The sequence below is a fragment of the Triticum aestivum genome, chromosome 7A (assembly GCF_018294505.1).
Source record: "Triticum aestivum cultivar Chinese Spring chromosome 7A, IWGSC CS RefSeq v2.1, whole genome shotgun sequence".
In the NCBI taxonomy this organism is placed as follows: Eukaryota; Viridiplantae; Streptophyta; class Magnoliopsida; order Poales; family Poaceae; genus Triticum; species Triticum aestivum.
Genome location: NC_057812.1, coordinates 744,173,637 through 744,245,099, shown reverse-complemented (window position 1 = coordinate 744,245,099; position 71,463 = coordinate 744,173,637). Strand labels below are relative to the sequence as shown.

The following is a 71,463-nucleotide window of genomic DNA, read 5'->3' as shown; positions in this document are numbered from 1 at the left end:
AATCAGAAATTAAATTCAGCTCAACACTTAATTATTTTTCAATGATATACATTATAACATATAACAAATAATTAAATAATATTGTTAAATATGCCAAATAAGGAATGAAAAAATATACTCCTTCTCATAAAGAATGTATCTTTAACACAATATTATATTAAATCTACTCCTTCTCATAAAGAATGTATATTTCAAGAGGAATGGGGCAATAGGAGAAACTAAAATTTGTGACTCGAAATAAAATTTTGACGTTTGTACACCCAAAATTGAAATGCTAACTCCACCACTAAAGTCAATGATTTTTAAGCTGCTTTTATGAGCGAAACTAGATGAATGAATTAATTAGATATTACATAAGTTGTGTTGTAGTGCATGACTGCAAGCCTAATGCAGACGTGCATGTAACTGTCATCGTAGAGAGCATCACCGAGGACCTCCGCTAAGAAGAACCTTACCTCGTGGTGTCCTGCTTCCAATCTGAAGTTGACGTGGAAACAGAGACGGACATCACCGGCGGCATGCACCCAGCTGCAGGAGAAGGCGTGGTTGTTCAATGGATCAAAATCCTTAAGAAAAACACTCTACGGACGGATTTGGACCTACATAGTTAAGATCTATATGCGACAAAAACTAGATAAGGACATGTGTGGACATATATGCACCCATTATTTATTTTCAAAAATGAGTATATAAGTATATCGTTAAACCATATGTTTAATTTAAAAAGTATTTTTTATATTTGTACATTGTTTATCTCTCACATATGGTTTATTAAATATTTTGTTAAATTTGTACACGGGCGCTCCAAAAACAAGTATATTATACTCTAGAATTTTTTTATAAATAATTTTTAATCATATAATAGAACAATTATTACAATATTTGTGAAACCATATGTTTTAGAGATATCTAACATACATATGTAAAAACTACATAAATTACACAAGTATAATTTTTTTTAAAAAAAAGTTAAAAAGCATAAATTAAGTTCGGCGCAAAACTTAAGTATTTTTCAATGATATACATTAAAATATATAACAAATAATTAAATAATATTGTCCACACATCGTGTGTAATTTATGTATTTTTATCGGATCCTGTTAACGCCCACACGTGTGGCATACTAGACATCCGCCCACACATCTTGTGTGGCGTGAGCAGGAGGCAGCCCACACGGGCTGTGTGTGACGAGCATTAGAATTGCCCATACGTGTGGGCGCAGCTATTTCGTGCTACACGCCCAACAAGTACTACTCATCTCCATCCCGCGCGTGTGGCAGGAAGCAAAAATGGCCACACGTCCTGACGCAGCTACGTTAGGTACCCGTGGGATGACGATTTAGTTGCCATCTGGGATGACAGATGTAGTTATCCGGAATGGCAAATATAGTTGTAAAAGCATGGAAACTCTATCTGTTTGGTTAACTATAGTTGTCATATCTAATTTATCGTAGTTGTCGCGTGTAATCAAATTATAGTTGTCGTGTGTGATTAACTACTTGCCACATATGGTTAAATAGTAGTTGTCATGTATGTTTACCTAGTTGCCACGTGTGGTCCAACCATAGTCGCCATGTATGGTTAATCACAGTTGCCATGTGTGTTTATCTGGTTACCACGTACGCGCAACTGCAGTTGCTGTCTAGCAATGAATCATAGTTGTCATGTGTGTTTACCTAGTTGCCATGTAGGCGCAACTGCAGTTGCCGTCTAGCAACGAATCATAGTTGTCATGTGTGTTTACCTAGTTGTCATGTACACGTAACTGCAGTTGCCATCTAAACAACGTACGAGTGTCGTGTGAGCGAAAAGCAGTTCGCCCACACGCGCGTGGACTAGGTGATGGTTGTGTGGACAGAAACTAGTTCACCCACACAGCACAGCTGGCAAACCGCATGCTGCGGGACGTGTGGGCGAAGTCTCCAACACCCACACACCAGCTCCGTCCTACGTGGCACGCAAATTCTGCCTCGATGTGTCAAGATTCGTGCAAACTTGACTGGACGGTGATCCACGCATGTGGGCGAGTTGCAAAACTGCCACACGTGTGAACGTTATCATTTAGGTTTTTTCCTGGCTCTTTAGATCGGTTTTTCTGTTGTTGAATTGTTTATATTGCTTATTACATGTGTCACGTGGTGCCTTTTGGATCAGTTACCATTAGGAGTGGGGAAGGGTACTAGCTGCGGCTGAATTCCCGCATGCATACATGAGACCAGTACGGTTCACGCTCTACGCATTTGTCTAGAGATAATCATCCGTTGCATGTCTTTTATCTGCTTTCCAAGGTGTCGTGTACCGGTGCTCACCTTTTATAGAAAACTGAGCGCAGGATATATGGATCTATCCAGCACTCAACGTGTACATGGCTGTGTTTATCAACTAGATGTTTGGCCATATCTCAACCTTGCATGCATCTCCTCGTGCCCAGGCCGTTTTTAAATTATTTTATGCTAGTTGAATGCCAATGCATTGTCAAGAAACAACGAAAAAAATATAGCGAAACTTATCAAACAATTGTTGTAATGTAAAACGTGTGTCAAAGATGACGACATGAACTTCGGGGTCTATAAAACTTTATTGCAGCCAGTGGATCTGAAAGGAAGTTCATACACACATATTTGGGGGTGACTGATTATCACGCTAGCAAGTTTTATATGTTCAATGCCAGTGAGGTTGCCGCCATGGTTTTGAATTTAATTTCGCATAAACAAGCCTCCTTATATTTGTGCCTAATTTGACCATCCGTTTTACCATGAAAATATGATATGTGTCACATCAGTATTGTCTAACTTGAATTTTCCATTCTCAGGAAATGATAATTTCTTTGTGGTTGGTACAATTGTTTTCAATTTTGCTAAAGCACATCTAGATGTGCTCTAAGTATTGCACATCTAAGTCCCGTATCATTGATTTTACATAAAGATTCATGCAAACATTTTCCTTTGTCTTTTTTATTTTCCTTCCTAATTTGATCGAGTCACTTAGATGTGTTTCATCTTTAAGCTGGAAACACGTGACCACCTACTTTCGCATCTCTAAACCTGAAATTGTACATAACATTTACAACATGCAACCAATGGAGTGACCACCAAAGGAACTTATAAACTCGTTTTACTTAATCCTATATAACTAAGAGATTTATCCCCACTATTTAAATTATCTTAACATGCAGCCTGTCCACATCATCACATATGCCACCTCATCAATTATTATATTTTTGGCCTATGTTTTCCTTTCCACTAAGATAGTCGTTTTGTTGCCAAGCATAATAGTCGAACGATAGCATGCCCTTCCTCGTCCGAAATCGGTTCCACTTCGACCTTCTAAAATATACGATGGACTAGCCCAGCGAGCACTTCAGTGAGGTCCTCGATAGAGATCAAGTGGGTGGTTGGTCGGTTAAAAAATCGACCTATTGCTGCTTCTGATCCTTGTGTGACACAAAGCCCTAGAGAATCAACTCTCAGCGAGAATCCACAGTGTACTCCAGATTGTTGAATCTGGCGATCCGTCCTAGAGCAAAGTTCTTGATCTAGCTATGGTGGCCAACTGAGTTGATAGCGAAGGTGCCGGTGCCGAAGATGAACATCTGATTTGGCCAAAGATCGCACTGTATTCTGCCGGAGATCCCATCAGACCGCGGTGTTCAACTCTCGGGAACGATTGTCGCGCATGCCTCAATAGGGTGCCTCAAAGAGGTGATAAGGTCGGAGGGGAAACAAGGAGGCGAGTTTACCTAGGTTCGGGCCCTCTAGGTGGAGGTAAACCCCTACTCACTGGTTGTGATAGGGTTGTGCAAAGTACAAGTATAGAACCAGGGGATTGTAGATAATCTATCGACTAGCCCGGCCCCGGGCTTATATAACATACTTGAGGCCCTAGAGTTACACAACCTAATCGGCTCCGTCGGTAGAGGAGGATAGTCCTCCACGGCCCCGTCTTCCTTGACTTTGACGACAAGGCTTTCGGAGTCTTCTCATCGAACCCCATGGCCGCCGATAAGGTGCGGGATGGAACCGACCTAGGGATCCTTTGGCCAGCCTACCAAGCTGGCAACCGCCATGGTGAGGCACCGTTGGGCTATCAAGTAACATGAATGTGACACCTTTTTGCCTTCATTTAGCTCAACTCAGTCTTTCTGGCATTCTTCACCGGACGAATCTCCACCCATGCTGCATTTTCCCTCAGTGGATGTGGTAATGATGGAACTGTGGACACGTGTATAATTTTCCTCGGTGGTTCTTCAACACTTTCTTTTGGTACTTGCAAGAGATTGATCTAAGTTTTAATAATATGTAAAACAATATCATAATCGAGATGCTTCTTCTTCTTCTCATGTGTTGCATTGCAATTCTTGTGGTACATGAGGTCATGACATGTTATTGGTCCCGGACTGATGCGGGCGATTAAGTAGAGGGGAGAGGAAGGCCAAGGAGGCCGCAACGGTGGTTAACACATAACAGTACAATTTTCGTTGCGGTGTTTGTTATTAGTGACGACTGATGAAGTATATCTTGATATTATTCCTACTTATTTTCTTAGAAATGCCCATAACCATTTCCTAAAATCAAAACCCATTCAACCTCCTGCAATCCTTGATGCAAAACAATACTATATATACATGTTGTCACTATTTATATACTATATTAGTAACTAGGCGTGCATACATAATGGATACCAACACAACTAGTAAATAAAACATATAAAGCACTAATTGCAACAGCATCCTACATCTCTTATTGTGTTGTGTCTGGTTAATGCGTTTAGTGAAAAAAAAAGGTCTGGTTCATCCATTGCCTTCCCTGGTTGCCATAAAAAAACACGCATAAAAAAACATTGCCATCCTCCAGGTGCTTCACGGCTTCTAGACATGCATAGCAATGCTGAGTGTCAACACGAATCTCCATGCCACGATAGGGACCACAAATGTCCTTGCCCCTAACCCCACCTACATATAAATTGACATGAATTACTAGCAAAATAATGAAGAGGATATGCATGAACCCGGGTTCGCGTAGAACTAACCAACTCCATTTTGCCCTTCCAAAGAAACTATGGAGGTGGGTATACACGTATCGCTGCGGCGCTCGTAATATACCTCCGCGAACACTAACACTAGTAGAAAACGGGCCTATTATCCCGGTTCGTAAGGGCCTTTTGTCCCGGTTCCTGAACCGGGACTAAAGGGTCGTTCCTAATGCCCTGACCCTTTAGTCCCGGTTCAAACCAGAACCAGGACAGATGGGCCTCCACGTGGTGAGCCCAGGCAGGAGGGCCTTTGGTCGCGGTTGGTGGCACTAACCGGGATCAATAGACCTTCACGCGTCAGCATTTCTGTGGCTGGGGTTTTTGTTTTTTTTTAAAGGAGGAGGGTTGGGGGTTTGGGGGGGTTAATTTAGGTATTTCATATATTTTGTTAGATAGCTAATTAATAGAGAGAAGTGTCCTCTCTTATGTCCGTGCTTGGTCGACGCTACGTACTATACATACGTATAGAGAGGACTAGACACGCTAGCCCTAGCTAGTAAGCAAACGAAGGAAACAGAAGATCGTCATGAACATATATGCATACAGAGAGAAGTGATATCGACCACCTCTCCTTCTCCGAGAGATTGGTTGAACAACAAGTTCTCGTATATCTATCCGACACTACCGGCTACATATATACAATAATTATCTCTTACAAATATAATCTCCTAAATTACGGACGCATGGTCCACATAGTATTCTCCGTCTTCAACGATCACGTGGTCAAGAAAAAATGCCGCCCATTCCTCTTGAATTGCTCGCATGCGATCTGGTGCAAGGAGTTCATTCCGCATCCGAAACATCTAATTTGAAGAAGGGGTCAATACATATATATATATAAATGAATGAAACTCAACACAAATGATGGTAATAAAATAAAATTGTGAATATTGTTATTTACGCACTTCATATTGTTCGTCAGAGTACCCGCCCCGCTCACAGGTCGTGTGGCGGATGGACTCGCAGACGTAATATCCACAGAAATCATTCCCTTGTTCCTGCCACAACCACTTTACAAGAAATATAGGTCAATCAAACTGATAAGTAAGAATGCCAAATGGTATTGATGAAACTAGCGCTTGAATCACTAGGAGATGCGCGGAACATGCTACTATAGTACTTACTTTCGGGTGTCTAAATTGCAGCTCCTTCAGCAGTCCGGGAGCTTTTCTGGTGAATTTTCTCCAAACCCTGCCGGACAAAGAAAACAATTACTTGATACCAGGAAATGAACAAAGTTGCTGATATGGTGCATAATGATCGATTTAACTTACTTCTTGAGGATTTCAGTCATGTCCGCATACTCCTGGGGATCTTTTCGTTTAGAGTGCAAGACAGTTACTACTCCCTGCTCAAGCCTAATCTTTAGGAGAATATAGTGGTACATGCGCACGCATGCATAACTCATCAATTACATTAATATAACCTGGACTAATATATAAGGGAAACCGAATATGCACAAGACAGTAACACTCACTTGAAGTTGTAAGGAAATAGTATTGTATCTTTGTTTTCATTTATTTTGAATGATCATAGCAAGTTGGCCTCGGTATCTGCGGCACGATGTTCAACCTCAGTTGCATCTATGAGATATGTGTTAACGAACCCAATATCACCGATTTGTCTTTTCTTCAATTCGGCGATCTTCGGTGGTGTCGGTGATGAGATTGGCGCGGGTGATCGACGGTGGTGAAGACGGGGGTGGGGCGTGACGGACCGCTAAATCTATACAAATCTCGAGGAAAATGGAGTTTTGAGGTCGAGCTTCGAGAGGAGAAAGCTTAACTAGTGTGGCTCGGACATTTCATCGAACACCTCATGTGCATAGGAGGTGAGTTAGAGCACCACAAAGCCCTTCTCTCGCTGGCCAGAGAAAAACAGAGCACTGGAGTGCTCTGCTCGCGGGCGAAGGTATATATAAGCACCTTATTGGTCCCGGTTGGTGGCCTGAACCGGGACCCAGGCCACCAACCGGGACCAATGATGGTGGGCCAGGAGCCAGGCCCATTGGTCCCGGTTCGTCCCACCAACCGGGACCAAAAGGTCCAGACGAACCGGGACCAATGACCCACGTGACCCGGCCGGCCCCCTGGCCTCACGAACCGGGTCCAATGCCCCCATTGGTCCCGGTTCTAGACTGAACCGGGACTAATGGGCTGACCCGGCCTGGACCTTTGCCCCCTTTTCTACTAGTGTAACTCCTCCTTTGAATTCTCCAAGCTGCTTTTGGCGGTGAAGTTTACATGACCATAGAAGCCCCTCGCATCCATGATCGCGGTGCTAGTGTATATGGCTCTGACGAGCTCATACTTGACCGATTAGCATATATATGTTGAGGCAAAAAGGAGGACGAAGTTAACTGGGAAAATTGCGTGTACATACATACATACAAAGAAGAAGGGAGGGTAATTAAATGTTTTTGGGGTACAAATGGTATGTACTACCTGCAGGTTCTGGTCTTGGCTGTTGTAGTGGTCGAGCGCGGCGGTTATGTACTCGTTGGTCTGGCGCGGTCATCGTCCTCGTACATGGCATCAAAGGCCGAGAAGTCGCTAGCGATATTGTAAGTGGGAACATTATTGGGATTTCTAGCCCAATAATCGTGGTGGTCTTTGCCAGCGGCCATGCTCCCATACCTTATAGGTGGGTTAATTTATGAATGACTGTAATCGATGGAAAAGCTAGCTAGTGAGAGTGCGTAGGAGGAGGAGGCAAAGCCTAAGGAACTTACTCGATCTGGGTAGCATTCGTACGAAGGCGAGGTAGGAAGACGAGGACCCTCCTCCTGGGGTTCTGGAGGAGGAGGGATCCTCTGGCGGCAGCCATGGATGTCGATCTGATAATCTGCTATGTACAGTAGATCACAACAAAGGGGTCTAATCTACTTATCTACTCAGGTCAGGTGTGTTCTCCGGGAGCGTATATAGATTAGAGAGACGGCCAGATCGAATCGAGATCAGTTCAGTAGTATCCGACTCGGACTCGCGCCAATGAACCGAACAAACTAATCCTCGCCAGCACCCACGGCTGGTGCACTTTCGAGCGTAGTAATTAAAGAGTTGCGGCCTGTCGAGCGGACGATCATCGCACTCCAATGCGGCACAATGGCCGAAGTTAGTTTCTCAGGACAATCTATGTATCCACACATGTATCTGAGTTTCCTATCAATACAATTCTAGCATGGATAATAAACGATTATCATGAACAAGAAAATACAATAATAACTAATTTATTATTGCTTCTAGGGCATATTTGCAACAGGATGTTCCTCCCCTCACGCATCGGTGCAACCTTATAATTCTTTCCATGTATTGGATACTATGAGTAATATTTAGTTGGGCATTCTACCGTCCGATTGTTAAAAATAACTAGCTAACAACTCCCTCTGTTCCATAATATAAGAGCGTTTTTTATCCTAGTGTAGTGTCAAAAAAGACTCTTATATTATGGGATGGAGGGAGTAGCTACTAGCATGTTGATGATTCATGAGTACTACTCTACAATAAATTAATTATATACCTTGGAAGCCACGTTGGTGCTGGTGACGCTGCGGGTGGTGGTGGACGGGTTGGATGTCAGCTGCTTGCTACTCTCGAGCCTACTCATGCATGATCCGGTTGGTCTTCTCCCCCCCTAGGCGCCCGACCCTTGTAGAAGACGAGTGTCTTCTTCATGCCGATGACTATGAGCGGTGGGTGGAATATCTCCTTGTCCTTCCCGGTGGCCTTCCAACAGCCGCCATCCGTCGCCCGGTTTGTTCGTATCTCGGTGGGTTACTTGCGATCCTTTCGGGAGTAAAAGTACCACTCCTTCTCCCCCATCTCCGCCTTCTCCGGTAGCTCCCATGGCTCATACTTGTTGAGGTTCACATCCTCAATCGCCGCAGTGACGAAGATGATCTTGCACCTTGGAGACCACATAGAATTTGATGATCTCCTCTTCCGTCTGGTGGAACCTAAACCCCGGTGGTAGCACCAACTGTTGGTCCTGAACTTGCAGGTGGTCTTCCATGATAGTGACTTTCTGTGCAATGGATTCTGGGATGATGGAAATATTGGACGCAACCATAAAGATGTATATAACTATGGAAGGAATTTAACGAGCTAGGGATATCCATGGAGGCACTTAAATAGGAGTAAATGCGTGTAGTGGTAGCTTGGTAGGCCCTTGCAAGAGAAGCCTCAACATTTCCAGACCTTTGTTTATTTTTGTATCTAGTGGCACCGGCTGGATAGATAGATATCTTCCCCATCTTTACAACCGTGTGTTGTTTGTCGTGTTGGAGGAGCCACACACTTCTGGTGACAAATAGCAAGGTTTCTCGAACCTATCCAAGCCATGACATGCCAGATTGCATACGTGGTATTCGTTCTACCCCTACTCGTGCCATATGCATGCTTCTCTTGTTGCTCTTTGCCTTTGTGATGGAACATTTGTCGCACTTGTTGGTTGCACATATATAGCATTGCCCATAGTTTTCTGTGATGTTTAATATAGATATATCTACCTGTAATTACTGTATAGCCCCTACCACAGTTTTACACAAAAGCTATGTGCGTTGTGGAAGTCTCTGGCCACTAGATTGACTGGTACACCCAACCACAGTGTGCTCAATTGCTAATCCGCCATGCCGTGGTGCCTATGGGTGTCAGCCACAACTAGGGTCACATAGCTCCTGCAGGCGCGCGGCCATGACCGATATCTATCTTCAGCTGCCTAAAACCATGGCCTTTTGGATCAACTACCACTAGGAGAGGGGAAGGGCACTAGTAGCGGCTGAATTCGCGCATGCATATGCAGGACCGATACGGTTCACGCTTTACATGCATGCACACACATACATGCATTGTATGTATATACATACTCACATCACTGGCATTTGTCTAGAGATAATCATCCGTTGCATGTCTTTTATATGCTTTCCTAAGCGTCGTGTACTGGTGCACACTGAAATGCGTCCCATGCATCACAGCTTGCTCGCCTTTTAGTAAATATATGGTTAAATTTGCACATGGGTGCTCCAGAAACAAGTATATCTCAAGCAGACCCTCACATATGATTAAATTGGTACCCTAGAATTTTCTACAGACATATGCCTAATCATAATATGACCACTTTAAAATATTTCGGAACCCATATGTTTTAGAGATAACTAACATAAATATGTATAAACTACATAATTTACACAAGTATCAAAAATAAAAATAAATTGCAAAGTACAAATTGAACTTAGCGCAACACATAACTATTTTTTAAGAATACACATAACAAATATATAATAAATAAATAATACAACTAATATTTAACTTTGTTTTGTTGTTAAGTATGCCAAATAAATAATGAAAAATTATACTCGTTAACACTGTAGTATAGTAAGTATAAAATTTCAGTATAAAATAGGTGTGTTTCTTTCGAGCAAATTGCTTGCCTGATTTGCTTTTGTAAATGACAAATTATGATCTTGTTTTCATGTATTTGATTTTTCCACATGTGGAAACCACAAATGTTCGGTGTTTCTTATTATCTTAAAAAAATGTATGCTTATAAATTGGATAATATTAATAATACCTCTACATATGTTGAGGTAATGTGGACCACTCTTGGAGGTTATTTATATTAGTCAAAATTGCAGCAATTGTATCAAAACAGGAGAGGTCTATAAGTATGATCCAAAACTTCCAATTGGAAATGAGAAGAAAACTAATAACACATGCAATAACCGCAATATCATTGCCCCTTCAGAATGGGCCATTTTTATATTGTCAAGAATCGCATGGCCTTACCCATGGTGAACGTGTGGCTTCCTTAAAGTCGATGTTATCTCAAATAAAGAAGCTATATGCATTCACAATTAAGTAATTGAGGTAATTTTTTAAACTCTGACTATCATTTAAATCTTTCATCACCTAGAGTCATGCTTCCCTATATTGTAATATTACCATTCTATTGAAATTTTTTGTTAACATTACTGTAGTAAAAATCAGAAGTGTTAAAAGTCATAGATATGAGTTATGAGATAAGCATGCTGCAATAACCAATAATTGGTTGTTTCTGTTTGTTTGTACCGAATGATTAATGCTCTTATGGATACATAATTTTAGTCCTTGAGCATAACAATTCTGGAGCCACTCATCAAATGTAATTTCAACTCCGAGGTAGTTGTTTATTGTTGGTATTTGCTCTGTATTTTTTATCACCCTGAATTTCTGAACTGCATGCAGGAGCTGACTTGGAATATGAACTTAATACCAAGGAAATTATTGGGCATCTTTTTATGTTTTGCAGAGGTGCCCTCTGTGGGCCGTGTATGACTTTTGTCAGCTAAAAGGTAAATAACTATTGTATATTTTCATGGCACACCTAGTGTGTGAAAAGTCGGAAATGACTAGTTTACGATGCTCAAAATTGATAAATTAGAAGTATATTGTCTGTTCTGCTCTTTATGTTTTATCCATATAACATTGTATCGTTCCACCTTAGTCACCACCTATCCTTTTTTCTGATTAATGTAAGTGTCTGGCCTAATCAACATCAATTCTGTTTGAAATTTCAAAGTTTTCTTTTAACTGAGTAAATGTTGCTATTCAACACATAAAATAGCACTGAATAGAAGCGCAATGCTGGAAAAAGGTAACTTTTGTTTGTGCTCATGAATGTGTGATTTAATTTTGTTTCAGGTTCCAGGGTTGCTGAAGAGTTGGGACACATTGGACAATGCAAAATAAACTTTGTTGTGTGAAATACATCAGCTTAAGGTTTCATTTGTTGTAGCTAATCTCTAATATTCAACAAACATGGCATAGGAATTCATTAATCCTCATCAGTGCGTGCGGTTTAATTTTTTTCGGGTCCTCATTAGTGGGTTGCTGAAGATCAGAGGCTTTGGACAAGTTGTCGTAATATTGAGACCATACCATTTACACTGCGGATAAAAACTTTAGTTGTCGTTCTATTTTTTTTGGATACTACTGCGTAGGCTTCAAAGGAGCAAAACATTTCATTGGTCTTCAGTAAGGAGCAGTCAAAGTGTTACCTCCAGTGCCTATGAGTTCGTTCTTATTTGTGTGTCGCTTGCATTTTCTACCAGTATAGTTTTGGTACTTTCGAGTTGTATCCGTCCTTTGCTCCAAGATAGAACTTGGCTATTTCTGTCAAGACTAATCCCAATGGATGCTCCAGTACTGACCAATGAACAACTTGGCCATTCAAATGTTGAACTTATCCGGTACTTCTGGTTTGATGATGGATAGATCGATCTGGCTCACTGGCATACATAATAAATAATAAATAGAAAATTGATGATAGATTGGTTCCAATACTGGTTGTGATGGGCTGGGATGGACTAGGCAACCTCGGCCACCTGATCAATGGTCTAAAACAAAAATTCCATGCAGCTATTCGTCTAGGATAAAGCACCTGCTTTTGTAAAGGACCCCATGTTGCAAAATATTAGGGTTGCAACGGACTGAGCAAGACGGTCGTTACGGATATCAATGACGGCACTATGGGAGTTATAGAACCAATTGTTAAGGAGAATAGGTGGTTTGGCCAAGGTTTCAGACTTGTAGCTTTATTTTTGAAGGCTGCCTTTCAAATATGGAGGCACATAGGTTAGCTACGCATGCTTTACACTTAGACGAGGGATGCCATGTGTGGCTTCTTCACCCTCATGACTCTTCTGTTATCCTGTAATCCGTTTGACCAATCAATGAAATAATAAAGCATGCTCCACTCAAAATGAAAATAAAAAAAATATTCGTCTGGGCGGATCATATTCGAAAAACGCTTACTATCAACCGGCGGATTGCAGCGGCCGCATCCGCCACCTTCCCTGGATGACACGCGTCAAGTGAGGGCCTACATACCATCCTTCATGCAACGGGGGCTATGTTTCTGAAACATATGTAGTGTTGCAATGGTCTACGATGAGTTTATGTTTTACAACAAAACGCATGAAAATTTTCTGCAACATGACCTCGGTTGAATTCTTTTTTTACAACAAAACCTCAAACCTCAGTTGCATTTTTTTTCAACAAAACAATTGTTGCAAAAAAAAGTGCAAGAAGAGTTGTGTTGCAGAAATTATTCTGCAACAAGACCTGTGTTGCAGACATAAATCTGCAACAAGACCCGTGTTACAATGGTGGAGGCGTGCTCGGTCGATTGATGTGGCAGATTAGACGGCTCGCAGCCCCATTCTATTCCCATCATAGGTAGGGGAAATAGCGACCAATCGCATACCCCTTGTTTGATCTTCTGTATAGTCCGCCTCATTCGGGTTTTTTCTCTACCGGTTCTGAGAAGGATCTAGAACTTTCCCTATACTGGATATTTTTGTTTTTCCTTTGTTTATAGAGGATTTTTCTTTTATCGTTTTTATTTTTCTTATATGTTTCTTTGTCATTTTCTGTTTTTCCTTTCCTTTTCCCTTTTCCTTTTATTTTATTTATTTTCTCCAATTCGCAAAAAACAATTTATTTTTTTAAAAACTATGAACAATTTTAAAATTTACGAACTTTTATAAAAATCACGAACAATTGTAAATTCATGGCCATTTTTTTGGAACTCATACACAATTGTTTTAAAATTCATGAACAATTGTTTAGAAATTCGTGAACCTTTTTAAAATTTTGAACCATTTTGAAATTAATCAACATTTTTCGAACTCACAAACTATTCCTAAACTTCATGACCAATTATTAAATTCATTCATGAGCTTATTTTAAAATCATATATATTTTAAATTAAATTCCTACATATTTTCAGAATTTTGAAAACCGTGAACATTTATTTAACTGTTAAAACTATTTGAAAATCATGAATTTTTTGCAGCTCATAAACATTTTTTTCAATCCACAAACATTGTTTTAAATCATAAATATTTATTTAATTTGCCATCATTTTCCAAATTCGTGAGCATTATTTCCAAATTCAGAAACATTTTTTAAAATTATGAACATTTTTTGAATTTGTAAACATTTTTCAAATTTGAGAATTGTTTTTAAACTGACGAACATTTTTTGAAACTGAGAGCATTTTACAAATTCTTGAAGATGTTTGCTGGGTCATGGGCAACTTTTGTTTTTTTTAGAAACAGGTCATGGCCAACTTGATCAAGATCCAATGATGGCCTGATGCCATGATGGTTAATGGGCCATTCGCCAGACTGATGCCATGATGGGGTGTCAGAAACATTATCCAATAAACTAATTGCCTGTATTTAAAAATAATAATTGAGTTACTCCCTCCGTTTCATATTAATTGTCGCTGAATTGGATATATCTCGAGTGTTCATTGCACATTAAAAATATGTTCATGTAGTAACATAAATGTTGGCTCGACTTTTAGAAATGCTTATACCATACAAAAAATGTATGTGACATTTAAAAATTATTCACAATGTTCAGAACAATGTTAGTGCCATTATTGAAAAAATTTACACAATGTAAACAAATGTTTGTGTAATATGTTTCTTGAAAATTGTTCGTACCATTCAAAAAAATCTAGATTGCTTTTTTTTAAATGTTCATGCTTTTCAAAGTTATGTTTGTGACATTTAAAAAATGTTTATACAGTATAAGAAAATATTTGCATAGTTTATAAAAATTATCATTAAAAAATGTTTCAAAGTGTATTTGGAAAATGTTTTACACGTATTTGAAGAAATGCTCACAAACATGTATTTGGAAAATGTTTTACACGTATTTGAAGAAATGCTCGCAAACATGTATTTGGAAAAATGTCAAACGCTGTATTTACAAATGTTAAATGTGTATAGTTTTTTTTAGATTTATACGAAAACTTACATAGTGTATGAAAAAAGTAGACATCAGAGCATGTATTTAGAAGAAAGCAAATGTAACCATGTCTTTTACACATGTTAGATGTGTATAAAAATTGTTCCCGTTTCATATGAAAAGTATACAATATGTACACAGAAATGTAGACATGTGTTCAAAAAAGAGAGAAAAACAACGAACCCAACAAACCCCAGTGAAAATCAAAGAAAGAAATAAAGAGAACCAGTGAGAAAAAAAAAGAAAAACCAAAGAAAATAGGAGAAAACAGAAGAAACTCACTTCAAAAAGTGAAAAAAATAGGTCCTACTACGGTATTGTGCTGGCCCAGTAGCTGCGAGTCGAAAGTAAGCCTCGCAGTAAGTGATACCTAGCTCTAGCGCCGGTCCTCCTTTTTTATCATTTTCCCTAATCGGTCACTCCATCATAACTTACTTTCCCGTGACTCAAATAGTAGTTGTTGCACCATCCACACACACACACACAAAAAAAAAAAAGAAGAACAATAAAGCCTAGAGGTTCATCAACCCATGCATGCACGCTGGATCCCCACGAGGAAAGAATGGAAACTTTTTACGCATCTACTTGCAGAAAACCGTCCTTCCTTTTTCCGTCTCTGTTCGCGCTAAGAGGATTTTGTTTCCCAATGTGTGTTTCTTGTTTCCATCTTTGCAAAAGCCAATATATTTTTATGTGTCGCTTCGGATCCGGCGTGAGCATTTGGTTCCGTGTTCACCCCTTCCATGTGCCTCACGGTCTGCCCTTGTTGATGTCCGCTTTTTACACCGTTTTTCTTGGTCACTCTAACTCATGACAAAGATCCTCCCTCATAATAAAACTTACTTTAGATAGTTTTATATTGTTGTTTATTAGTATGAGGGAGGATCGTACACAATTTTATCTTCTTGTTTATCGTACTCTATTACTACTAATTAAACAGTGCAGTGTAGTCTGTGTGTGCGGTTTACTTTGTTTTTTGTTATTATTACGCGCGCACCGCACGCTATCTTCTTGTTTATCGGTTGATGAATTATCTTTATATACTCCCTCCGTTCCTAAATATAAGTCTTTTTAGAGATTTCTTTTTTTTTTTTAGTAAAATGAGTGAACCTACCCTCTAAACTATGTCTATATACATCCGTATGTAGTCCATAGTGAAATCTCTAGAAAGACTTATATTTAGGAACAGAAGGAGTAATTTGTAATGTGGGATAAGGTACTCTACTAATTAATTAGTGTAGTTTGGTGTGTGTGTGGGGCAGTTTGAGGAGGGCAGGGTAGCGTGCGCGCGTAACAAAAGAAAAGAAAAGAAAAGAAAGAAAGAAAGAAAGTAAAAATAAAAGTCAACACTTTTGTCCGGAGTACTACTCGGTCTTGTTCCTCCTCCTTTCCCCTCCTCCTCGTCGTCTCCGGCCGGCAGGCGACCCCATCGGTACCACCTCCAGCCGCAGCTCTTGAGGAGAGGAGAAAGGATTCGATGGCGGCGTCGGCGGTGCTGGCGGTGCTGCTGGCGTCGGCGCTGGCGGGGGCGGCGGCCGGCGGCGACATCGTCCACCATGACGACCAAGCCCCCAAGATCCCCGGCTGCAACAACGACTTCGTCCTCGTAAGCCGCTCACCCTCCCCATCTCCTTAATTTCACCCTCCCTCCCTCCCTAGGATAGGATAGGATGAATTCATGCCTGCTTTCGATTACTGCTACCTACTGTACTACCTAGGGTTGGTTAGTCAGCTCATCCCGTGGCCGTTGGGAATCGAAATTGAAATAAGCTGCACTGCACTGAATTTGGACTGGATTGGGTTAGATTGGACGCGTAGGGCAGTGCAGGATTTGGTTCCTTGGACTCCATGCCTGCTTTCAACCTTTCTTCACATAGAAAATGAAAAAAAAAAATCTCAACTTCCTGAACCCCAACACACGCCAGCCAACACGCTCACTCGTTCTGTCTCGATTCACAAGGTCAAAGTGCAAAGCTGGGTGGGCGGCAATGAGGGCGACGAGTTCGTGGGCGTCGGCGCGCGCTTCGGCCCCAAGATTGTCTCCAAAGAGAAGCAGGCCACCCGGGAGCCGCTCACCCTCGCCGACCCCATCCACGCCTGCGCCCCTCCCAAAAACAAGGTACTTCTTTTCTCTCATGACTCAAGTTCAGGCATTTCACTTGGCCGTGTATGTATCTATTTATCCTCACTAATAAGAGTATTGCAGCTGGTCTCCGGAGGCGTCCTTTTGGTCGAGAGGGGGAAATGCAAGTTCACCAAGAAGGCCAAGCTCGCCGAGGCCGCCGGCGCTTCCGGGATACTCATCATAAACTCTGTCACCGGTACATTACATCCATACATCCGTGTGTGTTTTCTCGGCAAATGACCATTCTTTTTATTTATTTACTCTGTGCTTTGCGTCCACCCTGCTGCAGAGCTGTACAAGATGGTCTGCGAAAAGAACGAAACAGAGCTTGACATACACATACCCGCAGTTCTCTTGCCCAAAGACGCGGGCCAGGCTCTGCGTTCGCTTCTTACAGCTAATACATCATCAGGTAACAACCCCTTTGCTCATTGCTGCATGCTCATAATATTCTGATTTTTACTCTGTGAAAAATGTGAGTGCTTACTTTGGTTTTCCAGCCGGTTCTGACTTTATTAGGTTAATAACTTGGATTCTGGTTATTCGTTCTGCCAAAAATATATAGCCTACTGACATATGTATCTCTGTATCTTAGTTGGTGTGCAGCTATACTCTCCAGATCGCCCCGTAGTCGATACGGCGGAGGTGTTCCTCTGGCTCATGGCCGTCGGCACCGTCCTCTGCGCGTCCTACTGGTCAGCATGGAGTGCCAGAGAAGCCGTTACTGAACAGGAGAAGCTCCTGAAGGTTCTGACCTGTTAATCCTACAATGGTTACTTGTTATGCTTCTTCAACTTATGATGTGGGTGGGGACTGACATATGCGCTTATTCTAATGTAAAGGATGGACATGAAGTTTCACTGATTGTTGAGGGTGGAGGTTCTAGTGGCATCGTGGACATCAACGTGATATCGGCCATGATGTTTGTTGTGGTCGCGTCGTGCTTCCTGATAATGCTTTACAAGCTCATGTCCGCCTGGTTTATCGATCTACTGGTTGTGATCTTCTGCATCGGAGGTGTAGAGGTATGCTTTTTATATCGGACTTGCACCTTTACCATAGTTCCAAAATATTTGAGACTGCTGAAACAATAAATAACATCAGATGCTCTGAGTCTTCTTTATGCATGGCACAAATTACTATAAACTGACCGTGTTGGATAATATATCACGATTAGGTGAACAAACAATGCATTTTTCATTGATTGGTATGCAAACAGTTGTTTTAGCTGATGACCTGCCTAAACCAATGCCTTTTGTTTATGCAGGGCCTGCAAACATGCTTGGTGGCTGTATTATCAAGGTACACCAGAGTTGCCTGAGATTATGTCCTGCATCATTACCGCTCACCAGCAACAATAAAAATGTTCTGTTTACTGTCAGTCTATAACTGATTGAACGTTAATGGGATGTTTCAGATGGTTTACATCTGCTGCGGGATCTTTTGTGAAAGTGCCCTTCTTTGGAGCAATCTCATACCTTACAATGGCAATATCCCCATTTTGCGTTGTGTTTGCTGTTCTGTGGGCTATTTACCGTCAGTTCCCCTACGCTTGGATCGCCCAAGATATCCTTGTGAGTGCTGCAGCCGTCTGTAGTGTCCAGGCAGAGTCTATCAATGTACTAGTAATTGCCATGTATCTATTCATATCTGACTCTGCTTCTTTCAGGGCATTGCGCTGATAGTCACTGTCATCCAAATCGTCAGAGTACCTAACCTCAAGGTAATACAACTGCTCTTGAGTTTTAAGATCCAATTTTAACATGGCGTTCAGATTTGGTACTAGTTTACAAGTTTCTCTTCATGGCCATGATCAGGTCGGTTCAGTTCTTCTGAGCTGTGCGTTCCTGTATGATATCTTCTGGGTGTTTGTCTCCAAGAGTTTGTTCCATGAGAGCGTGATGATTGCGGTACGTGTTATGAAATGGCTATCATGATATATTTGATGGTCCCACATATATATATATATATATATATATATATATATATATATATATATATATATATATATATATATATGGTCTTGTTGTTTAGGCTGATGCTGTTGCGGTTGTCATAGGTTGCTCGTGGTGACAATACCGACGAAGACGGTGTGCCCATGCTGCTAAAGATCCCGCGGATGTTCGACCCGTGGGGCGGGTACAGCATCATTGGCTTTGGCGACATCCTTCTTCCTGGCCTGGTTGTTGCATTTGCGTTAAGGTCGGTTTGCCAAAGGTTCCACCTTCCAGCCATTCTTTCATGTGAACAAGAGCAGACAGCGAGAGAGTTGCTATGTACTACTGGTGTACAGCAGATGTTTTAACACGCTGTTGTGTGCATTATTCATGTGGTTAACGACCGAGCTCAGCATCCAGTTTCCATTTTGGATTTTGCTGCAGGTATGACTGGGCTGCGAAGAAGAGCCTGCGATCTGGCTATTTCCTGTGGTCGGCGTCGGCCTACGGCACCGGTGAGCAATCCACGCCTCTTTTTCCTGTTGTATCTCGTGATATTTTTCCTTTTCACCCATTTGCGTGCGTGAAATGGCCAAATTTTGTAACTTGCTGGAACTTACTTTATACTATCCAGGGCTCCTGATCACGTACGTGGCGCTGAACCTGATGGACGGGCACGGGCAGCCGGCGCTGCTCTACATCGTGCCTTTCACCCTAGGTAAGCAAGCAAGAAAGAAACCAGCAGCACCATCCATTCATCTCTCGCCGGGATGAACTTACAAGTGCGGCGCATTTCGTGGACGCTGTATGTAGACGCTGACAGTGAAATGTGGGTGGTTTGGCTGAATGCGTGCAGGGACGCTGATGTCGCTGGGGTGGAAGCGGGGGGAGCTGCGGAACCTGTGGTTCAAGGGTGAGCCGGAGCGCGTGTGCACCCATCAGGGCTACCTGCAGATGGCCAAGCCTCCTCCTGCTGCTGCTGCTGCCCATGATAATGAGGATGATGAGGATGACCATGAGGAGGAGGGCAAGAACACACCATCATCGTCTTGTTAGACAGACAGACGGGCGCCTTCATGTGGTGGCTTGGCTTGGCTACTGTGTGACGATGGTGACTGCACTCTGTAGGAAGGAAGGAAGGAAGGAGATAGTAGTAGTGCCGGATCTCGGTCGTCGTAATCATCAGTAACTTGTATGTATGTATGTATGTATTGCCGCCTCCGCCTCCGCCTCCGCCTCCGCCTGTGGTTCAAGGGGTAAATAATGAAGAGAAGGGACGCGCCTCACTTGTAATGTAATGTAATGTAATGCAATACGAGCAAAGAAGAGAGCAGACGTGAAGGCAGCTATGTGTTGACAAAAAAGGCGTCCTACCCAACTTTGGAACCGATGTATAGAGCTGCATAGACAATTAAAAATCAATTACAAAATTTTCCAATTACTCGTACCAATATATATACTCAGCTAGATGTATGCCGGCAACCCCCTAGACTTTGCCCCTGATCCAACTGTTGGTGTTGATGCCGTGCAGCACGGACGTAAATCAGATGTTGCAAAGCAAATACGGTGCGGTTGAAATCACGATTCTTGTCCATGTAGGGAATAATTGATGCCGACCATACGTTAAGCAAGATTCGTATTTCAGCGCATGGTCTTGAAGCCTGTAATTTTTTTTCTTTTCGTTGCAACTCACGGGCACTTTTTTCGCTGGTAAAGAGAAAAGGGAAAGAAGAGCACAAGAAAGAACAGAAGAAAAAATACATTGCAAAATAGTACTACTTTTTTCTTTGTTCTTTGATGATGAGAAAAAAAAGGGAAGAAAAACACAGACCACAAACTGGACTGTCTAGGCTTATCCACTGCAACCGGAAGGCCCAGCTAGGTAGTATTATCTATCATGCGCCGCATGGCCCACCTCATCCTCGTCCAGTCGACCCGACCAGTCCGCCGGAACGGAGCTGATGGGCCTCAAAGCCGCCGTCTTTCTCTCCGTCCCCGCCGCCGTCACGCCGCTACCTACTACACTCCACCGCCACCACCTCCCCCCCTCCTCCTACTCCTCCTCCAGGGGCAGCAGCGCGTCCGCCTCCCGGATTTCAGCAGCGGTCATGGCCACGGCGGTGCAGCCGGCGGTGGTGGTGGGCGGCGGCCGGGTGGGCCAGGCGCTGCTCTCCATGGGCCCCTCCTCCGGGGACCTACTCCTCCGCCGCGGCGAGGCGCTCCCGCCCGCCGCGCCGGCCGGGCCCATCCTGGTCTGCACCCGCAACGACGACCTCGACGGCGTGCTCGACGCCACCCCCAAATCCCGGTGGCCCGACCTGGTCTTCTTCCAGAACGGGATGCTGGACCCGTGGCTGGAGAGCAAGGGCCTCGCCGGCGCCAACCAGGTGCTCGCCTACTTCGCCGTCTCCAAGCTCGGCGAGCCCCCCGTCGACGGCATCACCGACGCCAACCCGGAGGGCCTCACCGCCGCCTTGGGCAACTGGGCACCCGCCGTCGCCGCCCGCCTCCAGAACGGAGGCCTCACCTGCAAGGTAGGTCCATAGTTACCTTCCACTGGATTTTCATTTCAGCTTAAAGAAGTTCTGTCTTACTACTACTACTCATAGAGTCATTCATAGTCCTGACCAATATCTGAATTTCTCAGGTGCTTGACAAGGACGCCTTCGAGAAGCAAATGCTGGAGAAGCTCATCTGGATTTCAGCCTTCATGCTCGTCGGAGCTCGCCATCCAGGGGCCACTGTGGGTGCTGTTGAAAAGGAATACCGATCCGAGGTAATTTTCGAGTTCCGAGCTATTGTGTTCCGAAAAACAACTGGTCCAGGGGCACAGGTTTTTAGATATCTCCGTTAATTACCTTTCTGAATTCTTTTACTGTACATCAGATCATTCCTTCAGTTTACTTCAGCGACTAAATTTCGTACGTATTAAATTAATGCTCCAGGATTGAGCTTTAGTGCTTGCCAACATATCTGTCCAAGAACAACAACACATAGTAATCTTCTGTCCATGTTTTTCCTTTTGCATGCATGCAGGTATCCAGCCTCATTGCTGAACTAGCATCTGCCGCGGCTGCGGAGCGGGGGCTTTCTTTCGACGACGGCATGGAAGAGAGGCTCTGCGCCTACTCCAGAGCCGTGGCGCACTTCCCGACCGCTGTCAAAGAGGCAAGCCCTACCGCTGCCAACCTATGTAATGTAATGGAATGGAATGGAACCTGCACTTGTACTACATTGTCGTCTAACATGTAAGCATTTTACTGTTGCAGTTCAAGTGGAGGAACGGTTGGTTCTACTCGCTCACCGAGAAGGCCCTCGCGCAAGGGAAGCCTGATCCATGCCCGCTCCACACAGCTTGGCTCAAGGAGATTAAGGTCATATAGACAAGGGTTTTTGTTTCATGTGCAAACAACGCAACGCAATGCCGTTTTGGGTTAAATCTTGAAGCAGTTTTTCAAGTGTTTAACCATTGATTGATGTTGTGTATAGACTATAGAGTATAGAGAACTCTCTGCGCATATATCCTCCATGTACGCCTATCGATCGAAAATAACCTTATGTATGTATGGGAAACACAAGTGCTGTGTAATTTATATTATTGGCAGCAAGCTTTTATGCGGTGGAGAAAACAACTAACAGTGTTGCTGCATGGAGACAGGCTATTTATGGTTTATATCCTTCATTCAGTTGCTGCAAACCGAAGATTCTGCAAAAAATAAATGGCCGGTGTTTTTGCAAAATTCAGTTGTAGCAGCTGTTAGCATTAAGCGCGTTCTGCCGTTCTGGGTATGTCATCATAATGTGTCTGCTGTCGCTGTTCAGAGAAGAGCAGAGATGACAGTGCATCTAGAGTGTTTGTGACAGTTTAAATGATCAGGGTGTACTAGATGTTGCATACAAACTGATTGACAGTGAGGAGCAGGCCGGGTGCGCCAGTTAGAAGATGACGGCGGCATATACTGTTGAAGCACTTGTTAGCCTGCAGATTGTCAGGACCTGGAGCTGGAGGTAAACTGGGCTAAGTGTTTAATCTGTTATAGTCAGGTTGCTCTGCTCACTCGGTATGAATGTCATCATATTGATTCCATCTTCCGTCTGTCTCAGATGATGAAGATAAGGAACAAGAAGCAGAGCTAGTAGATCAGACCATCCTCACTGCATAATCCGGTATCATTTTTTCTACTACATTTTCAGTTTCACCGTGTCGGGAATTGTTACTGCCATTAGCACAATTTGTTGTGTCTGGGATTCCCAAGTTCCCTGCATCTAGCATGTCAAAGTTCATTCCATCCTTGAAATAAAAAACATAGTCTGTGTGATATGCCACTGATATCAATAAACTCACAAAGCTATTAAGCTGATAGCAGTATGGTAAGCAAAACATTAACTTAATTTGCGATGCATCCACTAGACCACTAACATGCATGTTTTGGGTAATCAATTTAGCTGCTGTGCTGTATAAATGGAAAGTGAAAAAACCTTGATAAGTTAAACCCAGGCGCATGATTGTATACCTGATCTGAATGCTTTTAAACTGTACCTGGGTAGGTACCAAATTAAGTATACCCGAGTATTCTCACGTGTGCGCATAATATAATATGCTGATGGATAGCTCATGTTTTGTTCCTGTACCCTTCTTGCTAAATGGGTAGCTCAGCTCATGGTTCTGTGTAGCAGAATATGTTTAAATTTTCTGGGGGGTACCCTTTTTTTACTCTGAATATGCAACAGAAGTACTCAACACGGTTCATACATAACCCTGAACATTTATGGTCACTGTTGTTATTACTTGCTGTGTACATCGTTGTGTTTTCCGGGTCTAGTCCTTCACTGTTATAGTTTGAAACCACTTCATAACTCATAAGTCTCTTCACTGGTATCCCTAAAAAAAAGTATCTTCACCAATCACCGGTGGGAAATGTGAATATGATGCTTTGCTTCTCTTCAGCGGTGGGAATGGGAATGAGATGCTTTGCTTTAATTCTCTTCACCGGTGGCAATGTGATATGCTTTGCTTGCTTCTCTCTGCTTGTCAGAATGAGATGCTTTCAACTTTTGCATTGAATTTGTATCTGTCTTTCAATAACTTACCTTGTCTATTGAGTTGGTTCAAGTTTAATTTCTGTGTCTCTAGCTCTTACTTAAATTAAATTCCACCTGAATTGATTAATTTGGTTAACTCAAGGCACATTGATATCGCTTGGCGAAAAGAGAAGGAACTGTATTCCTGACATGTACTGTATTGCTGGTGAAATCAAATTCCACCTGAATTGATTAATTTGGTTAACTCAAGGCACATTGATATCGTAGGTAGTAAGGAACTAGTATCTAATAATATTTGATCCTATTTATTCCTAACATGTACTGTATTGCTGGTAAGTAAATGTACTGTTTGCCCGCATTCCGAGGCTGTTTGAAGCTGTAATCCTGCCTCCTAGTATGAAAAGAAAAGAAAGCAAAGCAAAGCAAAGCAAAGGAATGTATCAGAATAAAGCTGCAGCGGAGCTGGGAAAAAAAGCAGCAGCGCACTGGAAAAAAGTAATGAGCAAAGGTCCTCTCATCCACATCCTTTTGCCTTTGTCAGAGAGCACCTGCTGCTACACCCAGCTACTGTGCATCCTGCGGCTGGTGTAGCTTAACAGGAAGGGACACCCCAGAGGAGGAGCAGAGCTGCTGCTCACAGAGGTGACGTCTTCTCTCTGCCGTCGATTGTCTCACGGCAAGCTCGGGAGCAGGCGATTTAGTTCGACTGAGACTCACAAATCCAGCAAGGAATTCCTCTCCATGTGAGTTCCTCTTCACCAGGATCGAGTTGCTTTTCCGGAGCTGAATGAGCAGGACATCCATCCATCCATCTCAAAGGTTGGTTTGGTAGTCCAAGTTTTATTTGTCCCTCTCCTTACACCTTCCTAATTAGGCTTCTTGCTTGTTTTCCTTGTACCCTTCTTGAATTCCACTTTACCTTTATTATTACAGCAAAATCCAGAAAGTTCAATTAATGGCGATGGTGCTGGATGCATTTGCATCCTACTTGGGCGACTTGCTCAGGCAGGCTGCAGCAGAAGAGCTGGGAACGATGCTGGGCGTCTCCGGCGAGATTGACAAGATGGGCGACAAGCTTCGGGACCTCAAAAACTTCCTCGCCGATGCCGATAGGAGGAACATCACCGACGAGACTGTCCAAGAGTGGGTGGGGGAGCTTAAACGTGCCATGTACGAAGCTGCTGATATCATCGACCTTTGCCAGCTCAAAGCCATGGAGCGTGGATCATCCTCCGTAGATGCAGGGTGTTTCAATCCCTTGCTCTTCTGTATGCGAAATCCCTTTCATGCTCATGAAATCGGCACCCGCATCAAGGCACTCAACCAGAGGCTCGGCACCATCAAGGAGCGGAGCGCTGCTTTCAACTTCATCAATCTCGGGTCCTACGATCATCATAGCAGCAATGTGAACGCCTCTCGTCATGGTGATCCCAGCCACGAGGCGTCAGGGGAGCTCGACCGGTCGGGTGTGGTTGGGGATCAGATCGAAGAAGATACTAGAGCACTGGTGGCCCAGATCATGCAAACAAGCGAGGAGGTCAATGGTGGTTGCTATCGTAGGTGTTGGTGCGATTGGCAAGACAACCCTCGCTCAGAAGGTCTTCAATGACGAGGCCATCCAAGGTGAGTTCAGTAAAAAGATATGGTTGAGCGTCAACCAAAACTTCAATGAGGCTGAGCTGCTGAGAAGAGTCATCATCGAAGCCGGAGGAGACGCCCAGTCAGCTGGAAATGCACAGGCAACGCTTCACAGAAGCCTCAAGGGTGCCTTGATTGGCCACAAGACCTTGCTTGTAATGGATGATGTGTGGAACCATGGAGCATGGGATGGTGTGCTCAAAATACCCTTAGTCGATGTTGTTGCTTCAGGCAGCCGTGTCCTCATCACCACTAGAGATGAAGGTGTTGCCCGAAGGATGACAGCCACATGGCCCTACCACCACGTCGATGCATTAGCACCCGACGATGCTTGGTCATTGCTCAAGAAGCAGGTCAGTATGCAATTAAACACTAATGTCTCTTAATCAAGTGGATAGTCTATCTCCATCTATTTATTAACAATAATATGTTGCTAAGAGAAATTTTGTGATGTTTCGAATTAATATGCGTTGTTGTTTATGTGTAATTCAGTGGCTCGTATCTAGTATCTATATGGTATATTTCCTCTTGAACGCAAGACCATAAGAGGCTGTCAATAATTTGTATGGATAATATTATCTTTTCTCTTTTACAAATAATAAACTAAAAAAATTTAATGTCATTAGCATGGTGCTAAACAAGGAGATATACTATAGTGCGACTTCTTTTTTCTTATTTTATTTATTGCTACATAACACTGACACTCAAGTTTTGTTTTTGCTAAGCCTAAGTAAAAATCAGAAAATTCGGATAATTATTACATGTATCATTTTCACTGACTAAGAAATATGAGTTGTATATTTATGCACATATTTAAAATATTGCTAATTTTTAGGCACTTTTGCCAACACTTGTACACGTTACTTTTCTTAATAAACCCCCAACAGTTTTGAGCTAGTAAAAGGGTGGCCACATTAGATGGTCCTCTTGTCTCTTAAGAGTTAAATTAGAATGCCTTAAAGGAGCTTAGTACATAGTTAATTAACTCTATCGGCCCCTTGAACTGCATTCACAGGTACTCTCAAGTGAGATAGATGAATACCACATCACTATGCTAAAGGACATCGGACTGAAAATTATACAAAAATGTGGTGGTTTACCACTTGCCGTCAAAGTAATGGGAGGACTCTTGCGTAGAAGAGGGGAGTCGCGTCGAGACTGGGAGCAGGTTTTGGATGATTCTAAATGGTCAATAACTGAAATGCCCCAAGAGCTCAGCTATGCAGTATACTTGAGCTATCAAGATATGCCTCCTCATCTGAAGCAGTGCTTTCTATATTACTCTCTTCTTCCTCAAAATAAAACTTATTATGCACATGAAGTCGTTGCCTTGTGGATTAGCGAAGGATTTGTTCATGGAAACTCAAATGATCTAGAAGAATTGGGAATAAATTACTACAAGGAGCTGATATATCGGAACCTTATAGAGACAGATAAATTGTATGTAAATCACCTTAGTTGCAGCATGCATGATGTTATTCGCTCATTTGCTCAGTATATGATAAAAGATGAAGCACTCATAGTTCATGATGGAGACATCGATAATCTAACTAATCCTCATTCACAAAAGTTTCTTCGGTTATCAATAGAAACCAACCACTTGCAGTCTGGTGATATTGACTGGAAATCTTTACAGGGGCAGAAATCAGTGAGAACATTAATCTCAACTATTCAGATCAAGATGAAGCCCAGTGATCTATTGGTTACTTTTTCTGGTCTACGGATTCTACATATAGAATCTGTAGATGTGGCTGCATTGGTTGAAGCATTGCACCTGAGATATGTGGCACTACTAAATACTGATATATCTGTACTTCCGGTGAACTTTGACAAGATGAAATTGTTGCAATTCCTTAGGTTTGATGGATGTATAAATTTAGTGAATCTTCCTGATAGCATTGTGAAGCTTGGCCAGCTGAGGTTACTTGATCTTCCCAGCAGATGTACGATACCTAGAGGGTTCCTTGGTCTGACAAGTATGAGGAGGCTACATGGGTTTCGGGCCCACATGGATGGTGATTGGTGCAGTTTGGACGAGTTGAGGCCTCTTTCCCAACTCAGATTTCTTGAATTAATACATTTGGAGAATGTATCTGCTGCTTCATTTGCTACAAATGCTAGGGTTGGTGAGAAAATACATCTTATCGACGTATTCTTGTACTGCACTAGCAAAGTGGGAGATGACGGGTTGGTCAAAGAAAAAGAAGGTGTCTCTGAGGAAGAGCAACAACGAATCGAGAAGGTGTTCGATGAGCTCTGTCCTCCACCCAGTGTAGAATTTATTCACATCGATGGGTATTTTGGCCAGCTACTCCCGAGTTGGATGATGTCCACGTCAAAGGTGTCCCTGAACAACTTAAAGTTTCTCACATTTTCTGACCTAGCTTGTTGCAAACAACTTCCCAATGGGTTGTGTCAGCTCCCCTACCTGCACTTCTTTCAGGTCGCCCGTGCTCCATGCATCAGGCGTGTTGGGACTGGATTCTTGCAGGCTGTGGCAACTCCATTTCCGAGTTCAAAAGAGATGAGCTTAAGAGACATGGTGGAATGGGAGGAGCAAGTACAAGCCATGCGCCGCTTTGGCTCATTAATTGCAAACTGAGGCGTGCTCCTCCTGGCCTTGCCTCCAATGCAATGGCTTTGAAAGTTTTATACGTACATGATGTCCAGCACCTCAGCTACCTTGAAAACTTTCCTTCTGTTACTGAGCTTACAGTGGTTAGAAGTCTCGACCTTGAGAGGATCACCAATCTCCCCAATCTGCAGAAGCTTACCATCACCATTTGCCCAAAGTTGAAGGTGCTGGGGACTATCCCTGCACTCGACAGGTTGGTCCTAGAGGATTACGCCATGCAAACACTTCCAGAATACATGCGAGGTATAAAGCCAAAGCATTTTCAGTTATTCTGCCGGCCATGGTTGCTCTCTTCGGTAGCCCTGGGACAATCTGGTCTTGAGTGGGACAAGTTCAGCCATGTGGAGCATGTCAAGGCATATGCACCTGATGGAGACAACCAAAGGAAATGGTACGTGTTGTACACAAGAAGAGACAACCTCAAGTTGGATTCAAATATTGGCTACTCTTCCGTATTTGAAGGTACTTACAATAAATAAAATATCAAGCTTTCCCTTAATTTGTTTGGGCACTCTCAGTCTGGCAGTTTGTAAGTTCGTTTTGCATCACAAAACCGTGACCATGAGGAGTATGCCGACACACTAATGCAAGTCGTCATTGATCCAGATATGAGGTTCACAAACTCTTGGGTCTGGCTGTCAGGTAGCATAATGAACCAACTGAGCATTTTGCATGACTCAGAACTCTTCAAGATGGGCGAGAATGGTTCTTGCCTGAATGGCAGTAAACTGAAGTTATCAGATGGCTCGGATGTCGGGGAATACATCATTGGTGCTGCAGGATATCCTCTCCGTCCCTGGCTCCTCACACCTTACCATGACCTCTCAGACTCAGATTCCAAACTAGAGTTCAATAGGAGAATACACTCTGCAACTACAGCCGTCGCACTGAGGGCGCTGGCAAGGTTGAAAGGCACATGGAAATGCCTGCAGGGAGAAGGGTGGCATCCAAATGATCAACGTGACGTGTTCTTGACCATCCACACGTGCTGCATGTTGCATAACATAGTGATAGACATGGAGGAGGAGGAGGGTGCAGGCATGCCGAGTGATCAGGAGGACAATTACATCGAGCAAGTGCGGCGGGTAGCAGATGAGGACGCCATCAGGGTGAGGGATGCACTATCCCAGCATTTGGTTGCATCTGGAGGTAAATTACCATGTCTTGGTGTGTTTGTTTGAACTTTGTCTATTTAATTAATCTGCAATTCCCTCTTTCATTTGTTGTTGGTTAGTCCACACAATGGCTGCAGAGGAGGAACAAGAAGCAGTAATAGTTGCATCTGGCCCAGGAGATGAAAACAAGGAATAAGAAGCACAACGACAACGTTCTCCTCACTAAATTTGGTATTCTTTTTTTTCCCCTGCTATTAATGGTGCTTCAAGTCGCAGATCTCTTCTTAGTTCCTTCTTTTGCAAGGGTGACATTTAATCAGTGTGCAAAGTAGAATGTAACCTACTAACGGAGGGAGTATATACTTTGACAATGGAAAAGCTTGATACGACTTAAACCCCGCTCAGTCAGGTTAGAAGCGATGCTGCAAAAACATGAATCTATGTGGCAAAGACAAATTTTTGTACATGTACCTTATATATCGTCAACAGCAAGCTTTTGTGATCGAGAAGACAATTAATAATGTAGGTGCATGGAGACGGCGTGTTTGTGATTTGTATTATTTCAGTTGTTGCTTTTCTGTAACCTGACACTTTTATTTATGGGTCGAGTAAAAAAATACTGTAGCTGCATGAAGACTATTTGTGATGTCTATCCTTCAGTTGGCAAACATGCATAATGGCAGTGAGTGTTGTATGTTTATGAACGGCCTGATGGAAAACATCGGCTGACTGACTATCGTCGTCGTACTGTCCAAGCACTTGTTGGCCTGCACATTCTTTCACCGAGAATCGGCCTGATGGAGTATATGTGTTATCAAATCTTAGAACATGGAAACCGAGACTGAAAGGTCGAACAAGAACTCGATCAGGAGAGCCGGCCATGCATGCTTGAGTAGATCGAACCTGCTAAATTAAGCATCATGAGATAAGACCATGGACTAGAATATACATGCAATATTGTCGGATTATAACAGCTGAATCACCATTGTGCCATAATATCATGTACATATATATACATAATGGATTGTTGTACGTATTTGGCAAGTGAAATTCAGAGGTTGGAGAGATGAACGATTAGGAGGGTCGAGCATACTTCATCTGATGGTACCTTTCTGTTAGATAGTTTCCAGAACAGATGGAATTTCAAGACGACCGATGACTGCATGTATACTTCATCAGGTTGACGCACGTGCCGCTTGTTGATGCATCGGTTGGCGGCTGCGGCGACATGTTCTTTTCTGTAGTCTGCACTGGACTTTTTCCATTGGCAAATCTGGCCAGAGAGTTCTTCACAGATCGGAAGGTCAATTTGCATTGGTTTCTCAGGATTACTCTTGGGTTGGTATTGTTCCTCGCTAAAAAAGTGTCATTGTCTCTAGAGCACAGGGCGAAAGAACTCCCGTCCCACATCTGTCGCCCCAACCCTAGCCGCCCCTCCTCCTCCCACCCTAGCCGCCCCTCCCACTCACCCCCTTCCCTTCCCTTCCTCGCCGTCGCCTGAGGCAAGCCCGGGGCGCCAAGGATGGTGGCGGCGGGGCCTCGGTTGCTCTTCCTCTACGTGGGGAACCCCGGATGTTGAGCGGCGGCTCCATTGGCAAGGCACGACCGGCTAGCAGCCATGCGGGCGGTGGATCTGGCGTCCCGGCCGCGCGGGCGGCGGGATCCAGTGGTCGTTGGCGGCCGTGGCGGCTTCTGCGGCGGTCGGTGCGCGCGATCTGGCGCCTCCCCTCCTCCCCTGTTCGGCGTGCAGGCCAGCCTGGTCGGGCCGCACTTCCTCTTGGTCGCCGGTTCTGTACAGGAGGCACCGCTGGTGGCGGGGATCTAATTCGGGCGAAATCCCTGGCCGGCCATGACCGGCCGCACCGACGGCGACGCCTGAGGGCGCCGTTCCCTTCTTTGGAGGCGTCAGTATGGACTGATCTCCTCACTTCCCCTTCCTCTGAGTCTCCCGGGCGAAAGCCCTTACTTTGTTGGGCGGCGGCGGCGCTCACGGCGCCGTTCCCTTCTTGAAGGCACCGGTTTGGGAACATTGGGGTTGGGTGGCGCTTGTGGGTGGTGGGCGACGGCGGTGGTGCGGCCCTATCCTAGCATGGATTTAATCTGTTGCTTGGAGATGGACTCACGTAGGTGGAGGTCGGTCTTGGTGGCGTTAATGGCGGAGGACCCACCAAGGCTCGCGTAGGTGGAGGTCGTCGTTTGGCGTCGTGGTGGCGTCGATGGCGGAGGACCTGCCAAGGTTGTCACCTCAATCTGCTCTGAATATGGACCAGTGGAAGATGACGGCGACGACACATGTGAGTGCGTCGGACCGGTTTGAGCCTCGGACCCGGCAGATGGCTCGGTCGGGGCCTCCGGCTTTAGATGTTAGGCTTAGGTGAGAGGTCTGGGTATGTGGCCCAGCTTGCACCGCTTCATCATTTGGATAGGATAGCGGCAGATATTGTCAAGTTGGAGGATTCAGGCATATTGTTGTTCTATTTTGTAAGGTCCTCAAGAATAATCAATAAAATGGCCGCATGTATCTCTCAGATGCAGAGGCCGGGGGTCATCCTCCTTTTCTAGAAAAAAAGTGTCATTGTATCGCGTATGTGTCCATGCCCTATGGACGTGATGAGAGATTGGAGAGATTCCAAGGTGTACACGATTGATTCAGGTTATTTTTCTATGGGGAGTGATAAGATACATGAAGTATATTTCTTGTTTTTATTTTTGAGAAGAGACGTGAAGTAGATAGAGATATCTTAGGGGAATCTCGCATGGTGACCTCTATTTTCTTCAACCGTGAGAGATTTGTGGGCCTTCCGATCAATTTTTTTCTTTTGCTGAAACTTTTAACCAAAAATTAGATGGATCAATCTACACTGTAATAATTTGGTACCACCAGATTAACGACTCCTAATTACTGATTAACGTGGTAATTTCTTAGGAGTGACTAATTAGTATAGGTATAGATAGACAGATAGATAGATAGATAGATAGATATAGATAAGATCTTGGTCAAGTCGTGTGTGGCTGTTAGAAAGTTGTTGGTTAGTATCATGTATTGTTGTCTCCCTCCAAAATGAGGTCGGATTTGAATCATTGGTACAATTTGATTTCCTCTTCTTGAAATAGACATGCGATCTTCTCACTGGATTGATTTTTTTTTTAAATCAATCACTTGTTAAGACAAGATGCAAGTTTCTCTTTATTGTAAATAGCACTGGTTGCAAGTACTCCTACCGAAGAAGCTACTCCCTCCGTTCGGAATTACTTGTCGTACAAATGGATGTATCTAGACGTATTTTAGTTCTAGATACATTCATTTTCGAGACAAGTAATTCCGAACGGAGGGAGTACAAGTTACAGCGTTGTAGCTACATGGGCCACGGAAACAAGAAGAAAAACATACATATGCGACCATGCATGCCAGCGTGTTATTTGTTTTGTCATCTATTTCGTTCTTTCCACATAAAACAAGAGAAAGATGATGAAAGGAATGCCAAACGTGCATGATTGCAGAATGGACAAGGTAAATAGATATCCCTCGCTAAAAAAGAAAGGAAAGGTAAATAGATACTATATATCATGAGGTTAGCTTGTGGTTCCCTTTGAAGAATGAACAAGATAGATAGATGGGAAATTTTAACATGGTCTCTCTTACCTCCTCTGCTCACATGAGAGGAAAGAGTTTACAATAAATCCGAGCCATTGATTTTATTAAAAAGTGGGCCTGAGTAATTCTTATCTTCTTACCTCCCACGTGAAAAGTGGAGGTAAGGGAAACCATGTTAAAATTCCATGGATAGATCTGAGATGGATGCCAAACTTGCATCGGAGCGCAAAGAAAGAAGAAAAAAAGAAAGAAAAGACATGAAAGCATATATATCTATGCTTGCGTGTGGTTCTCCTGGAAGCTCTCCCGGCCGGTCCCTAGCTACCTACCTACTCCTACTCCTACTCCTATATATATATATATATATATATATATATATATATATATATATATATATATATATATATATATATATATATATATACTAGTGAACTAATTAGTTACCAATTTCTCTGAACCAGTCTTGACTCAAGAGATGTTGAGTCAACAACACTTGCAGAACACAGAACGCTGCACTAATCCTGGCAAGAGGTATCCAACAGTAGTAGCAACAACATCAGTAGACGGAATCAACAAAATGTCATACAAAGCAAACACCAAATACTGAAACAGGTAAACGCAGCTATATACTCTCTTCGTCCGAAAATACTTGTCATAAAAATGGATATAATGAATGTATTTAGAATTAAAATACATCTAGATACGTCCATTCCTCGGACAAGTATTTCTGGACGGAGGGACTATGAATTACCTCTTAAGAGTGCATGACCACGTGATCCACTGATTTTTTATGAAAAAGAAACAATTACATACAGAAGCATCAGCGAGGAAATAAAGAAAGGAAATGCCTATAGGTTCATAAGGGAGTAATTTTCAACCTGATTCCCCTCACAATAATTGTACTCCCTTACACTAAGAGAGGCCTACTAAGACGTCAATGGTATCCACATGAACAATATGGTACATAACTCTTTTCAAGTAAGGTTAGGCTTGTGCATACATACTAAAAATGATACCGAAGAACCAAATAATTCCAGAACAAACTATATATTCGTGTAGGAACAAACTCCCCTGACATATTGCACCCTGCAGCTGAGTCGCTAACACGCTGTACTTTACGTAAATAGCTAGGGAAGCAAGCAACTTCTGCTTCAGTATAACCGCAATAGAAAACCGACATGGTGAACATAAATAAAAATTAAAATAACAGCAAGAATTCCAAAGCTAATTAATCAAAATATACTGTTAACAAGTTCCGTTCTCACAATCAGGCGAGCTTTGGCTGGTGAAAAATACAAAATGATAGGATCAGTTAATAAAAATTGAAATAACAACAAGAATATCAAGACTTGTACAACCAAGTTAGCATTTCGACACTACCACGTAAAACCAGTCTTAGGTGAACTGTAATGATCCTATATGATATATTCGCAGCCATGCTCGGCCAGTATCAATCGAGAAGAGAACTACAATCCTTGCACAAGAGGACAATTGTGAATACAACCTAGTTTTGACCAGGGCTCACCCAAACTGTGCCAAATAAGAGTGTACCAGTGCGGCAGCACAATTATCTGAAATTTAACATACAAAACCAGATCATGACAGCAAAATCAATTAAGGATTAGCCATTAGCAAGCACACACAAAAAGAATAGGAGCATCCAATCCAATATGATCAAACTTTTGAAAAACAAAATAAACTACATGCTTGTACTGCATTAAAGATGGTTTCAGTTTCACATCTTGCAATAAATCAAGTTGGAAGGCACCAGAAACAATTTCTATATAAATTGCTAAATGTCATATCATTATGAACTCCTCTTTGACTTCCCGCAATGATGATATGAAATGGCTATCCAGTGACCTTGTGACTTGTGAGACTACAACTTCATGCCCCGCTTCTTATTTTCCTGAAATATCTTTTCCATACTACGAGAAGCGGGGCATTTCATATCATCTTTTCCATTTTCCATACTGCTATCGTCTTATCAATGAAATGGCAAGTGTTGGCTATTTCATTGATAAGACGATAGCAGTATGCACAAACACCAAAGCGGAAGGAACACTACGAGAAAACTAAAAGAATATTTAAAAAATGAGCATATTGTTCATATCTTTTGCACCAGCTAGCCTACAATGCAGAATCAAACGCCGAATTGCCTGAATCAGGTTTTTAATGTGAAGGGATTTCTCCTGAAGAGACACCTTGCTGCTTATAACCTGCATCTATCTAAACCTTAATACTGAATCAGACATGCACTTAACCTACATGTTGATACTTGTGTGTTTTAGTTCATATATGTAGACCAAAGAGTTCGTCCATCTATGGCTAGGCAGTGCAATACAAAACAAGAAGAGAAGTGAGAGAAGGTTGGTTGGCTACCATGAAGTTGGCAACTCCGTGAAGAACTTCATTCCCACGGATGACGCCTTCATCCTCCTTTGGCGCCGCGATGAACGTACTTCCTTGTAAAGATTTTCTCCCATGACTTCCCGCAATAGAGCATCACACCTATTGATTTTCCAATGGTATACCGGCGCCGTCGGATCGATGTGTCCGATCGCGTCGAGCATGCTTTGAGTTCTTTTACCAGCAGATACAAGACCCCTGCATATGCATACAGATCAACATAAAAAAAAGCAATCAATCAGAGTAGATCAACCTTTGTGACCAGTAAAGATAGACAGGAAGCAATGAATCAGAGGGCTCGACGCTTACAATGTGAATGGTGAACCGCAGTTTTGATTCAGACTCCTGACATAAATCAAGTGGAGAACGGCCTGCATATGGCGATGAGCATCCTGAAACCTGCAGCTCGCGGACACAAATCTGAGAATTGGAGGATTTGATCAACACAAACAGCGCGTGAGATGACGGAACAAGAAGTCGACGTACCTGAGCTCGTCCGTGACGTCCTCCTCGCCCTCGCCGTCTCCATCTCCCATGTCAAAGCGGTGAGATCTCCAGAGATATGGGTCAAAAACTCTTGACCAGTAAAAACAGACACCACACCTAGGAGTACCTTATCACACGTGTCATGCTAACAAAGGCGGTAAAAAAAATTCCAGAAAAACCAGATAAATCGAATTCTTATGGGCCTAGTCTTCTTAGTATATATGATTAGCATGCATGCATGCATGCATGCATATAAGGAAGGAAGGAAGGAATGCATGAACGAGGAAAGGAAAAAAAGGATATATCCATGGCGCTCCCGGCTTCAAGGATCGTCGTCGTCGTCGTGAGCGGCCTTGTCATGATGATGATGATGATGGCGCCAGCGGGCGCTGACGAGTGCATGGACTTGTGCCTTCATGATTGCGCCGTCAAGGGGAAGAACTTGACCCAGGAGCAATGCCAGTACGCATGCAATTACGGCTGCCCCTTTGGTGCCGCCCAGCACGCTCTATCGAATGCCCCCGCCATTGCCAGGAATGGCGGCAAGAATACCGTCCATGTCCTCATCCATGTCCTCGCAGCAACCATGTGGCTCTAGCCCTCTAGCAGCTGCTCCTTCATCGCCCGCTCCTTCAATTGGAGCTCCTCGATCGGATCAGCGTCCGTATGCTATGTGTATGCATGTATGTATGTGCTTATGTATCTGTATTTATCAAGCGTGAAGATGTTATATCGGATATATAATATACTTATGCTATTTTTTGACAATAATAATATACGTATGCTATCACTAGTAGAAAACGGAGTTTTAAAACCGATTCGTAAGGGCCTTTAGTGCCTGTTATCAAGCGTGAAGATGTTATATCGGATATATAATATACTTATGCTATTTTTTGACAATAATAATATACGTATGCTATCACTAGTAGAAAACGGAGTTTTAAAACCGATTCGTAAGGGCCTTTAGTGCCGGTTATGGAACCGGCACTAAAGGGTGGGCACTAAAGCCCCCCCCCCCCCTTTAGTACCGGTTCGACACGGACCGGCGCTAAAGTGCCACCACGTGGCGTGAGCTCGCGCCCTGGTATGGGGGACCTTTAGTACCGGTTGGTAAAAGGTTTTCTTTTTGAAAATTTTGGAATTTTTTTTGATTTTTTTTTCAATTTTTAATTTTTCTGAATTATTTGATGATTTAGTCTTTAATCACCTCTCTTAACTGCTCAAGTGCGGATCACTCATTCCAAATCGCCTAACTTCCCGACCGGTCACCCATCCTCTCACTCCCCCAGCCTGAGCATGCTTAACTTCAGAGTTCTATTCCCCCTACATTCCAAGTCTGTACTTGTTGCTTTCCTGACAAATGTAAGCTGTCAATCCTATTAACCCTCATCAGTTTAGCTTGAGCATTAGGTCACACGTTTCACCGTTTGAGTTTGAAACTATTATTCTAAAAAACAGTAATTATTTAGTAACACTAATATTTCTTGAATAAGTTTGACCATAGTTTGACCACAGTTTGACCATAGTTTGACCAGATTTGACCAAAATTCAAAAAATTGAAATAATTATTTAGTAACATTAACATTCTTGAATAATTATGTAGTAACATTAATACTTCTTGAATAAGTAGTTTGACCAGATTTAACCAATTTTTTTTAAAAAAACTGAAATTTGACCATATCTTTTTTCCTTTTGGAATTTGAGGATTCTAAAAACTTGCAAACAGGCCATAGGCGGTCTCCATCGGATACGAATTTTCGTGCTGAATTTTTTGATATATTATACGTTTTTTTCCGACATCGTATGCAAAAGTTATAGCCGTTTTACATTTTCCGTACACTTTTTGCAAAACATGTCCAAATTTAAGTTTTCAAATTTTCCTAACTAGTAGATGTAGTAATATAACTACCTCTCGAAGGATTTTATTTTTTGAAGTTTTTATCATTTTTTTTGATTTTTTCAAAACTAAAATGGCGATACACGGGGAGGGGGGGGGGGGGTAGAGTTTGAAAATTGCCCTATAGTGCCGGTTTGTGTCTGCAACCGGGACTATGGGTTAAGACTCTTTAGTGCCGGTTGGTGACACAAACCGGTACTATAGGTTAGACATTTAGTGCCGGTTTGTGTTACAACCGTCACTAAAGGGGCTCGTGGGGCCCTGGCCTGACGCCAGCCTGCCACCACCCCTTTAGTACCGGTTCGTGACACGAACCGGTACTAAAGGTTCATTACGAACCGGTACTATTGATCGCCGCCATGAACCGGTACTATTGATCACATTAGTGCCGGTTTTTTTACAAACCGGCACTAATGTTCTTCACGTTTGACCCTTTTTCTACTAGTGTATGTATGCTATGTATGTGCTTATATACCTTTATTTGTCGGTGCATACTCATTTAATGTACGTATGCCACATATGCTATGTATGCATGCATGTAAAAGTATCTACAACCGGACTTTGTAAATCCATACAAACTCATGCAACTACGTAGTGATGCATTGCACACATGGTCCGGCTACTACATCCGGACATGCTATTGGACCACCAAATTTTGGCATGGTCTACCTACATGCTAGCTATGGAGAAGATCATCCACGTCTGCCCTTACCCTTCCCGGTGCCCTTGCCGTTCTTCTTGCGCAAGTAGCGGTTGAAGACGCAGTATCGATCTAGCCCGGATCTGCTCATCGCCGTCACTGTCCTCCTTCTCCTCCTGCCATTGCTCGGACCGCTCGATTCTTCTCTCAGGCGAGGGCGCACGTGCTCCTACGCTGCCACTTCTTTACAATGCGGGCGCAGATGGCTTCCACCTCTGCGGCAGCCCACGCCGCCGCGTCAATCGCCTCCATTTCGGCAATGAGCTTGGCCTCGGCCACCTTCATCCTCTTCTTCCCACGGCAAGCACATCGGCCCCGTTACCTCTCGTACTCCGGCGGACCGGTGATGGGGAAAGGGAGATTGGAAGGCTCCCATGGTCCATCCACGGAGGATCCGAATGCCCGATGCACTGACATGATGGACTCGTGTCGGACAAATCCCCCCGTAGGTCGGTCAAAGTCCGCCCGGGAGCGGCGCAGTACAATGCGGACGACCATTGCCTCCTCCAATTCACATCGGACGACACACCAGTCGAAGTTGAGGAATCCGGACGGGTCGGGGTGAGATCGGTTGCCTGCCATGCCAGAAAAGACCGGATCGGAGATCGCTGGACGGGGGCTTGGAGGACAGAAGGGAGTTGAGGGGACTGGAGTAGAGTGTCTAGGGTTTGATCCGGGGAGCGGATAGGGATGTATATATGTGGGGTCGGGTGGGCCAGCACGGGCCGGACCCGACGTGGTGGATGCGCCTAGTCACGCCTGGGCCTCCTCATATCTGCCCCCTATTTGGGCTGGATATGAGGGGCGCCGGTCAGCCCAGTCATTTGATGCCGGTTTGAGGGGCCAGTCTGGGTCGCTTTTTTTTTTTACCGGTCACTAACCGGGCTGTCCGTACGGGCGTTCGAGGCTGGCTTGGGGTGCCCGGCTGTAGATGCTCTAACATCCTTGTCAAGTTAAATATTTGACTAGATTTTTTGTGAGCGGTAAATGTTTGACTAAATATGTTGCCTAAAGTAGCAAGTCTCAAAAGTGCAGTTATATTTTTGGGCTCCATGAGCACACATCCTTCCGTGTCGTTGGATCGCGGCTTTGTGGGGGCATCGTCCATCAACAGATTGGGAAAGGGAGCAAGTAGCATGCATTTTTCACGGGCTAAAATATAGGCAATAATCCTACACCTACCAAAGGATTACAAAGGTGCTACGTAATCTTCCTTGTCTAATTCTCTTGCCCTCCGTCATTTTCTGCTGACAGTCTTGTATCAAATTCACGTCAAAACACTGCATCCATCCAACCATTCATTCAGAAGAAGTAACATCGGCATGCATGATCTCACAAGAAAGAAGAGAGCAGAGTTTAAGTTGCCGGTTTAATTGGAGCTACGCTTAATTACACCCATGCATGTTGTTGTTCCTTGCAAAAGCGATCAGGGATTCAGTTGAGAGGGAAGATAAGTGTTGATTAATCCAACGACTCACCAAACCTGCAGCCACAACTTTTAAGTCAGCAAGATGAGATTAATAAGCCTACAACAGTAAGATTTGTCAGAGTTGAGTAATTAACCCCCTTATCAGCACCGCAGGTCCACATTCCAGCGCCTAGGGATATGTACCAGGTACTGTAGGAACCATTTGATTAGGAGGTGCTAACCACGGGCGGCTGGGCACATTTCATATGGAGCTCTGCCTAGTCTGGCACTGTGCCTCGTAGGTTGATTCCCCCTGCTAACCGAGGCACTGTAGCAGATTCCACAACCCTCTCTCTTCTGTCTTCTCTCACACACAGGACACAGCCTCTGTCTTCTGACTTTCTCTCTGACACACGGGCTAACAAAAAGAGAGGATATCCTCACATTTCTTCTCTCTCCCTTCAAGGCCTCTCTCTCCTCCTAGGATCTTCGTCGCTCTCTCTTGTGAAAAACAACTCTTTTTCTCTCCTCTGGGTCCTCTCTCTTCTCTCTCTGACAGCCTCTCTCTCCTTCCATTCCAAAAAAAAGCTGTCTCTCCTCATCTTTCGCCTCTCTCTTCACTCAAAAAGAAATAGAGGAAAAGTTATAAAAGAACGACATGATGCACTGCAGGGGCGGAGCCAGGATTTGAATATGAGGGGAGCTCCGACTCCACATCCAATGCACTAGTAGCCTCATCTACCTCTCCCGCGACCGCGTCGCCCCCGCGGGCGGCCGGTCGCGTCCAGCCTCCTCCCCCGCGCAACTCTCCCTCCCCCTTCCTCCCTGCCGCCGTCGCCGGCGCCCGCTGCGGGCCTGGCCCGGGCGACGCTGGTGGCGGCGCCCCCCTGGCCTTTCCCTTCTCGGGTGTCCACCGGCACGGGACGGGGCGACCCGGGGTGGTGCTTCTAGGCGGCGACAGTCCAGCGCGGCGGCGGGGGCTCCTGGCGCGAGCGGGGGCGAACTTCTGGTCGGTGGCGTCGCCGTTGGCGGCGGGGCGACGCGGCGGCGCGGTCTGGCGGCGCCCGCTCGGACGCCAGAGATGCCTACTAATTTTCACGTTGATGATCGTTTGCATCTTGAGATGAGTACGTCATTGTTTGAAAAATAAATAGTGCATTCGTCACCTTAGCCTTACCATTGATGGGAGCTACCTTTGGACAAGCTGAGTCTGACAAATACATCGTGCCGGCAACGAACCTACGCAGCTAGTTGACCTAAACAAATCACGCTAATCAGGGCAATGAACCTTGTTATTACTCTTTTCAATGACCCTCGCTCACAATGTTATCATCCCGTCCAATTCCGCCCAGTTACGCTTATCTAGTAAGGTCATCACAAGGAGCTCAACTACTGCTCCCGATGGTGGTTCGCGCTGCCCATCCAACTCAAGAGGTTGGTGAGGCAGTTCAAGTGAGCTAAACTGTGGAGAATGCTTCTGTATTGATCTCACACTGGTACAGAGAGTTTATAGCAGGCTATCTAACCGTATGCCCTATACTGGTGGCACGCAGGCCCTGGCATCGGTTCAGATCCTGAAGAATAGGCACGATTACAACAAGGTGCGACTGGGCACATTACATACAAAATACATACAACAGTGCTACATGTTTAACAAAGTGTACTATGTCTCTTTTCTTCACAGCTTGCTTGCAAAAACGTCTTATATGTTGGTACGGAGGGAATAGCTCTTCTGCTTAAATTTAATGACAACGGCAATGGTGCTAGATGCATTTGCGTCCTACCCTGTGAGCATGCTCATGCAGGCAACAACAGATGAGGTGGGGATGCTCTAAGGCATCTCTGCCTACATTGACAAGATGGGTGGCAAGCTCTGGGACCTCAAGAACTTCCTCGTTTTAATGCCGATAGGAGGAACATCACCGATGAAAGCGTCCAAGAATGGGTGGGGCAGCTCAAACGTGCCATGTATGAAGCTACCTACATCCTTGACCTCTGCCAAGGCCTTGGAGCATGGGCCATCTACCTTAAAATGCTGGGTGTTTCAGTCACTTGCTCTTCTGCATGCAGAATCCCTCACATGCTCGTGAAATCGGTACCAACATCACGAATCTCACGAGAGGCTTGACTCCATTAAGGTGCATAGCGCTACTTTTAAGTTCATCAATCTCGGATCCTACAAGGATAATCATAACAGCAAAGTGCATGCCTCTCTTCATGGTGGTTACATCGCGGGACTTCGACCGGTCTAGTGTGGTCGGGGGGGGGGGGGGGGGATCGAAGAAGACACAAGAGCACTATTGGCACTGGTTGTGGCGACAAGTTAGGAGGTCAATGGTACTCGCTATTGTACACTAGTGGAGTGTATTTTTAAAATAGTAATGGTGTTGGCATATTTGGTACGCCATCACTGTGACTTTAATGGTGGCCTTGGAAAAATTTGTACACCACTTCTAATTTCTAGGCTTTTTTTCCTTTACTTTGTTATGGCATGGCCTGTTAGGCCTGTGCCATCACTTGTCCACTCCTTTCACTACTTCACTCAGTAAAAAACCTATTCTCCATTTATCAATTCTCGAGTACACAACATTTTCCCTCCATCAGCAATCTTAACTGAAAGTGGACGCGTTGCATGCACTACTCCTTGCAGACGAGCTGCCAATGCTGCACTGACAAAGCTATGTGCCTATGTGAACTGCCACTGTCAACTAATATGAGCACCTGATGATGTTGAATGTGCCCCAAGCGCCGCCGCCGGGAGACGCCGCGCTGTCGTGCCTTTGATCCGCATGACGCCATCGCCAAAGCCGTCATCCAGCGCCGCACGACATCGAGCAAGGAGAAGGGAGATCCCCGCCGCCGCCTACGCCGACCGGATTGGCGGCGCACAGCGGCGGCAGCGAGGGAGGGAGCTGGAGGCGGCGGACTAGCCCCGGTGGCTAGGGTTCGCCTCCTCGGTCGCTCGAGGGAGCGTCACGAGGTCGTTACGCGAGGCGCTTATGCATTTAAAATGAACGTTGGTCCCTAATCATACTAAGAAGGTGTGTATATCAAGGTTTTGGTTACCGAATGGGGCATTTTTACTGACGGGGACTGGTAAACGTGGTTACCACGGTTACCACGAAATTCCAAGCAAATTTCGAACGAATTTCAAACAAAATTTACAATTCAAATTTGAATTCAAATTCTTCCAAGTAGATATAGATAGCACTTGAACTTATATTATCTTAAAAGAGCTACTAACTCAATGAAACGTTGTCTACGCGAGTGTTGTGAGCTGTTGCCATACTTTACTATACATTGAGCATTTGAATTCAACAAATTCAAAAACATTGATTTTTTTGCTCGAAATGACTATTTACCGAGGGGGACAGAAATATGTGGTAAGCATGGTAAATCTTGAAATTTCGAGCGGTAACCAAAACCCTGGTTTATACACGCTCTAAGGAGGATCATACTATAATAAGATTTGTAGTTTTGAACTAACCCCATTTCAAAACTGCGACACTTGTTTTGGATCGGAGAGAGTTCAGTTTAATTTGTGCATGTCGGGTTGCTCTGTTCAGGGAGTAGTATTGCTTTATAAATTTCCTCATGTTGATTCCTCTGAAGGTAAACTGCTAATTTCCTATGAGAAAAAACGTAGGATTCTTTCAAAGAGGTTGGATCCCATAAGAATTTTTCCTATGGAATCTTTTGTACTACATTTCATAGGAAATCTAAAATCCATTCCAATCTTTTTTTACAAATCTTTTGCTTTTCCTGTGCCATCAAACACTCCATGCTAATCCTGTAGGATTCATGTGTGCATGCCACTCCAACCCTATACTTTTCCTATTCCTACGTTTTGAAAATCCTGCGAATCAAAGAGGGCCTTGAGTGGATGGAATGTTTCCTATGAAATCTAGTGCAAATGAATCCTATGGAAAAATTCCTATGATTTACAATCCTACGAATCAAACAACCAAGATAGGAAAAATTCCTAAAGATTAGAATCCTCCAAAATTCCTTTAAGAATCCTTTGAATCAAAGAAGCCCTAACTTCTCCCAGATCAGATTGCATGATGTAGCCCCACATAATGGAAAGCAGCATCAAAGTTAATTATACTCTCACAAGGCGAGACCTTGAAGGTTTCTGGTCAACATGGGTGATAGCATAACCTGCGGATTGGTCCAAGTCTTTATTCGACTTAGTCATAGTGTCGGTCTCATTTGACTCAACTCGTGCCAATGTCTTTTTTTACCTTTTATTTTTTCTTTGTCAGACATCTTGTTTTGGGCTGTGTATATTTTAATTATGTAGAGGCCAAGTGTTACTCATCGTAGTTGTATCCGCTTGATGCTATATTTTTAGCTAATGAAAAATCACTCTTTATAAAAAAAAAAGACGATTGAATGCCCCCCGAATCTCACGGGTGCTTGTGAACTGTCTCTTGAAGCCTGACAGACTCATTACATATTGCACAATAAAAGATGCGAAGAAGCAAAGTGAATCAGAAGAAATTAACAACTTCACAGCTGTCTAGGCGCAGGAGTTGGTACACCTGCCACCGTGGCATTTCTCTCTTGGAAACCGTGTGCACATCTCTGCGATGGGATGATACTTAATTATTAAGCAAAAGCAGGTTCTCGTGTAGCGGCGCGTGCGTGGTGGCATGCGTGTGAGCTCATTACCGATTGCCATGCACTTTCGCCTAACCTGGTCAACTGACTTCTTTTCCCGCACATAGATCCTCACTTTGTTTGTGAAAGAGAATGTTTTGATCCCGTTTGAAGCAGATTTGGGAAGCTAGGATTCACTTAAGATTAGGATCTTTATTTGAAAACTGTTTGAAGACGCTGCTCTTCTATGAAATTATATGAGAAGAGGAAATTAATGGTTATAAACCGTAAGAGCAACTACAAAGGGCCGACCCATTTCGTCCGCCTGTGTCCGTTTGGGTAGGCGCGGACAAAAGTGGCGGCCCAACTCGCCGAACCAAACCCAAATCACGTCTGCATCGCGTCCGCGCCGACTCATTTGTGGCCCAAATTTGCGCCCCAAATCCGTCGGCGCGGACGCCGAACGGACGCTTCACGCGCCTTCTCGCTATCCGCCGCGTCCCCACATGGCGGCCGTCCAATTACCCGCTGCCCACGTGGTCAGCTTAATTTATGACAACGGGCCAACACGTCAGCGACGCCACTCGTTCTTTTTAAGCCGACCGTGCGGCGGGGCCGTTCTCATCCAAACTTGCCGTCCACATCTGCCAACCTTTGCTCCCTCGTCACCTGCAAACCCTAGCCACCACAACCACAGCAAGATGGGGCTCTTCTCCGGCGCCAGCGGCAGCAAGGCCAAGGGCAAGTCCCCCGCCATCCTTTCCCCTCAGAGTTCCTACCGCATCCGCCGGCGCCGGCACCTCGCCGGCAGAGGCAGCACGTGAACGTGCCAGTGCACCAGGCGGAGTGGCACTGGCAGCACCGCCAGCCTCTGCCGTATCCTGACGTGACGCTGCCGCACGACTGGCATCTGGATCCAGATAGGATCCCAGTGCCGGCGGCGCCGCGGACGGCTCGTGCTCACGCGGAGGAGGTGCGGCGCCCCGGCGGGCGCTGCTGACGCCGGAGCAGCGCCGCGACCCCGCCTACGCAACCGACTCGCCCAACTGGGCGAGGTGGTTCGCCTTCGAGCACGAGGAGGCGAGGCGACGGGGCGTGTGCGAGGTCGACCGGAGGTCGCCGCCACCGGCGCTCGTCGTCCGCGAGGAGGACCAGGCGGCGGAGGACGCCTACCAGGCGGCCCTTGCGGCCGTCTACCAGGAGAGCGAGGAGAACGAGCGGCGCAGGGCGGAAGCGGCGGAGGCGGAAGAGGAGGCTCGTTACGAGGCGGCAATGGCGCAGTCCCTTGCCCTCTCCGCGGCGGGCGACAGCGTGGTGCCGCCAGTGGCCCCGCCGTCCCCCATCAAGCCGGAGCCGGAGCGGGAGCCATCCCCCATCGAGCGCTACTCCTGGACAGGAGTAGTGCGCGAGTGGGTACGCGTGCCGCCGGTCTGGATGGGAGCAACGCCAGCGCAGGAGCAGGCGTACCTCGAGCACTGGCGCAAGATCAGGGTGGCTGAGGAGCGCCGCGACGGCGAGTACCTCGAGATGCTCGAGCGCGACCTCGAGGAGGAGCAGCCCGAGGCCGAGGAAGAGGCGCGCCAGGCCGCGGCTGCACAGGCTGCCGCACCCCCCCCCCCCCCCCCCCCGCACCGGCACTGCCTGCGTCGGCACAGCCCGACATGACGACGCTCTGAAACACGACGTTCGCCTGGACCGGGCCGGCGCCGACGCTCATCGACCTCACGGACCCCAAGGACGACGACGACGCCTAGGGTAGTGTGCCGCCTCGTAGTTTAGGCTGTTTTTATTTTTTTAAATGCAAATGTGGACGCGTGGACTCTCGCCGGTCTTCTTGGCCGGCTTAAATGTTTAATTAATGTTGTTTCTCTTTTTTAATATGCATGCGTTCTTTTTTTTGCGCCGTCAAAATGGGTTCATGCCAGCGTTGGGCGCACGCGCCGACCCTAATGCGGAAGCGGACATCCGTGTCCGTCTGACCGGCCCAAACGGACAAAAAGAGGACGAAATCGCCGTCTGTTTGAGTCGGCCCGTTGGAGTTGCTCTAAGAATCTAATATCTGTCAGATGTGTGTCGATCAATTGCTTACTTGCAACATAAGTTAGTGAATTTTGTGATAAGAGCAAGGTTTAAGAGTGACCGGGATGGGGTTGGGTTGTTCTGTTCAGTTACCGCTGTCAGAGTGGAATAACTTTTCTATTTTTTTTAAATGTGAAAATTGCATTTTTATTAGAGATGGCTTTGCAGCAAATTGTATGTACGAGCTGTTCATTTTTTTCATCAAGTCCTACAATTTTTTTGTTAGGATAGAGTGATAAATACATTGCTTGGTTGAAGCAAGTTAACAACGGACACGGTGGCCTATTAGTTGCAGCTGCAACAATGAACATCGTATTTTTGTTTCGTGGCAATGCATTACATTCAATTGTTTGTTACAGCATGACAATGGCTCAAAAAACATCAAATCTACCTCCTTGGCTCGGGGCGACGCACGCTTCGTCCACCTTGATGGTAGTGGTGGATCGACACATGCACAGGGGCCGGGATCATGGCGGATAGCGGGGTCCTTCTTCTAGCCGGTATGTGTGAAAGTACGGTGTGAGAGAAAGAGAACACCATGGTGAAGGTGAGGTGGGAGTCATCCTGTTTTAAAGGAGTGGACTACAAGCGAGAAATGTCCTGCTACAATGGGAAACCAAACTAGAATGGGAGGGTTTGACAGGAAAATGAAATGGTTCGTCATGGGATTTTTTTTGTGTTAGTAACGCACGTTAGAGATAACATGACAGATAGTCTAGACAACTAGCGAGAAATGTCTCGGTATGACGGGAAACCAAACGGAAAGGCGAGGGTCTGACAGAAAAATGAAATGGTGCGTCGTGTGTGGATATTTTGTGTTGGGACTATGCATTAGAGATAACATGACAGATAGTCTAGACAACCATATTTCTTCTTCACATATGGGCTGGATCTTTGAAGGCTAGATTGTCCAAGCTTGAAGACGATCTTAACCATTTGTTTAATTCATTCATATGTATTTGTTGAGTCAACCTTGGTCTTCGGTTGAATGCATGCAGCACCAACAGCTTCCTTGGCGTACAAGGACTAGGTAGTTACCTAGCAATTTCCTAGTGAGTTTCCTTAGCCGGTGCAAGAGACTTGACTGGGAGAGACTTGACCGGAAGTCTTCATGTGGTACTTACATAGTAGTTTCTAGGAAATGCTTTTGCATGGCCATGGTAGTAGCCCGGTAATTTCTAGCGTGTGTGTGTGAGCTGTGCACATCACGGCCTATAAAAGGACCCCCGGTCCTTGAGTTGTAATCAGGCCGATCCAAAGCAAGTAGCAATCAAAGTGTAGTATATAGTATTGCCACTACAACCAGCCTCCTCCATATATAGTAGCACTCCAGTTCAAGTGTAGGTGTGTGCGTTTGTAGAATATTTGTGCAGCAACACCTAGCTAGCTGATCGTGGTTGATCCTCGGAGAAGTAGCTAGTCCGTAGTTTTGGGCTAACAGTATTACATCCCGTACCAACATAATGTTGGCCGGGTGCATTCTATTACGGCTATATATAAACCGTGAGAATCCTAGTAATCAGTCCCTGTTCTTTCGTCCGGTCAATCGAAGTCACGTTGGCTACCCATTTACTACTCCCGAGTGAGTAGGAGGCACGTTCGCTACTCAGTGCTGTTCAGCCCTTTTTACACAATATATTTTTATTATTCTCATGTACTCCGTACTATTAAAAATACTTAAATACTGTTAGTCTGCAGTCAAGCAAGCGGAGACTCGATCTGTACACGAAAGTTTGGGGTGGCGTGTTCGGTGTGAGACCAGTCAACAAAGATTAAGGGTAGCTACAGCTTAGTATATATCCACATGCTCTGGCATTGATCTGTTCATTGTATCGCAGGACACAGCATTCATTCACTATAAGCTAGCTGCACTTAGCATATATATGATGCTAACCTTGGCGCCCAAGATTGGGATGCCGGACTGCGACACAAGCTGCGGCAACGTAAGTGTGCCGTACCCCTTGGGCCTTGGGCCGGACCGCTGCTACCGGCCAGGCTTCAACCTCACCTGCGATCGACTACGGCACGGCACGGCTGCTGCTTGACAGCCACGGGGCCTTCCAAGTCCTCGACATCTCCCTCCAGGACACCACACTGCGCGTAACCAGCTCCGTTTCTGTCATCCAACTCCAAGCCACCTCCAGAGATCTTCTCTCCTTCCGTTTTAGTGATTATTTCACCAACCGCGGGGACGTGTTCTACTCATTGTCAGCCCGCAACGAGCTCATCCTCATAGGGTGTAACGTCCCAGGGCCGGCTTTGGACCAGTGCGAGAGGTGCGACGGCCCGGGACCCAGACTAAAAGGGGGCCCATAGTATATATGCAGTATATATATTATATAGTACGGATTAGTGGGGAAAAAAAGAATGACTAACGTCCAGCCCAGGTAGCTCTGAGCCCACCCAGCAAGCAGCACGCAACCACCACTAGGGCCTGCCCAACCAAGCCCATGCAACACACGTTGCCCTGTCGTTCGCCTGGAATCCAGGGAGACGCACCGACACAGGAGCACGGAGACGCATCGACACAGCAGCACGCCGCCTGACGCCGACACCAGCGCACCGCACCGAACCTGGAGCTGAGTTTGGGGATCAAATCGGCAAGAATTCGGGGAAGAGATCAACTGATCAAGATCATCATTCAGAAGGTAATAATTCTCAGATCAATCTATTCATAAATCCTAATCTATAGGCGAATATTTTCCGGTGGTCTCAATTCTGAAACTTCTCATCTAAAAACATAACATCTTCAATCTCTGATACTGTATTTGTGTTTCTCACTTGCAGCATAATCATGTTACCTAAAAAACATCTATCTGGCTGTGAGAAAAGAAACAACAAGAAAAGAGTAGACAAGTTGATTAAATCTCAGGAAGGCGCTATGGATATGTTTGTCTTGAGGACTGGTGCTGCTACAAATTCAGAGCAATTATATATCACAAATGGTGAAGAAAAACCTGATGATACTAAGAATGCCGTTGAGGAAAATCATGTCGAGAAAAATAATGCTGCGGAAAATGATGCCGATCAGCACACGGAAAATTTTAGTGACCATGAGAATCTTGGAAATGCAGATGAGCAGGGTTCTTCTTTTGATATATATGATCCTAGAACTTGGAATATTCTTGACAATAAATCAAGAGATATTCTCATTGAAAAAGGACCTATAAGGGAATACAATCTTGTGTTTCCCGAAGATGAAATTAGTGGCAGGCATTTTTCATATGATTACTACACAAGAAAGTTAAGGAATGGCGAGTTCAGTGATCGGAGGTGGTTAGTGTACTCTAAACACGTGAATAAAGTCTACTGCTTTTGTTGCAAATTGTTTAAATCTGGAAAAAGCAAAAGTCTGCTAGCATCCGAGGGATTGAAGGATTGGAGACATCTTAGTGAGAAGCTCAAATTGCATGAGAATAGTGTTGAGCATATCACTAACATGAATACTTGGAATGAGGTAAGGCTGAGGCTAAGTAAGAAGGAAACAATTGATAAAGACATGCAACAAGAGATTGCAAGGGAGAAGGAGCGATGGAGACTTGTTTTAATTAGAATTGTTGCTGCTGTGAAATTTCTTGCTAAACATAGTCTGGCTTTTCGAGGATCGAATGAGAAATTATATCAAGATAACAACGGAAATTTTTTGGGAGTAATTGAAATGATGGCAGAATTTGATCCTGTAATGCAAGAGCATCTTCGGCGCATTAAGAATAGTGAAATCCATCATCATTATCTTGGCCATAATATTCAGAATGAGTTAATTTCCCTTCTTGGTCGCACTGTTAAATATTCTCTGTTGAGGATAATTAAGGATGCAAGGTATTTCTCTGTCATCTTGGACTGTACACCTGACGTGAGCCATCAAGAACAAATGACTCTAATTGTGAGGTGCGTAAACATGTCAAGTACTACTACAAAAATAGAGGAGTTTTTTCTGGAGTTCTTGAAGGTGGATGATACATCCGGACTTGGACTTTATAATGTGTTAATAGATTCACTTAAATCTGTTGGTTTGGATGTTAAAGATGTTCGTGGACAAGGGTATGACAATGGTTCGAACATGAAGGGAAAACACCAAGGGGTACAGAGCAGACTACTTGAAACTAATCCAAGAGCATTATTCATGCCATGCGCTTGTCATAGCCTGAACCTTACTCTTAGTGATATGGCAAAATCTTGCGGTAAAGCTGTTACCTTCTTTGGTGTTGTGCAAAGAATTTATATATTGTTTTCAAGCTCTACTAAAAGATGGCAGCTATTGCTTGATCATGTTCCAAAAATGACAGTTAAGTCTTTGTGTAACACTCGATGGGAGAGTCGAATAAAGAGTGTTCAGGCTATCAGATATCAAGCACCCGAGTTAAGAAAAGCATTACTGGAATTGAAGAGAACTTCTACCGATGACGCCAAGACTAAGAGCGACGCAAAATCTTTGGCTAGCGCACTTGAGAAATTTGAATTTTTACTTGGCATGGTCATTTGGCATGACATTTTGTTCACTGTAAACATGGTGAGTAAGAAGTTGCAGTCTAAGTTTGTGTGCATTGATGTTACTCTTAAACAGATTGAAGGTGCCATCTCATATTTTAAGAAGTACAGAAATGACGGCTTTGCAACTAGTCTGGATATTGCGAGATCTATTGCAATTGACATGGGTGTACAACCTTTGTTTCCTGTCAAGAGACGTATTACTAGAAAAAGACAGTTTGATGAAATTAGTGGCAATGACGAAAATAACCAGAATGAAGAAACGCAAGCAAGTGAGGTGGAATCATTTAGAGTTAAATACTTTTTGGTGATGATTGATGTTGCAATTGCTTCCCTAACTACTAGATTTGAGGAACTGAAGACATTTGGGAGCATATTTGGTTTCTTGTTCAACTCGAAAGAGTTGAAGTCCTTGGGTGATAATGATCTAAGAAGATGTTGCACTAATTTTGTCAACAAATTCACTCATGGTAAGTCAGCAGATGTCGATCTAGATGATTTCGTTTCTGAACTAAAAGTACTGCAGATGACATTGCCAAACACATTCATGTCAGCGGATCAGATATTTGAGTTTGTTAGAGATGCGGATTGTTATCTAAATGTCTCAATTGCTTATCGTATCCTTTTGACTGTACCTGTGACTATTGCATCAGCTGAAAGGAGTTTCTCAAAATTGAAACTATTGAAAAATTATTTGAGGTCAACGAAGTCTCAAAAAAGATTGAATGGATTGGCCATGTGCTGCATTGGGAAGAATATGTTGGATAGTATAGATCTTGACACTCTCATTGATGATTTTGCGTCAAAAAATGCATGAAAGTCTCGTTTCACATGATCACTGGAGGTTAGCATGCTATTTCATTATGTTTTTTCTGCATTGTAACTTCCATGATACTTGGTTTGGAACAAAGACAGGGAAACTAACATATGCTTGATTCTAGTAAAAATATATTAGTTTTATGATTTTATAGCAATTTTATATTTTCATGTATCAAATTGGATTTTTCTCTCTATTGGGCCCACTGGTCGGGTTCGCACCAGGGCCTTCGAAATCATAGAGCCCATCCAGGCGACGCTGCTCCAATGCTCGAGAATGGTCACCGGCTGTGCCACCTTCTGCTCCGGTGGTGACGCCGGGAGCCTGCCAAAGATCGCAATTAATGGCATCCACAACAAGAACAGCTACGGCGTGGGCTGCTGTCAGGCGCCCATCCCCACGTCCATAGACGACATGCCCAACGAGCTGATGCTGAGCTTCGAGTTCGCCGACCTCGTGCAAAACGTGTCATGGCACCCATCACTAGTAGAAAACAGGGCTTTGGTCCAGGCCGGGTCAGCCCATTAGTCCCGGTTCAGTCTAGAACCAGGACCAATGTGGGCATTGGTCCCGGTTCGTGAGCCCAGGGGGCCGGCGGGCCACGTGGGCCATTGGTCCCGGTTCATCTGGACCTTTTGGTCCCGGTTGGTGGGATGAACCGAGACCAATGGGCCTCGCTCCTGGCCCACCACCATTGGTCCCGGTTGGTGGCTTGAACTGGGACCAAAGGCTCCCCTTTAGTCCCGGTTCATGTCTCCAACCGGGACCAATGAGGTGCCTATATATACCCCCTTGCGCAAGAGCAGAGCACAGTGCTCTGTTTTTTCTGGCCGAGGGGGAGAGGGCTTTGGGGTGCTCTAGCTCACCTCCTATGCACATGAGGTGTTCGATGGAATGCCCGAGCCACACTACTTAAGCTTTCTCCTCTCGAAGCTCGACCTCCAAGCTCCATTTTCCTCGAGATTTGTCTAGATTTAGCGGTCCGTCACGCCCCGTCCCCATCTTCACCGCCGTCGATCACCCGTGCCGATTTCATCACCCACACCACCGTGGTGAGCCTCTTGTTCTTATCTTCTTTCTGAAAGGAAAAATATTCTTACTTGTATGTTTAGATAGATACTTTTATCATTTTCTTACATTTATTATTGCATCTTATATAGTGCGATGGTTTTGGTATCCGCCCCCGTCGGCCCTCGTCCTGTCTATGATTCGGATGTGGTATGTATATTATCTTTATAACTATTGGTTCATTTATTGTTTATGAAAATTACGCCGACCAACGTGACATAGATTTTATTTATCTAGGATGTATGTGAATCGGAAATGCCAACCGACCCTATTGTCGAGAGGTTAAATTTAGTTGAAGAAGAAAATAGTTTGTTGAAGGAAAAAATAAAAAAAAATTGAGCAGGAGAAGATGATATTGGAGTTGCATGTTGCGGATGTCGTCGATGATCACAAGATCAAGATGGATGCAATGCGCTTGAAGATTAGAAAGATTAGAAAATATGCCATTCATACCGAGGCTTGGTATCATTATGTCGTTGGATCAATTGTTACCTTGGTTGCGATTATGATCGCATTTGTTTTCGCATTGAAATGTTTTACATAGTTTCAATGTATGGTTTAATTAATTAGATGCTCTGGAGAGCTATATGTTGTTAGATGAGAACTATGTATGCACTTTGGTTTTAATGTGATGATGAACTTCTATTAATTTGGACACTTAATTATATATAATGCATGAAGATGAACCGGCAATGGATGTACGGTGACAGACACACCCGCGAGTACATTAAGGGCGTGCATGAGTTTCTCGATGCGGCTGAGGCAAACAAGCAGAATGGTTTTATGTGTTGTCCATGCACTGAATGTGGGAATATGAGGTCTTACTCTAACCGGAAAATCCTTCACTCCCACCTGCTTTACAAGGGTTTCATGCCACACTATAATGTTTGGACGAGGCACGGAGAAATAGGGGTTATGATGGAAGACGACGAAGAAGAAGACTACGATGACAACTATGTGCCCCCTGAATACGGTGATGCTGCAACGGGGGGAGCTGGTGAAGATCAAGAGGAACCAGACGATGTGCCCAATGATACTGCAACGGGTGAAGCTGCTGAAGATCAAGAGGAACCAGGCGATGTGCCCGATGATGATGATCTCTGCCGGGTCATTGTCGATGCATGGACGCAATGCATTAGTCAAAAGGAGAAGCTGAAGTTCAACCACATGTTAGAGGATCACAAAAAAGGGTTATACCCCAATTGCGAAGATGGCAACACAAAGCTCGGTACCGTACTGGAATTGCTGCAGTGGAAGGCAGAGAATGCTGTGGCTGACAAAGGATTTGAGAAGCTACTGAAAATATTGAAGAAGAAGCTTCCAAAGGATAACGAATTGCCCGACAGTACATACGCAGCAAAGAAGGTCGTATGCCCTCTAGGATTGGAGGTGGAGAAGATACATGCATGCCCTAATGACTGCATCCTCTACCGCGATGCATACAAGGATCTAAACGCATGCCCAGTATGCGGTGTATTGCGGTATAAGATCAGACGAGATGACCCTGGTGATGTTGACGGCGAGCCCCCCAGGAAGAGAGTTCCTGCGAAGGTGATGTGGTATGCTCCTATAATACCACGGTTGAAATGTCTGTTCAAAAACGAAGAGCATGCCAAGTTGATGCGATGGCACAGTGAGAACCGAAAGAAAGATGGGAAGTTGAGAGCACCCGCTGACGGGTCGCAGTGGAGAAAAATCGAGAGAAAGTACTGGGATGAGTTTGCAAAGGACCCAAGGAATGTATGGTTTGCTTTAAGCGCGGATGGCATTAATCCTTTCGGGGAGCAGAGCAGCAATCACAGCACCTGGCCCGTGACTCTATGTATGTATAACATTCCTCCTTGGATGTGCATGAAGCGGAAGTTCATTATGATGCCAGTTCTCATCCAAGGCCCTAAGAAACCCGGCAACGAAATTGATGTGTACCTAAGGCCATTAGTTGAAGAACTTTTACAACCGTGGAATGAAAACGGTGTACGTACGTGGGATGAGCACAGACAGGAGGAATTTAACCTTAAGGCGTTCTTGTTCGTGACCATCAACGATTGGCCCGCTCTCAGTAACCTTTCAAGACAGACAAACAAAGGATACCACGCATGCACGCACTGTTTAGATGACACTGGAAGTATATACCTGGACAAATGCAGGAAGAATGTGTACCTGGGCCATCGTCGATTTCTTCCGACCAACCATCAATGTCGAAAGAAAGGCAAGCATTTCAAAGGCGAGGCAGATCACCGGAAGAAGCCCGCCATGCGCACCGGTGATCACGGGCTTGCTATGGTCAATGATGTACACTACGTAATCTTTGGAGAGGGTCCCGGTGGACTAGCTGTTCCGAATGACGCTGAGGGACACGCACCCATGTGGAAGAAGAAATCTATATTTTGGGACCTACCCTACTGGAAAGACCTAGAGGTCCGCTCCTCAATCGACGTGATGCACGTGACGAAGAACCTTTGCGTGAACCTGCTAGGCTTCTTGGGCGTGTATGGGAAGACAAAAGATACACCTGAGGCACGGAAGGACCTGCAACGTTTGCACGAAAAAGACGGCATGCCTCCGAAGCAGTATAAAGGTCCTGCCAGCTACGCTCTTACGAAAGGAGAGAAAGAAATCTTCTTTGAATGCCTGCTCAGTATGAAGGTCACGACTGGCTTCTCGTCGAATATAAAGGGAATAATAAATATGCCAGAGAAAAAGTTTCAGAACCTAAAGTCTCATGACTGCCACGTGATTATGACGCAACTGCTTCCGGTTGCATTGAGGGGGCTTCTACCGGAAAACGTCCGATTAGCCATTGTGAAGCTATGTGCATTCCTCAATGCAATCTCTCAGAAGGTGATCGATCCAGAAATCATACCAAGGCTAAGGAGTGATGTGGTGCAATGTCTTGTCAGTTTCGAGCTGGTGTTCCCACCATCCTTCTTCAATATCATGACGCACGTCCTAGTTCATCTAGTCGACGAGATTGTCATCCTAGGGCCCGTATTTCTACACAATATGTTCCCCTTTGAGAGGTTCATGGGAGTCCTAAAGAAATATGTCTGTAATCGCGCTAGGCTAGAAGGAAGCATCTCCATGGGCCATCAAACAGAGGATGTTATCGGGTTTTGTGTTGACTTCATTCCTGGCCTTAACAAGATAGGTCTCCCTAAATCGCGGTATGAGGGGAGACTGACTAGAAAAGGCACTCTTGGAAGAGACTCAATAATATGCAGGGACGGATATTCTTGGCCTCAAGCACACTACACAGTTCTACAGAACTCTACCTTGGTGACCCCGTATGTCGATGAACACAAGAACAGTCTGCGCTCCAAACACCCGGAGCAGTGCGACGACTGGATTACATGTGAACACATCAGGACTTTCAGCAGTTGGTTGGAAACACGTCTCAGAGGTGACAACACTGTTTGTGATGAGTTGTACTTGTTGTCCAGGGGACCATCTTTGACTGTATTGACTTACAAAGGATACAAGATAAATGGAAATACATTTTACACGATCACCCAAGATCAAAAGAGCACCAACCAAAACAGCGGTGTCCGCTTTGATGCAGCAACCGAGAGCGGAAAGGATACATATTATGGTTACATAGTGGACATATGGGAACTTGACTATGGACCTAATTTTAAGGTCCCTTTGTTTAAGTGCAAATGGGTCAATCTGTTAGGCGGCGGGGTACAGGTAGACACACAGTACGGAATGACAACAGTGGATCTGAAAAATCTTGGGTACACTGACGAACCGTTCGTCCTAGCCAATGATGTGGCATGGGTTATCTATGTGAAGGACATGTCTACCAAACCTCGAAAAAGAAAAGATAAGGAAGCGAATACATCATATGATGAGCCAAAGCGCCACATAGTTCTTTCAGGAAAAAGGGACATCCTGGGAGTGGACGGCAAGACAGACATGTCTGAAGATTATGAAAAGTTTCATGAAATTCCTCCCTTCAATGTCAAGGCTGACCCAAGCATCCTGATAAACAATGAAGATTATCCATGGTTACGGCGCAATAAGCAAATGACACAAGCGAAGAAAAAGTGAAGACTTTCTCCCGCAACTTTGTAACACACGAACATGCTTTCAACTTTTTCAGAGTTCATTTGCAATGCTTTCATGTCTTATGGTTCGGCCCTCGTAATACCCTGACCATTAGTCCCTGGCCCATGCCAACTTTCAACTTTCAACTTTCTAAAACTAATGGCACTAACAGAAAGTTTATAATTTTGCTCCTTGCCCCTGGCCCATGACCATTACTCTCGGTTTGTGCCACAAACCGGGACTAAAGGTTTGGTCCTCGTTGCGGGCCGAGTTTAGTCCCACCTCGCCAACCGAAGGGGGCTCACACCGGTTTATAAGCCCATCCCTCTCAGCCTTGTTGAGCTCCTCTCAAAGTGAAAATAGATGCCCTAATAGAGAAAAGTTTAACCTAAATTCATAGTGAATTTCTCTGAAATTCATAGAAATTTACTAGGAATTTAGGTTGAATTTTCTCTATAAGCGCATCTATTCTCATTTATTTAGTAAGTTAAACACAAACTTGTGATTCAAACAATTTTCAAAGAATTCAAATTTTAACTATTCAAATTTGAAAACTAATGGCACTAACAGAAAGTTTATAATTTTTCTAAAACTAATTGCACTAACAGAAAGTTTATAATTTTGCTAACCTAAAAGCAAACAGAATTAAAAATTAAAGCAAAAAACAAAAGAAAATAAATAATGCAAAAAACAGATCAAAAAAACAAGAAAAACTATTTTTATAGTAAAGTTAATCACAAAATAAAATAAATAAAGCAACAAAGAAAACAAAAAAACTAAAAAGTGTTTTCAAATTTGAAAACTAATGGCACTAGCAGAAATTTTATAATTTTTCTAAAACTAATGGCACTAACAGAAAGTTTATAATTTTGCTAACCTAAAAGCAAACAGAATTAAAAATTAAAGCAAAAAACAAAAGAAAATAAATAATGCCAAAAACAAATCAAAAAAACAGGAAAAAACTATTTTTATAGTAAAGTTAATCACAAAATAAAATAAATAAAGCAACAAAAAAACAAAAAAGTGTTTTCAAATTTGAAAACTAATGGCACTAGCAGAAAGTTTATAATTTTTCTAAAACTAATGGCACTAGCAGAAAGTTTATAATTTTGCTAACCTAAAAGCAAACAGAATTAAAAATTAAAGCAAAAAACAAAAGAAAATAAATAATGCAAAAAAATCAAAAAACCGGAAAAAACTATTTTTATAGTAAAGTTAATCACAAAATAAAATAAATAAAGCAACAAAGAAAACAAAAAAACTAAAAAAATATTTTCAAATTTGAAAACTAATGGCATTAACAAAAAGTTTATAATTTTTCTAAAACTAAAAGCATGAAGAATTAAAAAATAAAGCAAAAAACAAAAGAAAATAACTAAAGCAACAAAAATACAAAAAAATGCCACCTACTGGGCCACCACGGCCTGAATACGACTAGAAACCTTACCATGGGCCAGGATTCAGGCCCGCAGCAGGCCCAGTAGGCCCACATGCATTGCAGTGACAGATTAGGCCCGAAAGCCTGCAGTTGAGAGGAGCTCGGGAGGGTGGGTGCAGCAGCGCTTATAAACCACTCCCGAGCCCTCTCAACTAGCGAGGTGGGACTAAACTTTTGGGCGCGGGGCAGCACAAGGCCATTGGTCCTGGTTGGTGGCACCAACCGGGACTAAAGGGGGCATTGGTCACGGTTCGTGGAACCAACCGTGACCAATGCCCCCCTTTAGTCCCAGTTGGTGCCACCAACCGAGACCATAGGCCTCTCCTTCCCGCCCTTTCGGCTGCTGAAAAGAGACCTATGGTCCCGGTTGGTGGCACCAACCGGGACCAAAGGGGGGCATTGGTCACGGTTCGTGCCACGAACCAAGACCATTGCTCTGGGTATATAAGGTAGCACTTGTGAAAATTTCGCCAACCGCTCCCATTCGCCCCCGATGCCCCAGGGCCGTTCATCGTCGTCGTCGCCGCCCCAAGCCCGTCGTCGCCCGCTCCCCGTCGCCGTCGCCCCGCGCCGCCGCAGGCCTTGTCCCCGTCGCTGCTTGCGCCGTTGCCGGCCTCCTCCTCATCGCTGCGTGCGCCATCTCCGGCCCCCTCCCCGTCGCCCCGCGCCGCGTCGCCGGCCTCCTCCCCGTCCCCGGCCTCCTCCCTGTCGCGCCCCCAGTGAGCTCCCCCCTTCCCATTGATCCCTGTCGCTCTGACCATCGCCGCCGCTGCCGCTGCTCTCTGTGTGTGATGTATATGCTCATATGTATTTGGATTTGGCTATGTATGTATGTATATGCTCATATGTATGTATGTATGTATGTATGTATGTATGTATGTATATGCTCTCTGTATATGGATTTGGCTATGTATATGCTCTCTGTATATGCTCATATGTATGTATGTTCATATAGCATTTTTTCTATATATGAATTATTTTTTTGTTCATGGATATATGCTAAAGAAAACGAGGGGGTGATAGATGATGATGAGGGGTCGAGAGTGGGACGAGAGGTCGAGAGGTGTCGAGGGGAGAAAAAAAATGTTATCAGGGACGAGGGTCGTCGAGGGGTCGAGAGAGGGACGAGGGGTCGAGAGAACTAAATAAGAAGAAGAAGAGGAGAGGAAGAAGAAGAGAAATAAATAAGAAGAAGAAAAAAAGAAGAAAAAGAAGAGGAGAAGAAGAAAGGAATAGTGGAGAAGAAGTGAAAATAGAATATATTCTATTTTTTCTTCTTCTCCACTATTCCTTTCTTCTTCTCCTCTTTTTTTTCTTCGATCTTCTCCTCTTTCTTCTTCTTCTTCTTCTTCTTCTTCTTCTTCTTCTTCTTCTTCTTCTTCTTCTTCTTCTTCTTCTTCTTCTTCTTCTTCTTCTTCTTCTTCTTCTTCTTCTTCTTAATTTTTATCGGGAACAAGGGTGTCGAGGATCGTCGAGGGGTCGAGGGTCGGGAACTAGGGTAGAGGGTCGAGGGTCGTTAAGGGGTCAAGGGTCGAGGGTTTCAGGGTTGAGGGTTCGAGGGTTCTATAGGGCCGAGGGTACCAGGGTCGTCTAGGGGTCGAGGGTTCCAGGGTCGTCTAGGGGTCGAGGGTTCCAGGGTCGTCGAGGGTTCGAGGGGTCGAGGATCGCCGAGGGGTCGAGAGAGGTTTCCTAGTGTCAAAGTATTGAAGAAATCCATGGCTTCATCATTAGCCGGAAGTAACCAGGGCATGACGAAGTCCTCCAAAATTATTTTGGAATGGTGTCCCGGATAGGATAATTTGCCTTTTTGTATGAATTTCAGCAAAGGCCTTCCAAATAACGATATTTGGAAGGTTCTTGCTGAACTTTGTACCAAAAAGCGAATTATCCTATCTAGGACTCCGTTCCAAAATAACTTTGGAGAGCTTCGTACCATCATGCACATGTTACTTTCGCCTAATGATGAAGACATGGTTTTGTTGAATCCTTTGACACTACGCAACCTCCCGACCCCTCGGCGATCCTCTCGAACATGAGAGGAAGAAGAGGATCGCCGAGGGGTCGAGGGGTTCCAGGGTCGTCGAGGGTTCGAGGGGTCGAGGATCGCCGAGGGGTCAAGAGAGGTTTCCTGGTGTCAAAGTATTGAAGAAATCCATGGCTTCATCATTAGCCAGAAGTAACCAAGGCATGACGAAGTCCTCCAAAATTATTTTGGAATGGTGTCCCGGATAGGATAATTTGCCTTCTTGTATGAATTTCAGCAAAGACCTTCCAAATAACGATATTTGGAAGGTTCTTGCTGAGCTTTGTACCAAAAAGCGAATTATCCTATCTAGGACTCCGTTCCAAAATAACTTTGGAGAGCTTCGTACCATCATGCACATGTTACTTTCGCCTAATGATGAAGACATGGTTTTGTTGAATCCTTTGACACTACGCAACCTCCCGACCCCTCGGCGATCCTCTCGAACATGAGAGGAAGAAGAGGATCGCCGAGGGGTCGAGGGTTCCAGGGTCGTCGAGGGTTCGAGGGGTCAAGGATCGCCGAGGGGTCGAGAGAGGTTTCCTAGTGTCAAAGTATTGAAGAAATCCATGGCTTCATCATTAGCCAGAAGTAACCAGGGCATGACAAAGTCCTCCAAAATTATTTTGGAATGGTGTCCCGGATAGGATAATTTGCCTTCTTGTATGAATTTCAGCAAAGGCCTTCCAAATAACGATATTTGGAAGGTTCTTGCTAAACTTTGTACCAAAAAGCGAATTATCCTATCTAGGACTCCGTTCCAAAATAACTTTGGAGAGCTTCGTACCATCATGCACATGTTACTTTCGCCTAATGATGAAGACATGGTTTTGTTGAATCCTTTGACACTAGGCAACCTCCCGACCCCTCGGCAATGCTCTCGAACATGAGAGGAAGAAGAGGATAAAAAAAGAAGAGGAAGAAGAAAAAAAAAGAGGAGAAGAAAGAATAGAGGAGAACGACGGTCGTCGAGGGACATAGATGTAGTGTCGTCGTTGTCGATATATACCCCCTCCCGATAGCTTACTATGATTAGGTAGCTAGTTCTATGTTTGGCACTAATATATCCATCTTTCCTGTTTGAATAATAATTGCCATGTTGTAAATATTTGTAGAAACTATGGACACCACCCTAGACGAAGCAAAAGAAGCGTTGTTGAGGGACATAATCGCAGAAGGAAGTGATGCCGTCTCGTTGTTTCTCAACGACCCCGATGGTCTGGAAGGAGAGGGTGAACAAGCTGGCTACGGTGACCTAATGCCGGTGCAAGAAGAAGAACATGAGGACGGCTCCGATGACCCAATGCCGGTGCAAGAAGGAGACCGTGATGACGGCTCCGGTGACCGAACCGAGTCCGGCCAGGTATATATATTAGTTAAGCCTGTGCTGACTAGCTGATTGATGCATTCATTGTTTTGGTATGTACACATATTAATTAAGTCTTTGTTCTTTTTTCTAGCCCTCCGGATCGAGCACAACTTCGGTAAAGAGACGAGGCCCGAAAAAAAGTTGAGCTCGGATGAAAAGTTTGAGATCATAGCAATCGCGCCCGACGGCCAACCGATTGAACCCCTCCGGACAAAGAGCGCATTTGTTGCTCAGTGCGGGGTTCTGGTTAGGGACAAGATCCCGATAAGCATCCAGCAATGGTTTAAGCCGGCTACAGAAGACCTTGAGGTGTCTTATGTCAATGATATGCAGAAAAATGATCTTTGGACTAAGCTGAAGTCAAATTTCACCCTACCGCCAGAGGATAATCCAGAGAACCCAGTTAAAAAGAAATTAATCAAGTCTTTTGCTCTTAAGAGGATGGCAGAACTATTCAGGAGGTGGAAGAAAGAGCTGAATAAGTTTGTCGAAAATAATGAGACACCAGAATTCAAGGGCAGATATGAGAAGATCAGAGATCACTGGCCCGCATTTGTGGCCCACAAGACATCGGAAAAGAGTAAGAATATGTCGGCGACAAACAAGCAAAATGCTACGAAGAAGATGCTTCACCATCGCACGGGGTCAGGTGGCTACCTCGTAGCCCGGCCTAAGTGGGCCAAGACTGAGAATGATCTGGTTGATAAAGGGATCGAACCAGAGACAATTAGCTGGCCAGACCGTTGCCGGACTTGGTTCTTCGGGGCTGGCGGAACCTTGGACCCTGTAACAGGGAAGTGCATTTGGACGAACGATCAAATGGACATACCAGTCAGGAAGCTTAAGCAGTATATCGAAGCAGCGCAGCAAGGGAAGTTCTTTCCACACAGAGAGAACGACGAGCTCACAATGGCCCTCGGGAATCCTGAGCACCCTGGACGGACACGAGGCACACCAGGCTCCATTCCGTGGAAGGTTGGGTTTCCGGACGCAGGCGGTTACAAATCCCATGAGAGGAGGAAAAAAGTGCAACAGACCCAAATGCAGGCGCTGCAAGCAAGGGTAGACGCCATAAAGGAACGAGAAGCAAATCGCAGCAAACGTACTGCTGAAGCCTCCCCCGAAGCTACCCCGCCATCTCAGCGCAGAAGCAGCGTGGCTTCCACCGAGCTGATTCAGCTGGAGCATGCCTTGATGGCTCCTGCCAGCTATCCCGTGGATGCTATCACGGAGTCTCAAAATTGCCACCTTATGACGCAATGGATGAATTTTAAGGTCAAGGCGGCTATTGGCTTTGTTTATCCTACTGAACCCGGCGCAACTTTTCACTGCCGGCCGATTCTAGAAGGATATGCTAGGGTGATGGTGGATGAAATAACGGAGGGATTTGAGGACCTCCAGCTTGACCACCCTATCGGTGAAGGGGAGACTCGGCTGGGATCTGCTCTGAAGACTCCATGCCTATGGAGAAAGGAGCTCATCAACCTTCCGAACCGGACGCCTCCGCCTCCTCCTCCTCCTCCGGCGAGTCAGGGCACTCCGCCTCCTCCACCGCCTCCTCCTCCGGTGAGTGACGATCAGGGCCCTCGGCCGGCTCCTTCTCAGGCGCGTGGCGGCACTCCGCCTCCTTCTCCGCCTGCGCCGACGCGCCCGAGCAGCCAGCCTCCTCCTTCTTTGCCTCGTCAGCAAGGGCGGAAGAGACCTGCGCCGCTCCAGCTGCTCCGGTGCGTCATAGTCCTTCTCCTCCGCCTCGTAAGCAAGTAAAGAAGACAACCGCTCCGTCTGCTCGGTCGGCGTCTAGCAGTACAACCAGAGGCGGGAGGACATACAGATTCGGTCCTTCTCTGAAGACTCCAGAGAAGTTACCATATGAGAGGACCCCGGAGGAGAACGCCGAGATCGCACGAACCGAAGTGGATGACTGGTTTCAAGGGTTGAGAGCAAAGAGACATCCACCTCCGGAGGAGAAGGTAGATCCGGTGAAAGTGAAGCGCACTCTGGCTGCCCTGGCAAAACCACCCAAGTCTCCGCCGAAAGGCAACTATGAGTGCATTATTGCAAAGACATGGGCCGAAGCGGAGCGGTCGGGAAGTACAGTCAGTGATCAAAGGCTGAAAGAATGACGAGCAGCTGGGAAACAAATTTCCCAGCTCGGCGAACAAGCGAAGCAATCGTGCCCCCCCCCCTCAAGGTGCCTAGCGACATCGTCGATCCGAGGATGGTGCCCGGTTATGGCAATGTTGACGATTACCTGCCCGACGATGTACATTATGATACCATGGAGGTGCAGATACACTGATACGAGTACGGGAAGCCTCTCGTCAAAGATGAAAAATCATTAACAACGATGATGCGAAGATTACATGATTGGTACTTGAAAATCTGCAGAGAGTCTAGGGGGAGGAGTACTTTGTATGCGAGAGTTAAACCGGAGCATGACCTCGTTGGAATTGAACTGTTGCCTATTCCATTTGAGGAGTTCTATCAGTTTTTCAATCAATTGGCCCTCGATAAAACAACGATCACCCGCTACTGTCTGTAAGTACTACTACTTCTGTCATTAAGTCTCTCTATATAGCTCATCTCTTTCATTGCATGTATTTATAATTATCCTCACTGTATTATGCAGAATGAAGATCGCCGAATTGAAGAAAAGACAAATCGGTGATATTGGGTTCATTAACACATATCTCATAGATGCAACTGAGGTTCAACATCGTCCCGGAGATACCGAGGCCAACTTGCTACGATCATTCAAAAAAATGAAAACAAAGATATAATACTCTTTCCTTATAACTTCAAGTGAGTGTTACTGTCTTGTGCATATTCGGTTTCCCTTATATATTAGTCTAGGTTATAGTAATGTAATTGATGAGTTATGCATGCGTGTGCAGTTTCCACTATATTCTCCTAGAGATTAGGCTTGAGCAGGGAGTAGTAACCGTCTTGGACTCTAAACGAAAAGATCCCCAGGAGTATGCGGACATGACTGAAATCCTCAAGAAGTAAGTTAAATCGGTCATTATCCACCATATCAACAACTTTGTTCATTTCCTGATATCAAGTAGTTGTTTTCTTTGTCCGACAGGGTTTGGAGAAAATTCACCAGAACAGTTCCGGGACTGCCGAAAGAGCTGGAATTTAGACACCCGAAAGTAAGTACTATAGTAGCATGTTCCGCGCATCTCCTAGTGATTCAAGCGCTAGTTTCATCAATACCATTTAGCATTCTTGCTTATCAGTTTGATTGACCTCTATTTCTTGTAAAGTGGTTGTGGCAGGAAAAGGGAATGATTTTTGTGGATACTACGTCTGCGAGTCTATCCGCCACACGACCTGTGAGCGGGGCGGGTACTCTGACGAACAATATGAAGTACGTAAATAACAACATTCACAATTTTATTTTATTACCATCATTTGTATTGAGTTTCATTCATTCATATATATATGTATTGACCCCCTTCTTCAAATTAGATGTTTCGGAAGCGGGATGAACTCCTAGCACCAGCTCGCATGCGAGCAATTCAAGAGGAATTGGCGGCATTCTTTCTTGACCAAGTGATCGCTGAAGACGAAGAATACTATGTGGACCATGAGTCCGTATGATTATATTTGTAAGAGATAATTATTGTATATATGTAGCCGGTAGTGTCGGATAGATATACGAGAACTTGTTGTTCGACCAATCTCTCGGAGAAGGAGAGGTGTATGCATATATGTTCATGACGATCTTCTGTTTCCTTCGTTTGCTTACTAGCTAACTAGCGTGTCTAGTCCTCTCTATACGTATGTATAGTACGTAGCGTCGACCAAGCACGGACTTAAGAGAGGACACTTCTCTCTATTAATTATAGCTAGCTAACACAATATATGAAACACCTAAATTAACCCCCCCCCCCCCCAAAACCCCCAACCCCCCCCCCCCTTCAAAAAAAACAAAACCCCAGCCACAGAAATGCTGACGCGTGGATGCCTATTGATCCCGGTTGATGCCACCAACCGAGACCAAAGGGTCTCCTGCCTGGGCTCTGCGCACTGCCCACGTGGAGGGCCATCAGTCCCGGTTCTGGATTGAACCGGAACTAAAGGTACAGGGCATTAGTACCGACACTTTAGTCCCGGTTCAGGAACCAGGACTAAAGGCCCTTACGAACCGGGACTATAGACCCTTTTTCTACCAGTGCATACGGGCTGATCGCGGAGGAAGGCTGGTTCGACAACCACCTCATCTCCGATCTGCGGCTACAATCGCTTCAACCAAACTCAAGGTTTGCTCCCATAGTTCCTGTCGTTTTACACTGGGCGTTGTTGCCGCTGGCAGGCTTACCCGAGGCCGACGCCAACGCCAAGCCTGTTGAGGTAGCTACCGGCATCTGCTCCAGCAAGCGCCATTGTATATCTTGGAACAGAGGCTACTATTGCCAGTGTGATGGTGGCTACATCGGCAACCCATACCTTGTCGACGGCGGGTGCACAAAAGAAGGTATGTGATACTCTGATCATTGTCATGTTAATTTCGCATGCCTGTTTCTCTAGCATTAATCCACTGAAATTTATGTCTACAGCTCAAAAGGAATTCATGACCGCGAAAAGTGCACTTGTACTTGAAATTGTCGCCTGTGTAGTGATGGGCATTGCGATAATCATGGTAGTGGTCGCAAGATGGGAAGGCATAAAAGATATCAGGGCAAACAAGTTAAAACGGAAATTCTTCGAGAAAAATCATGGTCAGTTGTTGCAGCAGTTGATTTCTCAGAGTGCCAGTATTGCAGAAAGTACGATCATGACCTTGAAAGAGCTAGAGAAGGCAACACACAATTTTCACAAAGATCTTGAGGTTGGTGGTGTAGGGCATGGTACAGTTTACAAAGGGATTTTACCGAACCAACATGTTGTAGCCGTCAAGAAGCCAAACAGAATGGTGCAGAAGGAGATCGACGAGTTTATCAATGAGGTGGTTATTCTATCACAAATCAACCATAGAAATGTAGTAAAACTCTATGGTTGTTGTCTTGAAACTGAAGTCCCAATATTGGTCTATGAGTTCATATCCAATGGGACCCTTTATGAGCATCTTCATCTCGAAGGCCCAAAATCATTGTCTTGGGATCACAGGTTGAGGATAGCCATGGAGGCAGCAAAATCCCTCGCATATCTTCACACAGCCGCTTCAACACCTATCATCCATAGAGATGTTAAGTCTGCCAACATACTTCTAGATGATACTCTCACAACAAAAGTAGCAGATTTTGGAGCATCAAAGAATATTCCAGTCGATATATCTGGTGTTGCTACAAGGGCTCAAGGCACGAGAGGGTACTGGGATCCTATGTACTTTTACACAGGATGGCTCATGGAGAAGAGTGATGTTTATAGCTTTGGGGTTGTCCTGGTAGAACTGTTAACAAGGAAGAAACCATTTTCATATTCGTGGTCTTCGGACAAAGATGAAGTCGGTCTTGTTGAACATTTTGTTAACTTGTTTGAAGAAGACAATTTGCTCCAGATATTAGATCCACAAGTTATCGAGGAAGGTGGCAAAGAAGTCAAAGAAGTGGCCTCTGTTGCAGTTGCATGCATAAAGTTAAGAAGAGAGGATCAGCCCACGATGAGACAAGTGGGGATGACACTTGAAGGTACACGCACATCCAAGGATCATGCTTTAGATAATGCATTTCCATCTGAAGAAGTTGAAAGCAACACAAACAGGTCGATCAGACGGTATAGTATGGAACAAGAGTTCATATTGTCTGCAGAGTATCCTCGGTAGTTTTACTTACACGCATATTAGATGTACACATTTTAGAGGTTCTTACTCACATGGTTGGTTTAGCCAAAGTTTGCCTCCTGATTTGTTGTGAATCTGTAGCGGCTTTATTTTTGTGTTGTCAAGCCACTTAGACTATGTGGTGTTCTTATAAACTCGTTGAAGCAGATCCCTCTGCTTTTCATGATAACTAAGGATCATGGTTATCATGTTTTCATATCTGCTTAGAAAATATGCATGTTGCCTCAGTTGTTTTAAATATGTAAATTCCTCCTTCTGTTAATGTGTGTTCTTTCATTATACTTGTGTTTTAAATATGCATGCTATCTTGTCGTTCTTGGGTTTTATTTATGGTAAATGCGCTGAATTTTTAAAATTTTGCGGAACATTCTGCTTAATACTGCATAGAGGCTAGTGGCATGGATGATTGGTGCCACTAACAACATCTACAGCCGGACTTGGCAAATCCAACCCCTCAAACACCCGAGGATGCGTCCGGACGCGTCCGCTGACACTGGCCGATCATGCCTCAATTAATGCATTCCACATTCGGATACCTTAAATTAGAAACCTCAGATCCATATTCCTACATACAACGTAAAGTCATCTTTAAGTGGAGCTCGTCCGGCTCCGCCATGCCCATGTCCGGCGGCAGGCTGCATTCCCCATATTGTTGGTCCGGTTGCCAGCAAGCTAGGGTAGGGCATGGGACACGAGCCGGCTTAGGGGACTCAAGGCGCCACCGTCTTCCATGCCCTACTCTTCCTCGTCGGAGCCCGGAACCTGTTGGGTGCTGGTGGATGTGATATCGATGATGGATCCATCCGTCCTGGGACGAGCCGGTGACATCCATCATGAAGCGGATGCGGCACATGGACTGGTGCAGCATACGGGGCGCCGGAGAATGCGACTCCGCCTCGCCGACATCCACGGCCATGAGGGCCGCCGCCGCCTCCCACCCCCTCCCACCCTCGCTGCCTCGCACGGCGGGCACAACGCGCCATGTTCGCGTCCGAGGATGCCCATGGTGCGTCCATGGTCGCGGAGCGCCATCGCAGGGGTTGCGCGTTTGGACTCCAGACGGACTGCACTTGATCTGGCTAACCACGACTGGTCCACTTCAATGGACGCAAGACCAAGGAAGTAGGCCACCACTGCGGCGTGTAGAGGCTAGAGCTCTTGCAGAGATGTAGGATTGCAGACAAGTGCATAGACATACAGGTTGGCATACGGGTCCCTGTTTTAGCTGCAAAACCCATTAATATCTGGAGTCCAAAATACTTGAGAGCTTGTAGTAGTATATAGGTGTGACATAACATGATTAGTTTTAGTGCAAACCATATCTCCTGCTATTAATGCAGCACTAAGGTTTCTTGTGTTTTGAGCAGAGTCAAGGTAACAATTAACTGGTGATATTTTACTAAATTAAACCTAAAAAATAGTAGTAAACCACAGGGACTTGTAAACTGAAGTTACAAAACCAAACCCTTTTCCTCAAGTAAATCTTGGAGACGCTTTGAATAAGCAACTGCTCATGTCAGCCTGTCATTGCTCCGCATCTTAACCTGAATGAACAATCATCTCCCAGACGAAGAATCAACTCACCCTGACACCACATACTAATCTTATCTAGAGAACCATCCTCGCAGTTAACGCTTGGTTAACACTTGGTGCCAAGAAATCAAAATAAATTGATACCTGCATAGCTCTACGGCCAAGGTCCAGAGGAAGAAAAGGGGGTTTGGAGCTCGCGGGCAGCCTAACTCTCAAGAGATGAGGGCGTATAGTGTGCATACAAAGAAACATATTATATCACCAGTTGAACTTTCAAGAAATTAACTCACCAGCTTTCGGTACGCGTAATCTATGGAGGAGGAAGGGGGCAGGACTGAAGCAAAAGCCAGCATTTTCAAGTGGAGCGCATGCTGCATACTTTACTTGCTTCAAGAACTTTATACAGAATAATATGTTCTGTATAAAGTAGAACAGTACTCCCTCCGTCCGAAAATACTTGTCATCAAAATGGATAAAAAAAGATGTATCTAGAACTAAAATACATCTAGATACATCCCCTTTTATTTATTTTGATGACAAGTATTTTCGGACGGAGGGAGTAGAAGATAGAGGGGTCAGTCGTACCCGCCCTTGCACGACGGTGGCCAGCGTTAACAAAAATCAATACAGTAGAACAGTAGAAGATAGAGGGGTTTGGAGGAAGCACCCATGTTACTGCTGTGAACTGTGATATCTCCGCAGCTGCTGCAAAAGCCTCAAGACATAGAGGGAATCTTGTTCAGATGAGAGAAACCTACGGAGCTACAAGTTTAAAGAATGATGATTCAAATGAATCGAGAAATATATTGTCAACTGAAACACATTATGTTGTCAACTCAACTCTCAAGAGATTGAAACTTGGCAACCTTGGGTCGTACTAACTGGATGAATCGCGTATCTTATGCAGCAGCGGGCATGGACTGAACTGAGCATTTCCATGTAGAGCAATCAGATTCTGCTTGCTTCATAACTTCATCGAACATATAAACCACGCTAGGCAACCCGCCTAGCGAGGGCACCTGCATCCCGCTTTTGACCTTGTTCGCTCGATGTGCCTCGCTGGAGGTTTTTCACCCCGCTGTCAAAAATCCACACCACTCTTTCTTGCTCAGGCGGATGACAGGTGGGCCTTCGTCTCTCGTGGGCCTAGCTTGACAATGTGTGTGCTGTGTGTGCGTCCCCTGCGCCTTGCGTGAAAAATACATTAACCGCGCCCATCATGGATGATTCACCCACCAATCCCGTGTCCTCCTCCCACCTATCCCCCGTCCTCCTCGAGGCCGGGGCACAACCCTGGCCATGCCTCGCCACCACCTCTCCTTCCCCCCGCTCATCCTCTCCAGCCGCCGCCGCCACCCCTGTCTCTCCTCCTCTCTCCTCGTCTCCATCATTGCGAGTGCCCACCCGACCGATCAGGTGGCCAATGCGGGATGCAAGAGCGCATCTGGCCAGAGGAGAACGGAGCTGATGCATCTCCTGGCAACGACAGTGGGGGCGGCCGAGGTTGCAAGGCGACGGGCTGAGGCGGCTGCGGTGCCAGCGGATGGAGGAGCCGCTCTCTTAGGTCAAGTTGGGGTTGGCAAGACTGCAAGGCGACGGCCCCAGGCGGGGGTGCAGGGATCCGATCAGTGTGCTGTTGCTGCCGCCGACGGACGGAAGAGGTGCTCTCGGGTCGAAGTGGCATTCAATTCAAAGGGAACAACTACTGCTCGTAAATGTTAATCATGTTAGGGAATATGCAACTTAGTATTATCAGCAGGCAAACGCCATCATATATACATGTACAGGGAAGGCCATAGGCCAGAATGCAAAAGGCCAAAGGCCACCATAAATATAACTCTAACAAATCCGACTAACCAACAAAGGATTCATACATTACCAAATAAATGAACCGATCATCTCTGCTCTGATTGCATTTTTTTCAGCCCAAGAATAAAACGGATTTGTTATTAGAGCAAACTTTGTGATAGACATTCAGGCACGTCTATTTGTGGTGTTTCCTATATGGCGTACACTGCATCAAACTGTCGACGCTTAGCACAGGTCTTTTATTGTTGCTTTCTCTATTGGTTTTCCCCTTTATTATGTTTTTTTATTTTCTTCTAGCTTTTTTCACAAAAAATCACAAATTTCAGAAAATGTTCAAAACTTGTTCACAAATTTCAAATATTGTTCGTGTTTTAAGAAAATGTTCACAAATTTGAAGAAAATGTTTATTCGCAAATTTGAAAAAATGTTCGTGTTTTCGTATTATTTCGCAAACTAGAAAACTGTTCGGGTTTTCAAATAATTCATAATTTTCAACAACATTTGCATTAAAAAATTGTTTCCGAACTTCAAAAACTGTTTGAAGTTTCAGAAGTTGTTTTGGAATTTAAATTATAGGATTTTTTGA

General features: G+C 44.7%; 4 protein-coding genes and 2 pseudogenes across 4 annotated transcripts; all 6 read left to right on the top strand.

Moving 5' to 3' along the window:
• The first annotated feature begins 16,146 nt into the window (after window positions 1-16,146).
• Window positions 16,147-20,331, top strand: LOC123149948 (signal peptide peptidase-like 5). Its single transcript, XM_044569741.1, has 14 exons — window positions 16,147-16,434; window positions 16,789-16,947; window positions 17,035-17,149; window positions 17,243-17,365; window positions 17,549-17,700; window positions 17,796-17,978; window positions 18,221-18,255; window positions 18,371-18,527; window positions 18,623-18,676; window positions 18,771-18,863; window positions 19,013-19,155; window positions 19,335-19,405; window positions 19,525-19,608; window positions 19,747-20,331. The coding sequence occupies exons 1-14, from the start codon at window positions 16,306-16,308 to the stop codon at window positions 19,944-19,946; spliced, it is 1,698 nt and encodes a 565-aa protein (XP_044425676.1). The 5' UTR covers window positions 16,147-16,305; the 3' UTR covers window positions 19,947-20,331.
• Window positions 20,332-20,792: 461 nt separating this feature from the next.
• On the top strand, window positions 20,793-22,522 carry LOC123149947 (uncharacterized). The gene is made up of 4 exons (XM_044569740.1): window positions 20,793-21,424; window positions 21,538-21,666; window positions 21,927-22,058; window positions 22,160-22,522. The coding sequence occupies exons 1-4, from the start codon at window positions 20,852-20,854 to the stop codon at window positions 22,271-22,273; spliced, it is 948 nt and encodes a 315-aa protein (XP_044425675.1). The 5' UTR covers window positions 20,793-20,851; the 3' UTR covers window positions 22,274-22,522.
• Window positions 22,523-22,639: 117 nt separating this feature from the next.
• LOC123149945 (disease resistance RPP13-like protein 4) lies at window positions 22,640-30,021 on the top strand (annotated as a pseudogene).
• An 11,552-nt stretch (window positions 30,022-41,573) lies between these two features.
• LOC123153998 (uncharacterized) lies at window positions 41,574-42,746 on the top strand (annotated as a pseudogene).
• A 5,006-nt stretch (window positions 42,747-47,752) lies between these two features.
• On the top strand, window positions 47,753-51,802 carry LOC123153996 (zinc finger MYM-type protein 1). Its single transcript, XM_044572823.1, has 2 exons — window positions 47,753-49,145; window positions 49,285-51,802. Exon 2 carries the CDS (start codon window positions 49,292-49,294, stop codon window positions 51,800-51,802), a length of 2,511 nt encoding a protein of 836 aa, XP_044428758.1. The 5' UTR covers window positions 47,753-49,145; window positions 49,285-49,291.
• Window positions 51,803-52,078: 276 nt separating this feature from the next.
• Window positions 52,079-67,517, top strand: LOC123153995 (putative wall-associated receptor kinase-like 16). Its single transcript, XM_044572822.1, has 3 exons — window positions 52,079-52,275; window positions 65,929-66,230; window positions 66,313-67,517. Exons 1-3 carry the CDS (start codon window positions 52,079-52,081, stop codon window positions 67,515-67,517), a joined length of 1,704 nt encoding a protein of 567 aa, XP_044428757.1.
• Window positions 67,518-71,463: the final 3,946 nt, after the last annotated feature.

Coding starts and splice junctions, on each gene's coding strand:
- LOC123153996 (XM_044572823.1), top strand. CDS start 49,292: ATGTTACCTAAAAAACATCTATCTGGCTGTGAGAAAAGAAACAACAAG.
- LOC123153995 (XM_044572822.1), top strand. CDS start 52,079: ATGGTCACCGGCTGTGCCACCTTCTGCTCCGGTGGTGACGCCGGGAGC. Junction 52,276..65,928: donor CTCGTGCAAAACGTGTCATG/GCACCCATCACT, acceptor TTTTTCTACCAG/TGCATACGGGCTGATCGCGG. Junction 66,231..66,312: donor CGGCGGGTGCACAAAAGAAG/GTATGTGATACT, acceptor TTATGTCTACAG/CTCAAAAGGAATTCATGACC.
- LOC123149947 (XM_044569740.1), top strand. CDS start 20,852: ATGGGCCTCAAAGCCGCCGTCTTTCTCTCCGTCCCCGCCGCCGTCACG. Junction 21,667..21,926: donor AAAAGGAATACCGATCCGAG/GTAATTTTCGAG, acceptor GCATGCATGCAG/GTATCCAGCCTCATTGCTGA. Junction 22,059..22,159: donor TCCCGACCGCTGTCAAAGAG/GCAAGCCCTACC, acceptor TTACTGTTGCAG/TTCAAGTGGAGGAACGGTTG.
- LOC123149948 (XM_044569741.1), top strand. CDS start 16,306: ATGGCGGCGTCGGCGGTGCTGGCGGTGCTGCTGGCGTCGGCGCTGGCG. Junction 17,150..17,242: donor CATCATAAACTCTGTCACCG/GTACATTACATC, acceptor ACCCTGCTGCAG/AGCTGTACAAGATGGTCTGC. Junction 18,677..18,770: donor TCAGAGTACCTAACCTCAAG/GTAATACAACTG, acceptor GGCCATGATCAG/GTCGGTTCAGTTCTTCTGAG.